General features: G+C 32.6%; 3 protein-coding genes across 3 annotated transcripts; 2 read left to right on the top strand and 1 right to left on the bottom strand.

Moving 5' to 3' along the window:
* Positions 1–31488: 31488 nt before the first annotated feature.
* Positions 31489–35428, top strand: LOC124910313 (BTB/POZ domain-containing protein At2g04740). Its single transcript, XM_047450941.1, has 5 exons — positions 31489–32196; positions 32334–33027; positions 33119–33155; positions 34148–34281; positions 34894–35428. Exons 1-5 carry the CDS (start codon positions 31731–31733, stop codon positions 35234–35236), a joined length of 1674 nt encoding a protein of 557 aa, XP_047306897.1. The 5' UTR covers positions 31489–31730; the 3' UTR covers positions 35237–35428.
* A 1204-nt stretch (positions 35429–36632) lies between these two features.
* Positions 36633–37796, bottom strand: LOC124945803 (fasciclin-like arabinogalactan protein 7). The gene is made up of 2 exons (XM_047486302.1): positions 37679–37796; positions 36633–37572 (listed from the first exon to the last, which is right to left on the bottom strand). Exon 2 carries the CDS (start codon positions 37551–37553, stop codon positions 36786–36788), a length of 768 nt encoding a protein of 255 aa, XP_047342258.1. The 5' UTR covers positions 37554–37572; positions 37679–37796; the 3' UTR covers positions 36633–36785.
* A 13610-nt stretch (positions 37797–51406) lies between these two features.
* LOC124909540 lies at positions 51407–52576 on the top strand. Its single transcript, XM_047450211.1, has one exon. The coding sequence runs from the start codon at positions 51407–51409 to the stop codon at positions 52574–52576; it is 1170 nt and encodes a 389-aa protein (XP_047306167.1).
* The last annotated feature ends 19513 nt before the right edge of the window (positions 52577–72089 follow it).

Here is a 72089-nt window from a genome sequence, read left to right as displayed (position 1 = left end):
CTAAATCCAGCAAAAAAATCCCTAAATCCAGCAGCAAAATCCTAAAATATATATAAATAAATGATTAGCAAACAATCGAGAATCTGTGAAAACAATCCAACAAACAAATAAATATATATATATATATATAAACAAGTGGTTAGCTGCTTCGACCTGGAATCGAGAAGCTGGTGAAGACAGACGCGGAATCGAGTTGTGGCCGGAGGAGGGCGGAATCAGATTTGTACTGGGCGGAGGACATGCGAAATCGGATCTGTGGGCAGATGATGGGTGGAGGACGGACCAGAATCGAAGAAAGGGAGCGGGAGAGGAATCAAGAGGAAGAAGAAAGAAAAAATAAAGGAAGTGAATGGGGTAAAATTAAAACGATTTCACTGAGGGCGTAATCGGGGGCCCTCGGAAATAGAATTTCACCGAGAGATGACACCAAAGGCTTTAGGCAATAAAAACTATCTACGAGGGAGAAGTGATGCTCTCGGTGGTCTTAACAAATATCAGCGAGGAAAGAGTGATGTTCTCGGTGAAATAAATATTTCTGAGAGCATTCAATTGCTATCGGTGAGAGTCCTCCGTAATTATACATTTTCTACTAGTAGTTGTAAAAGTTGAAAAATTTAACAACTTTATTGTTATTACATACTAGAGTTTAACAAAAAAATATAGAGAAAATTGAAAATAATTACAAGATTGTTGAACATGAAAAAAAAAATGTGAGTAGAAAAATAAAATATTTTGTTATTAAATAAAAGTGAAGATTGAGAAATTAAAATATTATTAGATGGAGTTAGGGTATGAGTAACATATACAATAAATTTATTGTAAGTTTGTAAAGATGGTAAATATGTGGAATTTGATAAATAAATATATATATATATAAATAAATATATATATATATATATATATATATATATTAATATTCCGTTTTATCGAGTATCGGGTTTGAGTTTCACACACTCCTCATCCTCTACCCCGATCAAATAATTCTTTTCACTCTCATCCCCGACACCGTCTCCGAACTCGATTTAAATATTTGAACACGATTATCAAATACGCACATATATCAAGTATACGAGTATTTATTGTCATCCCTATGCAAAATCTTGCAACCTTACATTTATATTGATCTAGACTCATTTTCAGTTGGATCTTATTTGATCATATGGGCTTCAACAGTCAATAAACAGATCGACCAGTCCTTTCGGAGACTTCGTTGTTCTTATCATTCCTCCCAATTTTGGATTTATGTCTTCTATCACCAAATGGTTTGAGTTTCGGTCAACATGGTTCAAATTGTGTAGTTTTTATGATCCTATTGAGTTTGGGTAGTTGAAGTAGGAAGAATAGATGGAAAAAGGCTTAAGTAGTACATCCATATCAAGCTTAATTTAGAAGAAAGTCAAATTTTAGATCAACCTTCCAGTTTCGAGGTCTTGTGAATTTTATCCCTTTTTTCACATTCTCATTTATTAGTTTTTCTATTTTTTAAAGTTGGATATTTGTTTTTCTTTATCTGGTTGGATTATTGTTGATTGAAGGTAGTTTTTCAATTTTTTATTTTATGGTGATGAATAACTTTTTTTTTATTATTAAAGAGAACTAACATTACACTATAAAGTTATGCCTAATTTTGCTTTCATTTTAAACCTTTGAGGAATAACTATGATCTTACTTTTTTTTCTTTTTTCTAAAAAAAACATAAAAATTAAATTGTCATTGTACAATTATAACATCCAATTATTCAACTCTTCTATATACTACTTCTAAAAACACTTTTAAATTGGAGTGAAAATTATAATTATGAATGTCGTGTTAGTTTTTTTTAAAATAACCTCTAATTTAAATAATAATAATAATAATAACAAAAACAAATATTTGATATTTTACTTGAGAATGCTATATGTACAAAATAAAAGTTGCTCAGGAGTTTGTGTTGCCAAAATTATTTTACTATCTATTTTATATTTTAGAAAAGTTATATTTTTGTTTTGTTTTTTCAGTTAACTGCCCAAGGTTTTTGCAGAGTTTGAACATAATCATTTTATTAAACTTATTAACAGATGCATATATATATTTAAAGTATATATTTCAAACCATTATCTTATCTAAAATAATATTCAATCAAATGCATATCTTGTTCAACTTTAATTTAACATTGTAGTTAATAATTAAGTACAAATCAACTTACTATAATTCTACTTTACTTTTTACGCCCTTTTAAATCAATGGAGCTATTATGTTAAACTGATTAGTTACCACTCATCAATATAAAAGTTTAAGAAACTGATTAGTTACCACTCATTAATATAAAAGTTTAAGAAACATATTTAGAATGACACATTTATAATATTATCTTTTAAGATCTAATGTTTGTACTGAAAAATATAGACAAGGAGATTAATAGTGAAGTGACAAATAATGTTATAAGTTAAATTGTACTGGTTTGATTAATTTAATATTTAGTTGTAATTAAATATACAAATAAAATGAATTTTATAATTTTTAGAAAAAAAAAATCAAAATATTTGTCGGTATGCATAATTGAGCCCGCACTTGAATGAAAAGAAGAAGACAATTATATGATTTTAAACTTGTCATTTTGTCTGGTTATCATTTGGGAAGGATGTTTGTTTCTTGTCCATGATGATATTGACTTTTAACCTACATAACACACCTACTAATTATAATGTAGTTTATTTTTTTATTTTTGCTAGAATATTGTACTGTATTCTATGGTATTTGGTAGTAATGTAAACTAATAATATGGTAGGTAAGTCACATGCTATATCATCTACATGCCCATTAAAATATTATAAAGACAAATAAAATAAATTCCTAATTATAACAAAAATATGAAGAAAAAATATCTTTAATAAATAGGATTGTTAATAACTAAAATAAAAAATCGTTTTTGTTAAATCCATCTGTCATCTTGGATTTTTATTATTATTTAGAAAGATCATTAAATTAAATTAAATTAAATTAAATTAAATTAAAGCATAAAAACCAAGGAAATATATATATATATATATATATATATATATATATATATATATATATATATATATATATATATATATATATATATATATATATATATATATATATATATATATATATATATATATATATATATATATATATATATATATATATATATCAAATAATAATATATGGAAAACAAATCTAAATTTAATATTACTAATTAAAAGAAACCACTATCAATGAGACTTTAAGGGAGTTGAGGATGTGATCATAATCATGAGAGTGAAATGTTTATTTAAAAACTTTATGATTATGTTCAAGCTAAACAATGAGATTAAGGGACATTTTGTAGTAGTGAAAGGAAAATAGAAAGAATTAAAATTATACAGTGAATACTCATAACTCAACACAAAAAAATTGTATGTTCTATTCGAATCTTAATATTCGAACCATTTATAAAAAAAAATGAAAAAAACAAAATTAAACCGATAAATAAACCAACTTCCTCTCATCTTCAAACATTTATCTTCACATATCAAATATTTCTCTTTATTATCCTCAAAAAGTTGATCAAAACAATATTTTTGACAAATTTCTTACTATAGTTAGAGAGTGTTGTTTAGGTGCATTATATATAAATGTTAATTAAGTTTATAGTTAATAGACTAAAATAATTTAGTCTTTTTGATATAATGTATTACTCTATAAATACAATGTAATATAAGGTATTAACCCTAAAAGTGAAATAATATATTTGACGGTACTCTCAAGGACGTAGACAATTCGGCCGAACCTCGTTATATCTTGTATTCTTTCTTTTGATTTCTCTATTGTTATTAGTTTATATGGTTACTCGAATCAACAATTGGTATCAGAGCACCGTTGAGATTTAACCTAAACTAATTAGAGAGGAAGATGTTGTGTTTTACGTTCGGGTTCTGATTCTCAAAATAGATCGACAACGGTGGTGGAAAATAAATGGTGAAGCTTGCTTCTATTTAAAGCTTCCATACGAAGAGAGATTTCAGCAACAGTAACAAGAAGTAAGCCTCTTTTTTGTTAGTTGGTGAAACACTGAAAAAACAGAGTTTTCGGTTTTCTCTCTATTGCTTAAAATAGATCAGCGGAATATGAAGGAAAGAGGAAAATTTCCAGATCTTATTTTTCAATCTATAGAAAAATATAGATCTAAAGATATATTTAAAAAAAATAAGAGAGAATATAGTAGCAGCAACTAACACACGTGAGATAGAAACAAATCAGAAAGCTTAGGGCTTCCTTGATTTATGTCTTGTTTGTTTGTTAAAATAAGAAAAGGGCTTATATGATTCCAGATTTCAACAAATTCTCAAGGCTTTGTTTAGCTTTGGTTTTGAACTTGTTTGATTTGTATTGGAGTGTGTTGAGATATCTTCAATTACCATATTTTAAGTTAAAAAGTTCAATGAAATGGATAATTTCGGTCTATGGAAAACGAGGGTTAAAGATCTGTTGGTGCAACAATGAATATTGAAATCCTTGAGTGTTGAAAATCCAACAGGAATGGAGGACGAAGATTGAGAAGAGTTGCAACAACGAGCATCAGGGACCATACAACTTTGTTTGGCCTATAAAATCATGTAGCATGTGATAAATCTGCAATCTCTAATTGAGCTTTAGAAAAAGTTAGAAGGTCAGTTTAAGTCCAGATCGTTGACGACCAAGATGTATATGAAGTAGAGGTTATATGGGTTGAAGATACACAAGGGTTCATATTTGTCTCAGCATGTGAATGTCTTTAATTAGATAATCACATATCTAGAGAGCTTGATGTGAATATTGATGATGAAGATAGATAAATTATTATTTTTTCTCATTATCGTCTTCCTATGAGCACATGGTGGGTACTCTAACATATGAGAAAGAAAATATATATCAAAGTAGAAGAAATTACTATATCATTGTTGGCCCAAAACTAATAGAAGTATAATGTAGAGGAAAATTCTAAATCCGACAGTTTATATGTTACGGGAAATCAAGGTCGTAGAAGAAGACAATAAAAAGAGCGTTCTGGAAGAGGAAAATCCATATCCAAGTCAAGGAGGAACAAAACAGTTCATTGTTATAATTACAGGGATTTGGGACATATAAAGAAAAATTGTCCAAAGATGATTAATGATATTGAATCTTCCAAGTCGGTGAACGTTGTCTAAAAAGACGACTTAGAGCATAATGATGGTGATGTACTTTTAATTACAAACAATCAATTCAAGGATTCATGGAATCTTGATTCGGGATATTCTAATCACACAACGCTTAACAAAGAGTCGTTCAGTTCATATAAGTCATATAATTTTTGTTTTGTTCACTTATGTGACAATAGATGATGTAGTATTATTGACACGGGTGAAGTCAAAATTAAGATGTATGATGGTAATGTTAGGAATATACTTGAAGTGAAGAAGAATCTAATATCGTTAGATACTTTTCTTGAGAATGAGTATTCTCATAAAATAGACGAGGATCGAAAAACCATTATAATTCGTAAAGGTGCATTGATAGTTATGAAAGGAAATCGAAGAAAAGAGAATATATATATACATTGTTGGGGGAGTATAATTGTAGGTGGAGTCCATTTTGTTGAGTAAATTGATGACTATTCTAGAAAGGTCTAGATTTATTTCTTGAAATAGAAATTCAAAGTCTTCGCCAAATTCAAGCTATGGAAAGTAGAGGCAGAGAAATGGACAGTTAGAAAATCAAGTATTTGAGGTCTGATAATGGTATAAAGTACACAAACATGCAATTTAAGAAATTTTGCGAGGAGCATAATGTTCAAAGGTATTTTATAGTATATTAGATACACCAAAAAATGGTGTGGCAGAAATGATGAACAAATACATTGTTGAGAAGGAAATGTGCTTGAGATTGAATGTGGGGCTTCCTAAGAGTTTTTGGACAGAAGTTGTGAATATGGAGGATTACCTCATTAATAGATTACCACGGGCATCATTGGGATGTAAAGTTGCTGAAGAAGTGTGGACATATAATCTAGTTAACTTTAATAATTTAAAGATTTTTTATTGTCTAGCTTATGTGCTTGTACCAGGTGATGAAAGATCAAAACTTGATCCAAAATCGAAGAAATGTATTTTTCTAGGTTATAAAATTTTGGTAAGGGATACTAGTTTGGGGATTCAACTGCAAAGAAAATTGTGATTAGTAGAAATGTGATATTTGATGAGCAATTTATGTTGTAGTAGAGTATAGACAATATTATAAAAAATTGCTCTATTTTAGATACAAAATATAAATGGATTCAGAAGAAATCTTGGTTGTATCTAATATGGTTGAGATGGATTTTGAATAGCCTTCAGTGATATCTGATAGGAGTGAAAGTTCAATTCAGCTTCTGAATGTATGATACAAATGGTTTACAAGACTATAGTCTAATCAAAGATAAACAAAGACACACTACTGTGAAGCCTCATAATAAATTTGGCTATGAAGACATGGTCTCGTTCACACTACTTATCAATGTTGATGATCTGATAACTTTTAGGAAACTATTATGAGTCAGGTGAAAGATAAATGGATTGTTGTGATGGTTGAGGAGATGGAGTCTTTGTAGAAGAATCAAACATGGGAGTTAACTATGTTTCCTGAGGGTAAGAAGGCAAGTGGGTGCAAATGAGTCTATAAGAAGAAAACAACATTCTTTAAAAAAGAAGGGGAATAATTCAAGGTTCGACTTGTTGCAAAAAGGTTTTTACAGTAGAAGGGGATAGCTTATGATGAAATATTTTCTTCGATAGTTAGACATAATTCAATAAGTGTAGTATTTGCATTAGTAGCCAGTTGTAATTTTCAATTAAGTAGATGAATGTTAAAACTTCTTTTTTGCATGGTGATTTGGAGGAGTAAATTTACATGAAGCAACCATAAGGGTTCACTCAACATGGACGTAAACATCTGGTGTACAGGTTAAAGAAATTGTTGTATGGATTAAAATAGTCTTCAAGATAGTGGTACAAATGGTTTTATTCCTACATGATTAAAATTGGTTATAGACCATGCAAGTATGATTGTTGAGTTTATGTCAAAAGCCTTGATGACATATCTTTTATTTTTCTATTACTGTATACACATGATATGTTGGATTGTTGCACAATATATGCATGATATTGTTACCTTGAAAGCTTTGTTGGGCTAGGAGTTTTATATGAAAGACTTAGGTGATTCGAAGAGAATTATTAAAATGGAATCTAGTAGGGATAGAAGCTCAATAAAGATGCGGTTATCTCAACGGGACTATGTTGAGAAAGTACTAGATAAATTACGGATGAGAAATTCGAAGCTAGTGTCCACTCCTTTGACAAATCATTTTAAGATTTCTTTTGAAAAATATCCAAAGACGGACAAGGATATTAAAGACATAACAAATATTCCATATGCAAGTGTAGTTGGTTGTTTGATGTTTGCAATGGTTGTACACAATTGAATTTTACTGAAGTTGTGAGTCAAGTTAGTAAGTTCATAGAAAAATAAGGTAAGCAACATTGTGAAGCAATCAAATGGATCTTCAGGTATCTGAAGGGCACTTCAAGTTGGTATTATTTTTTGTGGTCAAAGTTGAATTTGTAATTGTTGGATACGTGGATTTAAACTATGTTGGTGATATTGATGACAAAAGGTCTATAACTTGGTTTGTGTTTACTCTTTGTGGAAGACTTATATGTTAGAAATCAACACTTCAGTCTATAGTAGTTGATAGAATCGGTGTTAACAATAGAGACTAGGGTCTGACTATTGATAACAACTTATGACAAATAATTCGATTTTAACTCTGTTAGAAGTTAAAATCTGTTTCTATTCTTCACAAATCCTTCGAACTCTTGAAACAGTTTTAAGGGCGGAAGTGTTCGTCAAATTTGAAACTTTGAACCAATGAAAGATGAATGACAGAAAGTAAAGAACATACGGAGTTGTTTATGGATGTTCGGAGAAAACCCTCTTACGTCACCCTTCTTCTACAACCGGAAAGATTTCACTAAACTCTTTGAATCAAATACAGTTTACTGAACTAACTAACACTCTATTGAACAAAACAACCTCTGTTCAACTTACAATATTATGAAAAATATTCTCACAGCTCGACAATGTTTTGATTCTTTCTCTCTTGAATTTAAATGATGTAAGAAATCAGTAAGGCAAGAGTAAGCTTGTAAATTTAGTCACTGAGAGATTCATCCGTTGTCCTTGAGAATCTATTTATAGTAGAAGGACATCAATGGTCGAATCTTCTTCACGGACACGTGGCAAGCGTCAATTGGAAGGTCGCCCATAAGACAAGAGTACAGTAGACTCTAAGCAAATGGATCGTGGCCGTACCGAACTGGTAGTGCACCGAATATCCTCTCTGATATTGTCTTGTACTAGACAAACTGTTGGAAGGACATTTGCATACGTGGCGTTCGTTCATTGGATGCAATTAGCTGGCTTGTCATACTGTACAAGAGTGAGTGGAGTAGAGTAGCAGACAACTAGTTGATCGTGGGTAAACGTATGCTAACTTCAAACAGCTGCTGAAGCGAGGCATTAGACGTACTCCATTAGACTGCCTAGTCTAAGGGAGTTAGACGTCAATATCTAATAGTGTGTTCCATTAGATCACCAAGTTTAATGAAGTTAGACTTGCAACATCAAAATACGCATCCCTTCAGACTTGTCTGAAGGAGTTAGACGTCAACGTCTAACTACGTTTCCCATTAGACTACCACGTCTAATGGAGTTAGACCTCAACGTCTAACTACGTATTTCTTAGACGGCAACATCTAACTACGCATCTCTTTAGACTTGTCTGAAGGAGTTAGACTTCAACGTCTAACTGCGTTTCTCATTAGACTACCATGTCTAATGGATTTAGACCTCAACGTCTAACTACGTATCTATTAGATTATAACGTCTAACTACGTATCACTTCAGACTTGTCTGAAAGAGTTAGACGCCAACATCTAACTACGTTACCCATTAGACTACCACGTCTAATGGAGTTAGTCATCAACGTCTAACTAAGTATCTGTTAAACTGCAACGTCTAACTACGCATCCCTTCAGACTTGTCTGAAGGAGTTAGACGCCAACGTTTAACTACGTTACCCATTAGACTACCACATCTAATGAAGTTAGACCTCAACGTCTAACTACGTATTTGTTAGATTGCAATGTCTAACTACGTATCCCTTCAGACTTGTCTGAAAGAGTTAGACGCCAACGTCTAACTACGTTACCCATTAGACTACCACATCTAATGGAGTTAGACATCAACGTCTAACTACGTAACGCGTCTAATTAGCCTGCTTAGACCACGTCTAAGTTAGTAAAGTCTGATGCACCTGCACAAAAACAATTAGACAACTTAGCTTTATTCATATCTGAGTTTTAATAACATATCATGAAAATAAAGTTTGCATAGAATAGACTTATTCTCTTAATTATTTTAATCAATATAATTTGACCCAACAGTGGTATTATCAACAAAGTAAGTAGAATACATGACAATAGTAGAATCTGCTAAATAAGCATTGTGGCCTAATGAGTTGGTAAAGGCACTGGTATTGAGCTAGGTGGAGTTCAATTACTTTGTGATAGTCAAAGCGCCATTTATTTGCAAAAGAATACCATGCTAGAACGAAGAATATTGATGTGAGATTTTACATGATTAGAGAGTTAATCGCATCTAGTGAGATACTTTTACAGAAAGTTCATACTAGTAAAAATGTAGTTGATATGTTGATGAAGCCAATTACTACCAACAAGTTCATACTAATAAAAATGTAGTTGATGTGTTGATGAAACCAGTTAATATCGACAAGTTTAGACATTGTTTGGGATTGTTCAATGTCTCAAGTTTCTAAGGAATGGTGTTAGGCCATCCCACTTGAAGTGTCTTGAATTTCTCGAAGATGAAGGTATGTGATTTATCTCTTACGAGATAGAATATTTGACATGGTGGAGATTGTTGTGTATGTGACTTATATACACATGTTAATTAAGTTTAAAGTTAATGGGATGGACCTAGAGTAGTTTAGTCTTTGTGACCTAATGCACTACTCTATAAATACAATGTAATATAAGGTTTTAACCTAAAAGTAAAATAATATATTTGACGGCACTCTCGAGAATGTATGTAGTTTGGTCGAACCTCGTTATATTTTGTATTTTTTTTCTTTTGCTTTATGTATTGTTATTAGTTTACATGATTACTCGAATCAATAGAGAGTTTTCTCAATTTTAAGACTTTCTTAATTTTTTTATTGTTTAAAAATGTTTTTTACATTATTTAGTTATATTTAGGACTCAAAATAACTCTGTTAACCTATTTAATGTAATTGTCACATGTCATTTATTTATTTATTTATTATATTTTTTTAACATTATACAAACAAAATCTTGATTTCTTCTTTTACATTGATGATCTCTTCCGCTCGCGCGCGATCTTAATTAAACAAACAAAATCCTTTCAACTTAATTTCTTCTTTCAACGCCCAACTCTCAATGTCTTTCCACAAATGTTCTTTTGCGTGATCACTCACTGATTTCGTCCACTGTTCTTCTTCCGCGACCGACCACAACAAAACATTTATTTCTCGACTGTTCTTCTTCCACGACCACACAACAGGGCATTTCTTCCGCTACTGACTTTAGGTATTTTTGCATATTATTTTCAAATCTTTGAATGCATATTATTTCAAATCTTCTAAGCATGAGATCCTCTCTTCCATTTCATTCATAAATGCTTTACATTTTCCAATTGTATTCATTTTTCTGCGTACCCAAATGCAGGCATATTTCCTTTTTTACATTTACACCTTCTTAGCATTGCAAGTCTTCATGGGTTATAATATTTAAATTGAAGATAAATTAGAATACCATATTTTGTGATGCAATTGGCAAATTACCTAGAAAATATATGCCACATGAGGCCAAGTTTTAGCAATTGAGTTTTATCCCACATGAACTGGATTCCTTCTCATGCATATCCTTGTAGAACTTTGACCTGCAACTACTGTAATATTGTACAGGTAATATCATCACACACTTCTATTGCTCCTTGATTATATAATTTCCAATAATGATTCTCCTTATGAGTATCTGTTTGTGATTATTGTCTGCGGTGATTACAACCTCCACGATCAAAGCATTGCCATGGTTGTGAAAAATGTAGGGGTGAGCATAATTTGGGTTTACCCAAACTGATAGGATCGACTTTATCGATAGAGACGGGGGTCTGGTTATTGATGAAGACTTCGGATAAACGGTTTGATAGAAATCATGTTAGGGATTAATATCTCTTTCTATTCTTCGCAAATCCTTCGAACTCTTGAAACAGATTCAAGTGCGGAAGTGTTCGTCGGATTTGAAGCTTTGAACCAATGAAAGATGAATGGCAGAAAGTAAAGAACACAAGAAGTTGTTTATGGATGTTCGGAACAAACTCTCATACGTCACCCCTTCTTCCAACCACCGGAAGGATTCACTATACTTCTTTGAATCAAATACAGTTCACTAATCTAGTTAACTCTCTGTTGAACAAAACAAAATTTTTTCAACTTACAACACTGAAATTTTTCTCAAAGAAAAGACAGTATGTAATACAATGTATACACAGCTAGATGATGAGTGAGATGTTTGATTTTAGAAACTTTCTTGAATTGAAAAATAAAGCAGCTCTCTCTTTCTTGTATTTTTTTAGCCAGCAATTTGTCCGTTGTCTTAGGCAGCAATTTATTTTTGAAAAACTTCAACGGTCAAATCCTTCTTTTGGACACATGTCATCTTTCCGTTGGATGTACTATCCATGAGGTGTTGGATAGTACAGCAGAAAAAGATTCTTGAGATCGTGGTAGTACAATACAGTACAGGCATTTTGAATTATGGCATACGTGGCGGTTATTCATTTGTTGAGCTCTGCTGTCAGCTGCCTGGATGACTCTGCTGCCAACTGTCTGGAAGAGCATCTGCCTTCAGATGCATATCTGATCATCTTAGTCGTTCATCTGCTTAGAAGCAATTTACATTAGACGCCCTATCTTTCTCTTTCTATTAGACTGCACGTCTAACTCCACTAGTTAGACCCCACGTCTAACATTAGACGTTTTTCATAAAATCGGTCTAACTCCGCGTTGACTTTCAGTTGTGCCTGCAAATTAACAAAACTCTAATTATTAATTCTGCATCTGATGAGATTCGAACCCAGGTCACCTGTATGACAGACATACTTACCACTACACTACTTAAGATGTTGATATTTAAATATATATTTATATATTTGATATGACTAACAATTATTGAACTTAGTTTTATCCAAAAAGTATTTCATCAATCATTAAATCAAAATTGTTAAGTTATTTTTAAATCAATTAAAAATTTCAACCAAACAATCTCTCCCTTTTTGATTATTTAAACTAAATTATCAAAACTAGTTTAAACATGAAAAATTTCAACCCAACACAAACCCAACCCTAACCCAAAATATTAATTCGGGTTGGTTAATTTGGGTTGGGTTGAGTATGGGTTGGGTTAGGGTTACCCAAATTACCCAAATTATATAAATTTAATTTAATTCTCTATTATTAATCCAATATAAACTAATCATCTTCCAACTTTAAGTCGAACACATTTTTCACACGTTTAACACGTTTTTAATATTTTTAACACGTTTTCATACTTATAACATGTTTTTCATATGTTTAACACGTTTCATGTTTTTGGCACATTTTCACGTTTTTGGCACGTTTAACACGTTTTTGACATGTTTAACACGTTTTCACACTAAGAACATGTTTTTCACGTTTTTGTCACGTTTAACATGTTTTTGACATGTTTAATACGTTTAACATATTTTTGACAAGTTTAACATGTTTTTCACGTTTTGGCACATTTAACACGTTTTTGACATATTTAACACGTTAACATGTTTTTGATAAGTTTAACACGGTTTTCATATTTTTGGCATGTTAACACGGTATTCACGTTTTTGGCACGTTTAACATGTTTAACACGTTTTTGATATGTTTAACACGTTTAATATGTTTTTTACACATTTAACACGTTTTTCACACGTTTAACATGTTTTCACGTTTTTAGTATTATTAACACGTTTTTGACATATTTGACATGTTTTTCACATGTTAACATGTTTTCCCATTTTTGGCACGTTTAACACGTTTTTGACATGTTGAACACGTTTAACACGTTTTTGGCTCATTTAACATATTTTTAGTACATTTAACATGTTTTGGTACATTTAACACGTTTTTTATGTTTTTCACGTTTTTTGCATGTTTAATACGTTTTTAGCACGTTTAACACGTTTTTGACATTTTAACACGTTTAACACGTGTTTTCACATTAAATAAATTTTTGACATGTTTAACATGGTTTTTGCATGTTAACACGTTTTGACAAGTTTTAACACGTTTTTGGCACGTTTAACACGTTTTTGACATGTTTAGCGCGTTTTCACATTTTTGACACATTTAACACGTTTTCACATTTTTGGCGCGTTTAACACGTTTTTCACGTTTGACACATTAAATGTGTAAAAAATGTATTAAATGTGTCAAAAATGTGGAAAATATGTTAAATGTGCCAAAAACGTGTTAAACGTGTCAAAATGTGCTAAAACGTGGAAAACGTGTTAAACGTGTCAAAACGTGTTAAACGTGTCAAAACATGAAAAACATGTGAAAATATTTTTAAAATGTTAAAAACATGTTAATCCTGTCAAGAATGTGAAAAACGTGAATAACATGTTAAACGTGTCAAACGTGCTGAAAACGTGAAAACATGTCAAAATGTGTTAAACATGCCAAAATGGGAAAAACGTGAAAAACGTGTGAAAATGTGTTTAAAATGTTAAAAACGTGTTAAACATGTCAAAAATGTGAAAAACATGAAAACATATTAAACGTGTCAAAACGTGTTAAACGTGCTAAAAATGTGAAAAACATGTCAAAATATGTTAAATGTGTCATCATTGTGAAAAACGTGTCAAAATGTGTTAATCCTGTTAAACATACCAAAAACATGAAAAACGTGTTAAACGTGTCAAAAATATGTTAAACGTGTCAAAAACGTGTTAAACGTGTCAAAATATGTTAAACGTGTTAAACATGTCAAAAATGTGTTAAACGTGTGAAAAACGTATTAAACGTGTTAAAAACGTAAAAAAACGTGTTAAACGTATTAAATGTGCCAAAACGTGAAAAATGTGGAAAACGTGTTAAAATGTCAAAACGTGTTAAATGGATTAAAATGTGTTAAATGAGTCAAATACATGTTAAATGAAAAATAAAAAATAAATAATAATTTGGGTTACCTAACCCATATTAGTATGGGTTGGGTAAATTTAATTTGAGTTGAATATGGGTTGGGTTTACCCGTTTGGTCACCCCTAAAAAAATGTGTCCTTCAATTTGATCATCATTGTGTTTGGCTTGGGACCTGCATAAGCCAAGGAAATCATTATAGATTATGGTGAGTTAGGAACTTTTGTAGTACACTTAATTGATGAGATAATACTATAATTTCGGTTTATTGCGTCTAGCAGTGACATAGCAGGTTAGTCAAGTGTTTATCATGTTTTAGTGAAAAGTACAATTATATCACATATACGGTAGACCATTATGTCCTTTAAATAAGATTCAACATACACTACTAGTAATATCTAGGATATTGTAAGTGTTATTGTGTTGTTCAATTATTTTACACTTTTTTCTTTAAGGTGGTACATGAAGAAACAATGGTGTGCATTTGGACGACTATTTTGTACATCACGTTTCTAAAGGCGAATATATCGAAGTTCTGGTATGATTGTTAAACTTTTTACATACCAGAGTTTGTCTGGGTGAGGATGAAAATCGGGGAATAAATTGTTTTTTTTTTTAGAATTTCAAAATAACATATTTGTTTTTCACAAATGCTTTATGCTCTTTAATTTTAACTCCACACAAAAGTTGTCATAAATAGAGTTCCTTTTCGGTGAACTTCTGTCATAATTATCGTGTTGCTAATTATTTTCGTGTTTTCCTCATCTTCTTATTGTTGCTGCTCTTATTTTATAGTTGAATGTATATTTTTTTTCTTATGTGTTAATATTTTTATTCACTTTTATGGGACATTCTTATAGGTTTGTATTGTCCGTCACTTATTCTATTCATCTATAAGTTTAGTGGCTCTTAGGAGTACTCATTTATTAAATTGTTTAATCTTGGTTTAATTTTTTTTCCGGTTGAAGCTCTCTATCTAAGACTAAGTATATTGCGATTAATCAAATCAACTGATCCGTCGTCAATGCAAGTTATGTCTTCCTCCACATCTCGCAATGTTTATTTTGTTATTCTGGATTGAAGAGTCTAATATGTGCAATAAAAAAAGAACAGAGTTTGACAATAAATTATATGGATGCTCTAATTAGGGAAAATTTGATGAAATGACCCTCATAATAGGTCAAATTCGAAAAAATATCCACGTTTGATAAACCTTGCAAAAAGTGCCTTTTCGCCCTGTGAAATGTTGTTATTGCCCCCGATAACACATTTACCGTTGATGTGCGAACATTACCAATGCGAGAATCATGTAATTCTCGCACATCATCATACGAGCATTATAGATGCGAGAATCATATAATGCTCGCACATCATCATACGAGCATTACACGATTCTCGCACATCTGTAATGCTCGCAACTTAAGTGTATATAAATTCTAATTTTGACCCTCATTTTGAGAAACTTCGTTCGTCAGTCTCATTTCAACCCGCATCAGTTCTACTCATCATCGTTTGTCCGTCCCGTTTCAACCCGCATCAGTTCTACTCATCATCGTCAATCCGTCCCGTTTCAACCCGCATCAGGTCTACTCATCATCGTCTCGTTGTTTCATTATTCAGGTCAGTTTAGCGTTTGGGTTTGGGTTTAGGGTTGTGTAATGTTCTTATTATTTTTGTCGTTTATGTTTAATAACTCCAATGTGTGTTTATATTGATGGATAATCGTTAGCCTTTATGGTATATGTAGCTTTTAGGGTTTATCTGTTTATATTGATGAACAATCCTCACTCACGAGCATTGTAATGTTGTATATTCACGAACATTGTATATTCTGATGTTTCTTAGCTTATCCAATGTTGTATATTCACGAACATTGTATATTCTGATGTTTCTTAGTTTTTCCAATGTTGGGTTTATGTCTAATATTCTGGTTATTGCTAATCTACGATTAGTTGTATATTCACGAACATTGTATATTCCGATGTTTCTTAGCTTATCCAATGTTGTATATTCACGAACATTGTATATTCTGATGTTTCTTAGTTTTTCCAATGTTGGGTTTATGTCTAATATTCTGGTTGTTGCTAATCTACGATTATTGCTAACTTCGATATAGATCAGCAGCTGAAGACCCACGACTCTTCGTTCTCAAATGGGTACGTTTATTTTATGTGAAGCAACCACAGAACAATACAGTGATGCAAACACAGAGTGTTCATTTCAAATGCCTAATTTGTTTGCTTTTGTACAGGTAGGATCGTTCTATTGTCCTTAGTGGTTAGATTTTAATGTCGTAACCTTGTTTGTTTATTTGATAATTGAAATGAAACAATTCAGGTTGTGAAGATTATTCTGATCTTTGCACCGAATAAAGACTTAAGGAAGAATGCTTTTACTGAAATGAAAAAGGTAAAGATATATCAAGTGGTGTTCCAGGTTTTGGCAGATGTTCCAACTTCTCTAAGATTTGACATTTTCATGGTTTTGATTAGAAATAGCGAATCGTCTTCTATGGTATAATAATACCAATTTGATTCTCATCTAACTTACAGCTTCGATAATTTAATGTGAAATTCCAACTCATATATTTATGTTAATATCTTCTTCCAATAGATTGCCATACTTCTTGATTGCCTTAAAGAAGAGATGCATGAAAACCATTCATTTGTTTAGACTAAAACAACTGTATAAACACAAACTTCTTCAATCTTTCTGCAGCCATTTCCAGGTTATTTTACCCACCCCAGTTGGGTATATTTTATGTCGCTTTGTTTAGAATTTTCACAAGTGTAACTTGCCATAAAACAGGTTCTCTTATTTTACGATCAACCAAAATTACACTGTAACTTACCACACTTCAACTTACCAAAATTATAATAACCCTCTATCACTTCAACTTACGAAAATTATAATAACCCTATGTATGTGAATTTAGAAAGTGTTTTAATGGGATATATAGACAAGCCAAGAACAACCCAATAGGATTATCAAAACTCTTCTTCATATTGTAAAAATACACACCCATTTCCTAAAAGTTGAATTCAAAGTGACAGACAATATTATGACAATAAAGAATGAATGAAAAAATATATATCTAATAAGAAGAACATATAGTGGAGTTAAACATATAATTCTTGTAAGTGGATGTCATCTAAACAAATCTACATATTTAGCCAACCAAACAGGCTAAGAAAAAGAAATGAACAAAAGGCAATGCACACACAAAACCCTATATTCCCTCACCAAATTTATCTCTTTTTCAAATTACTTAAGTTGTTGCTTACTAATATCCCAGGTTGACTCTAATCGCATTAATAGTTGCTCAGGCGCAACCCCTTCCCAATCCTCAGGTGCATCAAATGTCGACGCAGCTTCCTGCAGATTCAACAAAAGCTCTCTTTTCACTTCATCTGAAATTTCAAACAAGCCCGGTCCATTTTCATCCACCAGATCTATTAACTATACAAAATGAACACAACAAAACCAATCTATAACTGATCAAAAAAGATAAACAAAAAAAATATTTGTTGAATCCAGTAAAGGAAAATACCAAATTAACAAGTTATGCTCCTGAAGAAACTGAGTAACAGCATTCAAAACATCGTTTGCAACCTCGTTGGAGAGTTCATCAATTACGGCACCCGTCTTGTCCATTAGCTTCACAAGCAGAATCAGAATATACAATGTTGGTGAATAATTTTCGTAAGTTGAAGGGAGGGTTATTGTAGTTTTCGTAAGTTGAACGGAGGGTTATTGTAATATAGAGCCACTGTTACAAGACAAAACCAACATTATAACATACAATTATTCATAAGACAAAACAATCAATTATTCATACAATATTCATAAGACAGCCAAAAATTATTCATAAGACAAAACCCTTAATATACCCTAAAATCTACAGAATAAGAACATTACAATGCTAGTGAGTGTGGATTATCCATCAATATATACACAGATAAACCCTAAAATCTACATATACCTTAAAGGTTAAGGATTATTCATCAATATATAAAATAAATTAGAGTTATTACACATAAAAGCCAGACTGAATAGGAAACAGACTGAATAAAAACATTACACATAAAACCAAACCCAAACTCTAAAATCTGCATATACCCTAAAGACTAAGGATTATCCATCAATATAAACACACATTGGAGTTATTAAACATAAATGGCAGAAATATTAAGAACATTACACAACCTAAACCCAAACTCAAACCCTAAATTAACCTGAATAATGGAACGACGGGACGATGATGAGTAGAACTGATGCGGGTTGAAAAAGGATGGACGGACGATGATAAGTAGAACTGATGCGGGTTGAAACGGGACGGACGAACAAAGTTTCTCAAAATGTGGGTCAAAATTAGAATTTATATACGCTTAAGTGCGAGCATTACAAATGTGTGAGAATCGTGTAATGCTCGTATGATGATGTGCGAGCATTACATGATTCTCGCATCTGTAATCCTCGTACGATGATGTGCGAGCATTACATGATTCTCGCATATGTAATGTTCGAATATCAGCGGTAAATGTGTTATCGGGGCAAGAACGATATTTCACAGGGCGAACAGGCCCTTTTTGCAAGGTTTATCAAACGTGGGCTTTTTTCGAATTTGACCTATTATGAGGGTCATTTCATCAAATTTCCCCTAATTAGAAGGTAGATAATTTTTTTGTTGACTCATTTCTGTTACCATAAATAAAGTTTGATTCATCCCCGTCGTATCCTTATTTTGTAATTTATTATTTGTAATTGAATCTAATATTTATTTGTAATTTATTTATTTTTAGAATGGTACTAAATGTGGATACTTTGACTTGATAATAAAGCCTACAAAACAAATGAATGTAAATAAGATGGAACAAATCAATGAATTGTCGATCAAAGTTAAAGAATTAGAGGATGTGTTACAAGTAATCTTGGGTAATTAATTAGTGAATGCAAACAACATATTGAAATTTAAGTGAAGATGAAATTTGTCAAATATTTTATCTTTTTTTTGTGAATGACGACGTAGCGTCAATAAAATAAAAGCCACAAAAGGCAAATGAGTTATATGAGTTTAAAGGAAATCAGAGTAAAAACAAACTGAATGAAGTACAAAAAAGAGAGATACAAGATGACAAATGAGAATTGAGAATTAAAGTACAATTAAATTAGTTGTTATGGTGACTTTCTCGTAGGCGATGTTCCAATTTTTATAGATTAATCAATTCTTCTCGCCTGTGAGAATACGCATCCACGTTCGGATGAGGGAGTTATCGTCGGTGATAATATTGTTTCAGACTGTATCCACATTGTTGCGGACTCATGAGAAGGCTCTAGCGTTCCTCTCCATCTAAATGTGATCAACAATATTGGCGAAAAAATACTTGAAGGTATTGGAGCTGAAGTCATTGCCCTTGGTCTTGATGATGGCGAGGTCCTTGATGTCGGCCCATTTGTTTAGGAAGCTGAGGAGGCTCATTGCTGCGGAGAATCTGCGCCAAAGCAAGGATGTAAAAGGGCATTTCCCAAGGAGGTGTTCAATGGACTCCTCATTTTCCAAGCAAATGAGACAATTAGGATCTGGGATGCTCATGTACTTCTTGATCCGATCACGGGTATTGAGTCTCTCACGGAAGGCAAGCCATAAAATGAATTGGTATATGGGGATCACTTTGCTAGAGCACACTAATTGGGACCATGGGACAATGTCCCCATGATCACGAACACAATCCCAAGTACAAGTCGAACCTACCATTGTTCTCGATACTCCAAACACGAGAATCCTCTTTTATGTGTTGCGTATATGATTAAAGTGTTATAAATTGTTGTGTTTTTGTGGTAAACTATCAAAACTTTGTTGAGATTAAATTTGTCAAAACTATTTGTAAACTTAAAATTTTTATTTTGTAATACAATTGTCTAAATTTTGTTTCTATGGCACAACTTTAACTAGCATTCCTTAGATTAAGCTAATAACAGTTATAATTTGTCCACATATACTTGAAGTTTAAGTTGTCACAATTATTTATATTTATATTTAATTTTTGTGATAACATATTAGTTTTTAAGTGCATAATCAAGTAATTATCTTAGCATGTTCACTCGGGATATTACACATCACTTACAACTCATTAACATAAAATTAGTGCAAACAACTAAAACCTAAATTTCCAACAAATCAATTCTAGTAAAGTGAGAATCCCATTATTAAGGGCTTGTTTGAGCAATTAACTAATAACCTAACAAATTTACATTTTTCTCAAATTTTCTATAATAGCATAGACATATAATCAAATGAACCAAAATAATACTACAATCCAACCATATAACCAAAGTCCATTCACGAAAAGGAAAAGATGAACCACCTTCCATTTATATTGTTTTACAAACTTAAACATCATTTCAAAACCATCAAAACCAAAAACCATTGTTTCTAATGAAGTGAACTTAAATCGAAAAATCCAAAACTATTGAACTTAAGTTGAACATTGTTTCCATTGAAATTACACATGTTTCAAAAAATCCACTAAATCAACCCACATTTCAACTATTTAAATTTATTTTCTTTGATTCACATGTTTTTATAATTGTCTTTTTCTATCAATTACTCGTTCTTATAATTGTTTAGTTGACAATACTTCTTTATCTCTCCACATCAGGTATGGATGCTTGATACCATGTTGTAACTCGTTTGCACCAACTACAATAGATTCATCTTCTCTTACTCATTACGAATCAAACCTACTCCTTTGATTTTAAAATATTTTCTAAAAAAACATGTATTAAATAAATTTATTGTCCTTAAATAAGATTCTTATTATTATGCTGCAATTTGAATGTAGTTGCACATGTCGTACCTACTAATGAAATTTGTGCTGATGTAGTTGTATCATTCACACCTACTGATGAACTTGATATATTTATAACATCCTGCATTTTTGTGTTTTGTGGTTGCACTATTCGTACATATAGAATAAATCTTTATGGATATAGTTACACTATAATTAATCTATTTGGCTACACCTTATTGATAAAATTTGTGAAGATGTAGTTACACAATCATACATGTCTATGGTTACATCATCAAGTATTTGTGGAATTGGGCCTAGGGTTTTTAGGCCCAAATTTGGTGTGCCTCAATGTTAGGTACAAAAAGGGGAAGGAAGATATGTGCAATTATTTATTGTATTCAAACATACATGAAATCACATAATGATGAAGATGTCTATCAAATCATATTATTATGGAAATGTCAATTAAATCGCCACGAGATCATATCATGGTGGAGATATCAAAGATATCACATGATCTTTACTCTAATTATGAATTCTAAAAGCCTATATATATACATTGTAAATGAGAAGAGGGGGTTAAACTTAAACCTAGAACAAATAGAGAGAATTAGAGTTTGTAATTCTTATTATAACTCTAGTGAATCGATTCTCCGAAATCAAGACGTATGAAATTGTTGGTCCGAACCTGGGCAAGATTCTTGTGTTATTATTTTGTTTTATCTTACTTTTACGATATTGTTCTACATTCTAATACGGTTGATATTATTTTGCTTTCATTCTTAAGATGATAATTTTCACCGCAAACTGCTATCAAAGCCAAATTGAGCTAAGATAGTCGCGGTTTGATTTTGTTTTGTGAGTTTTTTTAGATTCAGTCAATTATTTTGAAGATTTTAGATGGGGTCGACTTCTAGAGTTGATATCGAGAAGTTCAATGGGATGAAGGACTTTGGATTGTGTAAAATAAAGATAAGGGCACGCTTAGGCAACATGAGAGTTTCTAAAGCACTTGAGGGGAATCATAATTACCGGCCTCGATAGACGTAGAGAAAAAGATTGAGGTGTTGGAAAGGGCCTATAACACCTTGATTCTTAGTCTCAGTGATAAGGTGATGCGAGTGGTTGTTAGTGTCACGATGGAAACAGAGGTGTGGGTTCAATTGGAGTCTTTGTATATGACTAAGACACTGTCGTCTTATATCTACATCAAGTATAGATTTTTCAAGTTTAGAATGGCTGAGAGGAAGGACTTGCAAACGCATCTCGACGATTATGTCAAGATTCTCCTTGATTTGGTAAACATCAAGGAGAAATAGAAGGATGAGGATAAGGCGTTAATGCTTTTAAATTCTTTACCGAAGTCATATAAGACGTTCGTAGACATACTCGAGTATGGGAGGGAGGAGATTACCCTCGTTTATGTGATGAGTGCATTGAGATAGAAGAACCAAAAGAAGAATAATGAAGAGAGCAATGTAAGTAGAAATGAACTCTTGGTCCGAGGGAAAACCGAAAGGAGAGACAATAAAAGTAAAAAGAAGAGGTGTTTGAAGTCTCTTGGGAAGAAATTTAATAAGTGCTATAATTGTGACACAATGGGAAACTTTAAGCGAGATTTTCCATATTTGAGTAACGATGGGAAGAAGAGCGGAGAAGCGGAGGTTGTTTAAGAGGTCAAGAATATGTACAAAAGTGCGAATAGTCTCGTTGTCTCTACTAATCAGTCCGACAAGCGTTGTATTATGGATTATGAGTGTTCATTCCATATGACACCTAACGAGATTTGGTTCGAGACCTATAAGAAGACTTTGGTGGACGAGGTTTTGTTAGGTAACAACAAGTCTTGCAGGGTGATATGGATCGGAATAGTACGTTTGAAGACGCATGATGGAATCAAGAGGATATTGACGGACATATGACACGTACGGACCTTCAGAGGAATTTAATCTCTCTCGGCTCATTAGACCAACTTGGTTTTGCATGGAAGGGTGAGAAAACGTATTGAGGGTCACAAAGGGGTCGCTAGTGGTAATGAAAGCCGTGTAAGAGAAGAGTCTTTACGTATTTAAAGGCAACACTTTGGTTGGTGATATAGCAGTAGTGGTAGAGCCTCAAAATGTATTACTAGGAGTTTATGACATAAGAGATTGGGGCACGTGATTGAGAGGGGTTTGAAGGAGTTGAGTATGATAGACTATTTTGGAAAGAAGAAACTTGATGATTTGAATTTTGTGAGAACTACATATACGGTAAAGCTACGAGGGTGAAGTTTGGGCAGTCGGTTGAAGTGACTCGGGTGACGCTTGATTATGTTCATTTAGACTTATGGGGGCAACTAGGACTGTAGGTCCAGGTGGAGGTTAGTACTTTATCACCTTCATTGATGATTGTTCTTGAAAGGTTTGGGTACACATCTTGAAACACAAATATGAGACATTTGCTAAGTTTCAATGAGTGAAAGAAGATGGTAGAGACTGAAACCGAATAGAAGATTAAAAAGCTCCAAACAGATAACGGTTTAGAGTACCTATGCGAGGAGTTCAATCAGTTTATCAAGGAAGAATGAATGGTTCGTCACAAAATCATCCGAAAAACACCGCAACATAATGGTTTGGTTGAGCAAATGATTAGAACGTTACTTGAGCATGTCTGGTGTATGTTGTTTGAGGTCGGTCTACCGAAACGGTTTTGGGGTAAGGCGGTTAACATTGCAGCTTATTTTATCAATCGTTGTCTATAAATAACATTGGAATGCAAGACACATTAATGTATTAGGGTGTGTGTCTTACATGCACTAACGAGATGGAAAGCTAGATCCGAGAGAGAAGAAGTGTATGTTCGTTGGATACCCTGAGGGAGTAAAGGGTTGGACAGTATTTTACAAGGACGGGGAGATGACTAAGTGCATCATTAGTCGTGATGTGGTCTTTAGAGAAACCAAGTACTATTATGGAGCAACATAGTCAGTCGAAGTTGGCAAACTCGATAGAGAGAGGACCGAATTTAAGGTAGAGTTCCTAAGAGGGATTATTAAAGAATCGGTTGACATGAAGGAGGATAGTGAAGAGGATGAAACATACGGTTAGGTAAAGGAGGAATGTACAGATCGCTGACACGGGGGAGGCTAGTTGCCCTTTCAATAATAGAGGTCGAATATATTGTTGTGATAGAGGGCGTCAAGGAGGTACTTTGGTTGAATGGTCTCGTGGGTAAATTTGGGGTGAAACACGATAAAGCGAAGTTGTTTTGCAATAACTAAAGCTCTATACACTTGTCCAAGAACTCAATGTTTCACGAGCGTACAAAGTATATCGACATTAGAATTCACTATATTCGAGATGTCAAAGCAATAGGAGCGGTAGTTATGAAGAAGGTTCACATAGATGAAAATCTTGTAGATATGTCCACGAAGGTGGTGACGTGAATCAAGTTTCGGAAATGTGGCGAATTGATTCATATCATAATTGTTGGAATGTAATCAGAGAAGTAGGAGGATCGGTTTTAAGGTGTTCTTCGTGATGAGACTCATTCGTTAGACAATAGAGATTCACATAAGGGTGAAGATGTAAATGAAATCATATTATTATGGAAATGTCAACTAATTCGCCACGAGATCATATCATGGTGGAGATGTTAAAGATATCACATGATCTTTACCCTAATTATGAATTATAAATATATATATATATATATATATATATATATTGTAAAATAGAAGAGAGGGTGAGACTAAAACCTAGAAAATAAAGAGAGTTTGAGTTTGTAATCCCTGGGTAAGATTCTTGTGTCGTTATTTTGTTTTTTCTTATTTTTACGTTATTATTATGCATTTCACTACGGTTGCTATTATTTCGTTTTCATTATTAGGTTGATAGTTTTTACCACAATATATGTGTGGAAGTTAATGCCCATTCATGACCAATAAATTAAATACTTATATACACTAATAACAAAAAAATATTAACATGCATTTTGATAACTTACATTATCTCTATTTTGAAAACTTTTTTGTTGTGACCTTTTTGTCCACAAATAGAACAATGCATCATAATTCCTCTCTTAGACATCTTTTTGTGTGACTCTGGTTCTTCAAGGTCTTGTCTTCTATTCTCTTTTGATCTTCTAGCTGACTTTTCCACTTTTGGAGGTAGAATATTTAATTGGATCTCATTGTTCCAAGATTCGTCCCCCTCAAAGGATTTATGTTAGATAAATATGCTTTTAGATATGCATCTTTTTTTTTACCAATGAGAAGCGTAATCTTCCAATGAGTTATTATTATAATAAATTATTGCCTTAACAATATGTGCACAAGGAATATCGCTGATATTCCACCTTCTACAAGAAATTTTTTACCAAAAGATCCATTGTATGTTTATAATCTTTTTAGGTTACTTTATAACCAGAATCGACACAAATATTCACATGACAATCGTGATATTGTGATTTACTCAACTCGAGTAATTTTTCCGCATCAGGTGAGATGTTGTGAGGCTACTTACGAACGGATATGACAATATCATTTTGAATCGTCTTCACCTTCTCCAACATTTAGAAATTACCTTAGTACAACAGATTCCAAATATACCATGTTATTTTCCTTGTCATAATCCAAAGGTTCATCTATTTGAAGACACATATTGTAAACACTAAAAATCTATATCCCAATTTATAATATTAAAATAATTATTTTGAATTAATTTTAAATAAATAAGATCAAAATAATTAATCTCATTGTCAAAAACCCATTTAAAACAATTAATTATGATTAATTAATGTGTTAATTAATCAAATTAATTAAGAATTAAGGCTAAATAAAATTATTTGGGATAAATGTTGTACACATATTATCCCAAAATAATTTTATAAGTATTAAAGGATAAAAATAATTAATTTTGATGAATTGTTGTTTCTATTTCATCTAAAAATAATTATTTATTTAAATCCTAAAAATATTTAAAATATATATATATATTGGTAAAATATTTGAGATATTTATTTTAATATTTTGTGTATTTAAAAAGATCAAATTTAATGCCAAAAGAATGAAAGAAAAATAAATTTCAAATAAATCCTTAAGTTTTAAAATAAAATATATATATATATATATATATCATTAATCAGTGCAACCAGAATTCAAAGAATTCGCTGTAGTAGGATTCGTGGCCATCGGATCAGCGCTGGATTTTCATATAACGCCTATGAACAAGCCACATAGCCGGTTGAAACCAGAGCAACGCGCGCCCGAGACTACACGGGATCAACTAACGGGACGTCAACCCCGTTAGCTGAAATCACCCAAATGTCAATGGCGTTAAGACAGAACGCCTGGATAGACACAAAATGACATTGTTTCTACTTCGGTCTTCTTCTTCCTCGCGACCGTTGCGATGATAAGAACAAAAATTTGTGTTGATCTTGTTGTTTGGAACTCCATCAGTGGTTGGCAGTTTTTACTCGTTCAAAAGCCCCTACGAGAATAGGCCTTGTCACAACCTATTTCGGCGACTACTAGCCAAGAATAGTCAAAAGCCATTAATGGCTTTTGGCTGATTAAGGCCACTAAGCTTCGTGAACCGACTTATGAATAGTATAAATATAACCCTCAAGTGATTCTAAAGCTAACCAACCAACACAAGCCTCAAAACAAGAAAAATCAAAATCCTCCATTAAAGCTTCAAAGCTTCGGATTTTTCGAATTTTTCGTTTAAGGCATTCAAGCTCGGATTTGTGCATCCATAAAGTTTTTCAAAAGATCAAAGAGTGTTCTTCAATCCTTGGTAAGGTTCAAATCAACCTCTAATTCATATTTACAATTTTAATTTTAATATTTTAAATTGCATAAGCTTGTATGTTTGTTGTTTATGATGTTTTATGGTTGGAAATTCATCCTTAGATGATTTATAGACTGTTTGGATATGATAGAATCAATGAATCGGTCTAATAAACCAAAACCCAAATTTGAATTTTAAAAATTGAATAAACGGGTTTCTTGTTCTTAGGTTAATTCAATCGAATCACAACCCAAGAAGCTTCCAGACATGATTGTGATGATGTTGGACAATTATTTGGATCATGTTTATCCATCCCGCTCATATATGATCAAAATCAAAATTTTCAAAATAAAATGAAAATTTTAATTTCTTGTATTCGTCAAAAATTCTTGTTTTGGTACATTTATACTTATATTAATTATATGTATATAACTTATACCCTTGTTAATACATTAAAATTTTATATTATTGTAATAGAATAAACCTAAATTTCTTATAAAATATGTAAATAAATAACCTTATCTCTTAATTCAAAATAATTTAATTTTGAGAATTTATAATTTAAAGTTAGTTTGATTCACTTTATTTTCACTAATAATATACTAATAAAATGTATACTCTTAATTATTTAAAGAGTATAATATTTATATATATATATATATATATATATAATGATGCTTAATTTTTAAAGTGTTCGAATTACCAGGTCGAGAGCTGTGGTTAATTTGGATATTTATGTGAGAGTAAATGAATACTTGGGTCGGATTGTGGGTTGACCCGCCCATAAACTTACGGTTAAAAATAAATTTAAAAATGTTATTTGTAGGTTTCGAACTTGCAACCTAACAAAACAAATAAAACTCTTTAACCAACTAGGCTAACAACACTTTGTATTTAAGATTCAACACCAAATTTGATGAACGCGAGACATTTTAACAATAAAAGTTCAAATTTTTAACTAACTAATCAATATATATATAATGATGCTTAATTTTTAAAGTGGTCGGATTGCCGGGTCGAGAGTTGTGGTTAATTTGGATATTTCTGTGAGAGTAAATGAATACTTGGGTCGGATTGTGGGTTAACCCGCCCATAAACTTAAAACGGTTAAAAATAAATTTAAAAATATTATTTGTAGGTTTCGAACTTGCAAACCTAACAAAACAAGTACAACCCTTTAACCAACTAGGCTAACAACACTTTATAAGGTGTCATGTACCTCCCACATTAATCATTAATCCAGGGTGTCCAGATTGCCGGGTAGAGAGTTGTGATTGGATATTTATGTGAGAGTAAATGGAAACTTGGGTCAAATTGTGAGTTGACCCGCCCATAAACTTAAAACGGTTAAAAATAAATTTAAAAATGTTATTTGTAGATTTCGAACTTGCAACCTAACAAAACAAGTACAACTCTTTAACCAACTAGGCTAACAACACTTTATAAGGTGTCATGTATCTCCCACATTAATCATTAATCCGGGGTGTCCGGATTGCTGGGTCGAGAGTTATTGTTGGATATTTATGTGAGAGTAAATGGATACTTGGGTCGAATTGTGGGTTGATCCGCCCATAAACTTAAAACGGTTAAAAATAAATTTAAAAATGTTATTTGTAGGTTTCGAACTTGCAACCTAACAAAATAAGTACAACCCTTTAACCAACTAGGCTAACAACACTTTATAAGGTGTCATGTACCTCCCACATTAATCATTAATCTGGGGTGTCCAGATTGCCGGGTCGAGAGTTGTGGTTAATTTGGATATTTATGTGAGAGTAATTGGAAACTTGGGTCGAATTGTGGGTTGACCCGCCCATAAACTCAAAACGGTTAAAAATAAATTTAAAAATGTATTTGTAGGTTTCGAACTTGCAACCTAAGAAAACAAGTAAAACCTTTTAACCAACTAGGCTAACAACACTTTATAAGGTGTCATGTACCTCCCACATTAATCATTAATCAGAGGTGTTTGGATTGCGGGTCGAGAGCTGTGGTTGGATATTTATGTGAGAGTAAATGGAAATTTGGGTCGAATTGTGGGTTGACCCGCCCATAAACTTAAAACGGTTAAAAATAAATTTAAAAATGTTATTTGTAGGTTTCGAACTTGCAACCTAACAAAACAAGCACAACCCTTTAACCAACTAAGTTAATAACACTTTATAAGGTGTCATGTACCTCCCACTTTAATCATTAATTTGGGGTGTCCGGATTGCCGGGTCGAGAGCTGTTGTTGGATATTTATGTGAGAGTAAATGGATACTTGGGTCGAATTGTGGGTTGATCCGCCCATAAACTTAAAACGGTTAAAAATAAATTTAAAAATGTTATTTGTAGGTTTCGAACTTGCAACCTAACAAAACAAGTACAACTCTTTAACCAACTAGGCTAACAACACTTTATATTTAAAATTCAACACCAAGTTTTATGAACGCGAGACATTTTAACAATAAATATTATCTATACATATAATGATGCTTAATTTTGAAAGTGTCTAGATTGTGGGGTCGAGAGCTGTGGTTAATTTGGATATATATGTGAGAGTAAATGGATATTTGGGTCAGATTGTGGGTTGTCCCGCCAATAAACTTAAAACGGTTAAAAATAAAATTAAAAATACTATATGTGTGTTTCGAACTCGCAACTAGGGCTGCAAATGAGCCGAGTCGAGCTCGAATTTGCTTGAGCTCGAACTCGACTCGATTTAGTATTTATTAGCTCGACTCGAACTCGAGCTCGAACGAGTTTATAAATTTGAGCTCGAACTTGACTCGACTATTTACCTATAAGCTCGGCTCGACTCGAAAAGCTCGAACTCAAGCTCGAATTCAAGATCTAGTTCGAGCTCAAACTCAAGCTCGAGCTCGAATTCAAGCTCGAACTCAAACTAAAATTTATTTTCAAAATGAAATATCAAACTTTCATACATGTTCAACATTTAAAACATAATATTTAAAATTGAAAATATGAAAAAATTATAACTATTTAAAATTCCAAAATCATAATAATCCAAAAAGCATTCAACCACAATTATTAGTCAAAATTCTAAAATATAAAATTCTAAAATTAAAGTACAATACTATATAAATTGTTTAAACATTCAATATATTAATATTTTTTAAGTCACGTTCTTCAAACATAGCACAAGTACACCTACCTGAATTTAAGATTAAAAATAATTAATATAAAAAATACATGTTAAAACAAATAACTAATATTTAACTTACTTTAAGGTTTAAGGGAGATACGGACAAAAACAAATTCAACCTATTTTTTATTAAATATTATTATATATAATTAAATTATTTGGGTACAAATATAATAAAAATTTATTGACTTATTTATAGAAAGAATGTATTAATTTATTTATATATTACAATATATTATTAATATTATAAATTCATTTTTTCTCTCAACATATTATATATAATATATACTAACCTTTTTTATCTCTTCATAATATATACAAAAAAATATATACTAACATTTTTTTAATCTTTTATCTTTTATTATATATAATATATTAATATATTAATATTTCAATATTATATATAATATAATATAATATTGTTTACCATAATATTGTTTTTCTATATAGATCTATGATCAATATATATTAAAAATATTTTTCTATATAGATCTATAAACAATATATATTAAAAATATTTTTCTATATATTTAATATATTTAATAGTGTTTTTCCATATAGATATATGAACAATTAATATATATAATAGTGTTTTTCCATATAGATCTATGAACTATCTATATAAGCACAAATTTCTCATAATACAAAAAAATTAAAGTTATTTAAAAGTATGAGCAATAACTATAGTAGAAATGAAAATATATTTTAATTTACCTGTAGGTTTCTTGTGAATGAATGATAGAAATAGTGTAGATGAGAGATAACATAAAAAAAATGTATTAACCTATTATGAATGAGTGAAAGTAATGATGAAGACGAAAGAAGAAGAAATAGTGAAGAAGGAAGAAGAAGAAGAAATGGTGAAGATAGAGGAAGAACAAGAAGAAAGAAGAAATGGTGAAGATGAGGAAGAAGAAGAAACGATGAAGACAGAAGAAAGAAGAAGAAAAAGAGATGAAGAGTAACTTATGATTGATACATTATAAATTAGGGTTTTGTTTTATGACAATATAATATAATAATGTGGATTATGGGCCTTCCTTATGGACTTTGAAAATTGAGAAAAAAATTGTTTTAAATTTTAAGTTTTTTTATATTAAATAAATAAATATATTATATATTATCAGGCTCGAAAAAGCTCGACAAACCGTCGAGCAAACATTATATGAGCTCGAGTTCGGCTCGAATATTAAATGAGCCGGCTCGAGCTCGATCAAAGTCAAGCTCCAGTCGAACTTTGATCGAGCGGCTCGCGAGCAGCTCACGAGCGGCTTGACTCATTTGCAGCCCTACTCGCAACCTAACAAAAACAAGTACAACTATTTAACCAATTAAGCTAATAACACTTTATATTTTAATTTTAATACATAATTTGATAAACACAGGAAGTTGTAACAATATATACGGGATCTTCCTAGTTAACTTAATAGGTTTTATTCAATTTATTATTAGTTAAACAATCTTATACGTTTAATTTTAAAAGTAATTATTGCTCTTCTTACATTTATCGTGAGAGAGAAGAACAGCCGCTAATCGCCGCCCTATCCTCCGATGCCGCTAATCGCCAGCGACAGTCGTCGTCAACATTGTTCATATGTTTGTAGTCCTTTGAAGGACTGTAAACCCTAGCACATAATCATAACATGCCATCACTATCCAACCCAGGTATAATATCCAAATACACGAAAATTCAACGGGACCCTGAATTATCTTAGCGCCACATGTCGATGCCGCGGTCATGGACGATTGATCCTTACCTAGAAGAAATCGACCTAGAACCTGAGGATTTCGGTTCGTCCAATCCCTTAAAGAAGGTCCCATTTGGCGATGTCTTTGAGGCTGCGCGTGCCGGTGATGTAGACCGTCTGAGTTATCTTCTCGAATCTGGCGTAAATGTCAACGCGAGGGACCAGTGGGATTCGGTTGCACTCTATTATGCTTGTCTCGCCGGTCACCTTGATGCGGCGAGGATGTTGCTGGAGAGTGGCGCAATTTGTTCGGAGCATACGTTTGATGGTGATCGTTGTCATTATGCATCGCTGAATTTGAAGGTTAGGAAGCTTTTAAAGGCATTTGAGGCTCGACCTCCACCATTAGCCCCTCTTCAATCGGCTCTAAGAGAAACTTTCTTGAACTGCTCGGCTAACAGGAAACATATTGAGCAATTTAAACAATCTGCCTTACCAGGTTATTATTTATACTCACATTGAATCATTTCTCAAAACCAAATGCAAAATCACCTGATGTAGTTAGCTTTATCTCTGCTGTTCATATCGATATCGATAGGAAGGATATCTAACTTAGTATTATTTGGTCTTTCAAAGGTGCTTCATTGAATGAAAGCCCAATTTCCAGTCATTTCCCTCCAGATTTTGTGTTTTATGTACAAGGAAGTCCAATTGAAGCTCATAGAGTCATCTTGAGTGCTAGATCACCCTACTTCAAGAACAAATTTGAGAACGAATGGAAGGATCGCATGGAAGTAAGATTCTCAAGGGAGAAGTTGTCTTATCAAGCTCTTTACAGTCTCATCCACTTTTTTTATTCTGACAGACTGGAGATTGCAGTAGAAGACATGGAAGATCTTGTGAGAATTTGCAAAGTTTGCAAATGTGAGTCATTAAGGATGATCATCGAGAAAGAATTAATTCATCAAAAATTTGCTGATTATAAAGCCCTTCAACAAATAGACAACTCCCAAAAACGATTTATACTGCAAGGCCTGTCTCTCCCTGAGGAAGATCGTCTTCCTGGTGCTTTGAATAAAATCCTACAAGTTTCTCTTGCCAACTCCTCCTCTGAAGAGTATGACCTCGCAGATGTTTGTGTAAAAGTTGATTACAAAATCTTTCGATGTCATCAGGTAGTGTTGGCGTCGAGGTCTGATTATTTCAAAGCAAGATTGTCTCATATGAAAGATTTTCTTGAAGGAAGAGATAGTATTGGTAATAATTCTCTCCCATGTATTGAAGAAAATGATTTGAGCGTGGATGCTTTTGAGAAGATGGTTGAGTACATGTAAGTCTATTGTAGATAGGTTTATTAGAATCTTTATTTTCCAACACAGTTTCTGTTTTGGACTAACAAATTGAGGTGATCACTTTATCAGGTATACTGATGGTCTGAAAGAGATTGACCCGAATCAGGTACATTTATAGTATTTAACTTTTCTATCTCCTTAAATTAAAGCATGCATAATAAGAGCTTGTTTTTGGTAGAATTCTTTTTGAAAAAAAAACATTTGGTAAGTGTTCTTTTGTGTGTATTGTCTAATATGTCTTTGAATAGTGGGTGAAAAGGCAAGACTCCCCCTAAATTGTAAGTACAAAAACATTAAGAAGGATATTTTAGTAATTTAGTATTAAACATGGAGCAGATTTAACTCGGCACAACCTAACTCGATACATCCAATACCTTTGATCTGTACTTAGAAAGAGTAGCTAGATCTTTGCATTAACCAATGCAGACCTGGGACTTCTTCCCTTTCATTCAAAGTGGTCGAATATTGGGCCTTAGTTTAATTAATGGAAACCAAAATCACTTGCCAAAAGAAAAACAAGATTCAAAGTATGCTAGAAAAAGCAATCAAATAAGACTCATTTAACTTGGTGATAGATTTCGAGGCTCATGGCTACAAGATCATGGGTTCAAGTTAGTACTGGCGATCTTGAGTAAGTGTCCATAGCCCCATTCTTTGCACTAGAAGTTAGTACTATTTCGTGTATATTTTGATAGCTTATATTATTTGAACTGTAGAATGCTATAATCGATTCGTCATATTTGCTCTTCAATTATCTCCAATTATATGATCATCAATCTCTCCTAGACTTAACATCCCACCACAAATGTCAAAAGTCCTGCTTAGTTTTTTTCTTGCAGGCCTTGTTTGATCTAGTTTTATTTGAATAACTGAGTGATTACTTCCAAATAATTTTGAAAGATGAGTAGATTGTTAGTTAGATCGTGAGTTATTGTCAATACATTCAATATTTTGCAGTAACAAGTTTGAATTTAGCTTTCTTTTTCCTTCATGGACTAAACAATCCATACTTAATTTGATGCAACATATATAGGATTCGAATTGCCATCTTTGAATAAACTGCTAGTATTTAACAATGAACATGTTATTTTTGAGCAGGCAGAAGAAATTTTTGATGCTGCTTCAAGATATTTGCTTTTCCCCCTAAAACGTGCTGCTGCTGATGTGTTACTTCCCCACCTTGAAATGGTTTCTCCTGCTGAAATGTGCAGTTGGTTGATTCTATCAGACATGTAAGAAATCTAAATGCCTGATTTGATCTTGGGTTATTTGAAAAAAGTTTACTTTATCATATCATTGCTTTTCCCCCCTAAAACGTGTTGTTGCTGATGTGTTACTTCCCCACCTTGAAATGGTTTCTCCTGCTGAAATGTGCAATTGGTTGATTCTATCAGACATGTAAGAAATCTAAATGCCTGATTTGATCTTGGGTTATTTGAAAAAAGTTTACTTTATCATATCATTGCTTTTCCCCCCTAAAACGTGCTGTTGCTGATGTGTTACTTCCCCACCTTGAAATGGTTTCTCCTGCTGAAATGTGCAATTGGTTGATTCTATCAGACATGTAAGAAATCTGAATGCCTGATTTGATCGTGGGTTATTTGAAAAAAATTATTTTATCGTTTCATTTACATTCAAATCCCTTAATTCATCAACTAAAATACCCTTACTTAAATTTTTACAAAATTTAAATACAATAAGATATCCTTAGTGTGTTTTTTGTGATGATATTTGTTTCAAACAATCCTAACTCTCACGTTCAATTCCAATACCTTAATTGAAGTTGGGGTCATGGAACAGAAGAAACTTGTAATTAAAATGACTTGTTCGGTTTTGGTTTGCAGGTATGGTGTTGTAAAAATCCGAGAATATTGTCTAGATGCAATAGCTTGTAACTTTGAAACGTTTGCTGAAGCTCCCGAGTTTAGGGCATTGCTTCTTACTATTCCCCCTCCATCTGGAGATTCATCTCTTCGAACAACTGCTCCTAGTGCCCCGGGAACCGGTACTAACAATGACCTAGGAAACCTCCTTGATGATCTTAGAGAGAAATGGCTTGAAATCGAAGCTGCTGAACTTGATAAACGGGATGAGAGCGCTTTGTTGTTCGATAAGCGATTGGAGATGCTTGTGGTTGTTGCCGAAAAAGAGAAACTTGTCGACGATGTTGGTAAACTTACAATATAGATCGAGATTATTGAAATTTTCATCTATGTTTTATTGAGCCTATTTGAAATTAGTATTTATGTCACTTAGAGTCATGATCTCAAATGAAAATCATGAATTTTAGAATTGAGAGTTAATTTTTTTCTTTTGTATATGATTTTTTTCTCAAATCATCGTTACATTATTTATGTGATCTTATATTGTTTACTGTCATTTTATTTTTTTACAATCATAACCTAGGTTCTGTAATCATTACGGTTTTTTGGCAAATTCTGATCCAACCGATTGAACCATTTGTCGGATTTTAATTTTTTCTAATTTTTGTTTATAATGCTGTCACAAAATGGTGTTCAAATATTTTTTAAATTTATTTGAATATTTTATCATAATTTTTTTTTAGTCAAGATTTAAACAAACATTTTATTTTAACAATGAGAAAAGGAAAATAATGATGGTGGTTTCAAGCGCGCTTAAGACCCAAATCAAGTGCTCAAAATTACCCGCCCTGCACGCTTTGGAACCAAATCAAGCCTCTGGGCAATGACCCACACAAGAATGAATAAAGATGAATGGTTTGGGGACTTTAAATTCGCATTTTCCCTTAATCAATCTCCCAATTGAATCAGATCAACGGATGATGATGAATGGGGTGATTTTGTTGAGCTCCTTATTCGATCTGAGGTCTTTGACGCTTTTTTTAAATATCTCAAACTTTCGACTTCGATTTCTCTAATATCCATTTACTCAGCATTCAGAATTCGTGACAAATCTGACACAATCGTTAATTAACATAGTATCGGCCAAAAATGCAATAACTTGGATACTTATTTGTTGGAGTACATCTTCGTTGGGAGCTAACCTTCCACAAGAAGTTTTCGGGTCAATTTTTCGGACAAAAAAGTTTTGTCGGACTAAAATTTAGCCAATTCAAAAGATACCCGTATTGAAGTCAGAATTCGGAACAATCATTCACACGGCACATTTTACCGTTCTGAACTGTCAAACATAAAGATAAATGGTAACAAATGGATAATAACTAGTCTATTTTGTAAATAATTTTTATTATTATGATTTAGATTATTTTCTATATTTTTTTCTTCAATATACAAATTATTTTTATATTTAATATAAGCATTGAAACATTTTTTAAGTGTAAAAAATGTGTGTAAAGTTATTAATTTTTTCATTTCGTTATAAGAATAAATTATTACAACTTTTAGCCAAATAAATGTTTTTTTACTGTAAATTTTGAGAGATAACAAACAAAAATCCATATCACGATGGTATATAAAAAACATCCCTTATTTTTATTGAGAAAAAACTTGGTTGAAATATCATATTTATAAATAAATAAAATAAATAGATGTCTAATGAAACATATAAACTTCAACTCGAATAATAATAAATGATCACATAATTACAAGAAAGATTATTATTTAAGACATTCTCGTATACCTTTTAAATCAAGCAACATCAATAATAATAATAATTATTATTATTATTATAATTATACAATCCAAAATGTGTCTTTTTTAACATTGAAACAATAGCTAATTAAAATCAATCCTCCTCAAAAATAGAGACCCACCACCCCACTAGCAATCGCCAACCAAACACTCAACCCGCCGTAAATACTCTCCGATGATGACCCGGGAGATGACGTCGGCGACGACCCATTATCTTTCCCACCGGGAACATCAGCTGCCGGAGCTATATCAGGCACCGGAGCCGGAGCAGCCGCCGGAGGAATATCAGTCCCAAAAATCGCAACAGGAAGAAGCACCTTATCAACTTGATAAACCGCAATTGGATCCGTTGAATAAACGCTACTACTAACCTTAGTAATCGACCATCCCGAGTTCAATCGTACGGTCCCTGACGTATCAGAAAAATTCAAAGTGTAATCTCCGCCGGCGAACGTTGGAACGGGACCCATCTGACTTAAGTTCTTGAAATCCGATAAGCTGTAGTAATGTGGCAAGGCGTGGAAAAGGAATAGAGATTTCAGCTGTTGTTGGGTTAGGTTTGATAAAGATGGGTTCTTGAGAGAAGAGAAAGCATCATCTTTTGGGACAAAGATGGTGATTCCTTCTTCGGTATTGTTGGCTTGGTTTTGGAAAGTGTCGATTACTTTATTGGTTATGAGATAGTTTAGGAATGTGTGAAATGGGCCTGCAACTGTGAGTAAATCTGTTAGGTTGACGAATCCTGGGGCCGGAGCCGGCGCCGGAGTTGGAGTTGAGATCGGTGGTGAAGCTGTTTGACCGGAAACAGAGAGAGAACAGAGGAATGACATTAATAGGAGGCTGGAGAGTATCGAATTCATGAAAGATGCCATTTTTGTATTCTCTAGATTCCTGCAATTAGAAGAAACATATATATACATTGAACATTGAGCATGAAAGAGATCTAAAAGAAAAGCAAGATCTGGAAAAGAATGGAGAGAGAGAGAGGAAGAGTGACCTGGGAAGAAGAGGAATCCAGAGAGCATGTGGGTTTTTGTGAATAATGAAAACGGGTTTTAAACAAGGAAGGAAAGAGAGAGAAAATGTGACCAGCTTGATTCGGGGTGGCAGCTGGTGAAAGACTATAAGGAGAGTTGGTGCGAAAGTTCAGGGGAAGGAGAGGTTTTTTTTAAGGTTATTCCTTTGAAGGAAATTAATCATTGACTTTTGATACACAAATGTACTAAAAAAGGGTTCATGTGGTAAGGTGGGCTTTCAATTTTAAATTAACATCTCAACTTATTCATTAAATAAGATTCTTATTTTGCAATTTTAAATTAACATCTCAATTTGTATGTTTTAACTCATGATATTAGTTTATTTGCTATATAAAAAATCAAAACAATCATGTTTGTCACAAAAAAATTGATTATATTTTGAATGCTTCGATCGAAACCACGAGATCGATTGAATTGAGTTGATGGTAATTGAGTTGATGGTTTACTATCTAGATTGTTTTATAATGGATTATTTGGTTTGAAAGGAACTATGAAATATTAAATGTCGACCGATGTATTTACTTCAAAACACTATTATATATTAGGATTATAGGGGTGATCTTTTCTGAATAAACGTTGAAGGCAGTCGATGAACTCATTGATTCTCTTGAACATCTCCGAACTCGTTAACGATATATTTTATGTTTTTTTTTCGTTTTGAACATGTTTGACTTTATTTTCACTGTTGTTCCTCACATAGTTAATTTTGTTGTGTTTCAAATGTGTTTTGATGATATTGTAAATACTAATTTTTGTAGTGTTTTCATCGTTATACTTAAACGACTTTTATTTATATGAAAAATTATCTTTTTAACTAATTAAATCAATTGACAACATTGTTGTAGGTCGTAATGTCAAAGGAATCATTGCCGCATAAATGTTTATACCATTTTTGATAATCAAATATGACCCTATTCCAAAATTTCTTTCATGCATTATACGGGAAGGATCAGCTGTCCAAATGGTTTATCGATCCCTCTAAAAGACAACATATCATATCCTTGCATTACATGGAATGTGATAACTGAGAAGATATATAATTTTGATCTAAGAGAGGTTTTCTTTATCTAATTTTCACTTAAAAAAACTTAATTCAATTCAATCAAATCTTTTGTATCAAATAAAAATATAATTATTTTCACTTTTTTATTTCATCAATTTCAAAAGTAATTATAAGTGTAACATTAAAAAAAAAATACTAGTTTCCAAATAAATTCAATTGCTCTTTTGTTCTCTTTCTCAAAATGGATTAGTTCTCAATTCTTATACAATGTTTTGTCTTACCGTTGCATCTTCTTTGCCAATGGAGCTTCTGCATACTATTTTGTTCTTTTTTTGGGTTGGGGTCCTCTAGTTTATTTATGTAGATTGTGACACTTTTCATTAAATAAAATAACTCATCTTTCTTAGCAAACAAACAATAAGTATAATAATTTAGATTATATTATTATTTTTTTTAATGATATTTAGACTATTGTTTGATTTTTTACTTTATTTAAGAGAATAACTATTATTTTTTAGACTAATGTCATTTTTGTTCCGTATAACAATTATATTTTACATTATTGTTTGATTTTAGATTTATTTGATATCAAAAGGTATGTTTTTTTATCAAGATTTAAATATTTTTGTATTCTTATTCAAAATATTTTTTAAAATTATTAAAAAAAATTATAAACATAAATATGTATTTAATTTTCAGATGATAATAAACAAAATAAATACTTACACAATTCAAATAGTTCAATTATTTGATTGTAAGAATAATTTGTCATTTTTTGTTTTTATCAGAATTTATTTTTATCGGGAAGTTACCACCATTCCTCGTATAGTTATGACATCTAAACTAATTAAAACTACGATAGATAATACTATTTGTTATTTTAACTATTTTTATCAATTTTAATCTATTATTGTTAATCAAGTAACAATTAATCAGAGTCCTGTTGAAGAGAATAAATATCTCATATGTTTAAAAAATTTATTATTCTATACTTAGAGTTAGAGGCAAAAAAAAATCACTTTAGTTGAATTAGAGACCACTTGTAAATTCCATAATCAAATGGTTCAATTGTTCTTAATTATGTCGGTGGTTCATAGATGAATTTTTTTTTTTTTGAGTTCTAAAGAGATTAAACTATTTTTTCATTAAATATTAATTCTCAAATGTTTTTATTATAATTATTGACTTTTGATAAATAGTTATCTCTTTATTATGAACCTTGTCATATTTAAATGAAGAGTGGTTGAATTTGTGTTACCTAACTTGTTTATTAATGAGATTTACCTACAAATATACCCCTAAATTATTTCATATTTTTAATATAAGTATCATTTTTAATATTTTAAAACATTATAAAGAGTAAAAATATTTTAGTATTTTTTGTATTGTTTTGAAAAGGTTTTTTATTTTTTTAAATGTGTTTTAATTAATAATTTAGAATGATACAATTTTCAACTTATTCAAATAATTCACATCAAATAAGTCTTAATTAAATCAACCATTTTTTTTATGCACAATGACTTTGTTAATTATTTTTAAAGATGACGCAATAAAATTGTCATAATTCATTTTTGTAAAAGATTATGGAACTTCCATTTCAATCTAAGGAACCCCTTCTCTCTTTCAAAGTTCAAATCAATCATTATGGTATAGATCTCACAAAAATACCAAATCAAAATGTTTTTTTTAATGGGGCCTCCAATTTTCAGGATGAACAATTCAAACTATCACTGAATCATACTTCAAAAATAATTATAAGTGTTATGTTCCTACAAAATCAGTGATTTGCAAAATTTATATTACAACTCATACTGTTCTTCTGAGAAATCCTGTTTATTTCAAGAAAAAGGTTAAACAAATCGAGAAAATCATCAATTGAGTAAACCCAATTGGGATGCAAAAGTTAGGAGTTTCACCAAGTATGGATAGTCCGAAACCGATGCCCTTTTGGCTTTCAAGAAACATCCTATTTTGTATGTTGTTGTTGGAGAAGAATATATCAAGAAATATTCAATTTTCCATGAATAAAGTAGGGTTGAACCATCATTCATTACTAGGAATCCGACGATCCTCCTGTTCAGTATGGAAAAAATTGTGTTTTGTAAGTAGTCCTTATTGAAGAGCAACTAGGGAAGCTAGGGGTGTGAATAAGGATGACAAGTTTAATAAGTTACAATTTGATCAGAAAAATATTAAAAAAATATATTTGGAGATATAATTTTGTCATGAACACTAACCTAGATACTTAGTATTTTTGTTCACAATTTTATATACTATAGTATTAGTTATAGAAGTGTGGATTTGATTTTGGAAAGTAATGGGTATATTTAGTTTATTAAATTATTTATTCTTGAACGATTTTGATTAAATGAGTTGAAAACAAAATAATGCTTAAATTTGAGTCGTTTTATCGAATAAGTCTTAAGCTTTTTATTATGCTATACATTTGATGTATAAAAAAGTTAGCCATTTGAGACTTTTAATGCACTAAACTCGTTTGTCTTCTTAATGACATCATTTTCGTTTTCTTTAATTGTTACCTTTTAAATAAAATGATCATTTACATATGCTTTGGGCTGATTTTTTTAAAAATTGAATATTGTTTTTCTATCTAAATATTTCAAATTGTCAAAAGTGGTTAAGTGACTAAAACAATGTGTGAGGTTAGAAAATAATTCAAATATTCAAAAAAGAGATATATTTAATATTTATTTTGCATAAAACTTCAGAACGACATAACATTATGAACGATTTACCAATTTAAATGAATTTATTTTTTAAATTGAATATTGTTTTTGAGATATACATGCATTCTAATGTGACAAGTTTTCGATGCCTGAAATAACGTGTGATGGGTGGAAAAGTTTAAAAATAAATAAGAAATAGAATGCTATTTTTGTACAATTATAGTAAATTCATTTATTTAAAGTAAGATTTTGAACTATTTGTTGTTTGAGAGAAAAGTCCCAAATAATTAAAATTGTGATGGTTAGAGTCTGTATCTCATTTAGTGAGAACCATACAAGTTTGAAGCTTAAATAACAATTGTACCTTATTTATAAATTTTATATTCAAAATAATTAGAATGAATTTATTTTTTAATTTAATAATTGTGGAAATAGTACTTAGAAATAGATCTAAAAACATGCATTTTATAAATAAAAAAATTAACATAACTCACTGAAATATTTGAGGTCCATATATTGGTTTTTTTCTAAAAAGGATTATTTTATTCTTGAAAAATTGTGTACAAAATGAAACTCTGAATTCATGTCAAATATAGATTGGAATTACTACACACGTTGGGTTGGCAATACATCATTGAACAAGATGTGTTTATTCAACAAATCTTCCTAAGATAAATATATTTATCAATAATTTATTTCATTAGTTGTTTTGAATATAATGTTCAAATGAGTTAGAAATATAATTTTCTCTATATTTTAGCCACTAGATGATAGTTTCTCCTCAGAACCCATAAAGGGGAGAGTCCAGTAAACTTATGGTATAGAGTACAGACCATCCATGGAAAGCCCAGCCCAATAATCAAATTTTAAAAAATAATAATATTTATTATTTATTCTCTCCTGGACCAATCTAATTTACTGTTTATTTAAATAGTCTTTATAAAATGATATAAAAGAACATAAATCATCGTTATGAATGAAGAAGAAAATTTAAATAAAAAAGATTGTTAACTTAATCTATATATATATATAATGATGTTTAATTTTTAAAGTGTCCGGATTGCCGGGTCGAGAGTTGTGGTTAATTTGGATACTTGGTCAGATTGTGGGTTGACCCGTTTTTAAATTTAAAACGGTTAAAAATAAAATTAAAAATGCTAGAGGTATGTTTTGAACTTGAAACCTAACAAAACAAGTACAACTCTTTTACCAACTAGGCTACAAAGATTTTATATTTTAAATTCAACACTAAATTTGATAAACACGGGACGTTTTAATATTAATATAAGTTCAACTTTTTAACTAACTAATCTATATTTATATAATGATGCTTAATTTTTAAAGTGTCCGGATTGCCGGGTCGAGAGTTGTGGTTAATTTGGATACTTGGGTCGGATTGTGGGTTGACCCGACTTTAAATTTAAAACGGTTAAAAATAAAATTAAAAATGCTAGAGTTATGTTTCGAATTTACAACCTAACAAAACAAGTACAACTCTTTAACCAACTAGGCTACTAAGACTTTATATTTTAAATTCAACACCAAATTTGATAAACGCGCGACGTTTTAATATTAATATAAGTTCAACTTTTTAACTAACTAATATATAATGATGTTGAGTAAATGGATACTTTGGTCGGATTGTGGGTTGACCCACCCATAAACTTAAAACGATTAAAATAAAATTTAAAATGTTATCCGTAATTTTTTTCACGGTTTTTTATATTATTACTCGTGCAAATGCACGGGCTAAATGCTAGTTACGATAAAAGTTCTTGTCTAAGAGCGATTTTATTGTAGAGTATTTTCAGAAATAATATTCACAGAAAAATAAATAAAGAATTTACATTAACTTGTATTAGACAGATTTTTTTTAAGAATGAATAAGTTGATCAGATCTTAAGTTCTTAAAGAAAATACTTTTATATTTATTTTATTTAAGTAATGTAAAATATTATTTTACTTTTTTATTTATTAGATCTTCTTTTGTTTTGTTTTATTTTATTTTGAATGATGATTTTACTTAATGTTATTTAACCACTATTTGTAAAAATTTTAAGAAAAATAATTTGTGTTATTTAACCACTATTTGTAAAAATTTTAAGAAAAATAATTTTTGTTTCTTTAATCTAGGTTTAAATTACTGGATGAAGATTAAGAGTGATAAGAAAACTAATTTTTAGTATTAGAAAAAAAATTTGTGTGAAATATTGATAAGAGTAAAATAAATGATGTAATTATTTTGATGGAGGTAATGATGAGGATGAAAAATGTCACATTATTACTTAGCAAAGAAATATATAAGTATTTTTTAATATTAGTATAGTCAAGTATCATGGTCCGAGTTTGAGTTTTACATACTTTCTATTTTTGATCGTGTGTCAAATAATTGATAATCTCATCATATATATGTCTTCTCTTTTAAATTTACCTACATTTACATAGTCATCTCCTTAAAGGAAAAAAATTGAAAGACATTAGAGCTAATATCTAAGTTGGTATAAAAGAGAAAATTTTAACTCATTTATGGAACATAAACCTTAAAACTAGGGATGACAATGGGGCGATTCGGTTCGATGAATGACAATACCATCCCCGCCCCGAATTTACCCACCCCGCTCCGAATTTACCCACCCCGCCCCGATTCCCAACTTGGTTTTTAAATATAAACCATCCCCGCCCCGATCGGGTACGGGGTTTCCCCGCGGTGCACCGAAACCGAATAACAATTTAAATTTAAATTTAAAATATAAATAATAAAATAAAATAAAATAATTCATATATTTAGAGTTATAAATTATCAAAATATTAAATACCAAACAAAAACAACATTCAATAATAATAATTTTAAATTATTAAATACCAAAACAAATAAACTTCCAATAATAATAATGTATCAAAATATAACAAAAGCTCTAATTGGACTAAATCTCCATTCTTCATCTTCATTCTTCAATGGTTAGGATCACATTCTGTATTAATAAAAATATATATTAATAAATAAAATAAAGTATAAAATTTAAATAAACTCACATTTCTCAAACTATAAATTACTAATTTTTTTAAAAGAAAATAACATGTAATACCATTTTTTATTTGAAGAATAAAAGTGTAAATAAACTAATGAAGTATCATACTTCTCAAACTATACTAAATAAAATAATTTTACCTTCTTTTAAAAATATTAGATTACTAACATACTCTTTTCTCAAACTATTAAATAAACTAATGAAGTATCATATTATACATGAATATAATAGCAAAAGAAAATTATCGGACACAAATATTATACAAATTAAATAATAGCGATCTAAACTAATTGTTTATAATGAAAATAAAATAACTAAACTCACCTGAAATCGAAAATATCGTCGTCAAATCGAGAGAAGATGTAACAAAGATTGTGAAAGACAAAGACGAATATAGAAAACACCCTACAAAAAAGACGTGATGCCATTTTGTTTATATTAATTAGTAAAAAACAGTAAAATAATATTAGCAAAGAGTTCCTAACCTTCAAATTGAAAACACCTTTAAGATTTAAGAGAGAATCATGGATCATATATATAGAATAAAGAAGATGTAACTAAAATTAAAATAAATTCTAGAGAGAGAAATAATAATGAAGATTGAGGAAGAGGAGAGGAAGATGAAGAGATAAAAAATAAAAGATATTTAGAGATATCGTATATTAAAGATAGCGTCTAAAGGGATGGAAGATAAAAAGGTTTTCAATGAAAAAGAGAAAATTAATGATGACATTAATTAATGATTTCATTAATTAATATATTTTTATTAAATAAATATAATTATATTGTATCGGTTCGGTTCGGGGATCGGTTTGGTGCATGTAAATACCATCCCCGCCCCGAACCCCGGTCAACATATTTCGGGTTTTCCCCGATCCGCCCCGATCCCCAGTCAAAGCGGGGAAAAACCATACCAATCGGTTCGGTTCGGCTCGGTTTCAGCGGGGCGGTTTCAAATTGTCACCCCTACTTAAAACCCACAAGATTAGCTCGAGTGAATTGGTAGGTGGTTCCTAAAAGATTTAATGTTCGATTCAATTCACAAATACAACGTCGTCTTATGATAAAGGGACATTGGTGACAGAATGGATAATACTAACTTAAATAAATAAAAACTTGAGTTACATATAAAATAACTAATTTTGAAAATAATATTAGAGGAGGATTTGAAAAAAATAAAATAAAATTTTGAGGTAAGATGATTTCTTCTAAATTTAATTCTAAAAATTAAATAATGTTTTAACAAAAAGAAATAAATGAAATGATAATATATATATATATGACTAAAATAGCTTAAAAATAAAATATTAATTAATGATGTTGCAGTTGAAAAAAAAAATGCAACTCTTGCATGAGAAATTAGTTTGATTTGGGGTTATTTATAATTATTTTGAATTTTTACAAATAAGTTAAATAACAATAAATGATTAAAATTATATTATTAAATTTTATGAAAATAAAATAAGAATATTGAACCGGGTCGAAATGGAAGGGTTCTTACATGGAGAAATTTGATGGAATAACCCTCATAAGAGGGGAATTTCCACTTTTAACAGGTGATTAATAAGTTTTTCATTTTTGACCTTTTGCCAAGGCAAAAGGTCAGTTTTACCCTTTATTAAAAAAAAAAAAAAATTTGATTTTCATTCTCCCCCGTCTTCCTTTCCCCAGTTCTCCTTTCACTCCCTCTCTCTCGTTTCCAACTTCCCGAAGACGACTGATCAACCCCGAAGACGACGACGACGCCGAAGAGCCCCCGAAACATCGACGACGTCCTCTCCCTCGAACCCTCCCTCGAACCCCGACGAGCTCCGACGACAAACAAGAGCCCCCGACGAGAATCTCAACTCAAATACGTCGAATGTGAGTTTATCTTCCCCGTTTCTATCCTAGTTCTCCGTTTTATATCCATGCATGCTATAATGGAGGAATGGTTTAGGGTATTGTTTAGGTTTAGGTATGTGTTTAGGTTTAGGTAGTGTTTATTGTTTAGGTTTATTGTTTAGGTTTAGTTTTGGGTTTAAAATGCTTCTGTCGAAGGCTGTTGTAGGGTTTTAGGTTTATTGTCGATGGCGACGATGCATTTTCGCAGGCGACAGTGCATCTGTCGCAGACGATAGTGCATCTGTCGCAGACGATAGATGCATCTGTCGTCTGCGACAGATGCACTGTCGTCTGCGACAGATGCATCTGTCGCCTGCGACAGATGCACTGTCGCCTGCGACAGATGCACTGTCGCCTGCGACAGATGCACTGTCGTCTGCGAAAAATGTCACATTTCCTTTAAATTAGTGGTATTTACTTTCATTATTCTGACTTATTGATTTTTTGTAGATGGCACCAACCAAATGCAAAAACAAAACTGTAATTGAGAACTTTCCTGGACGTGTTTCATGGAAATCTACTTGCACCTGCTTGTTAAAGACCAAGGACAAGTTTAATCACTTTGGTCTTATGGAAAGGGCTATGAAGAGTCAATTTCAGTATCTATTGAAAGCCCCGACTGTCATTTTCTCAGGAACAATAATCCACCAGATGTTGATCAGGAAAAGCAGCTCCAATTCGAAGGGAATAAGTTTCTTAGTCAATGGTCAGCAGCTTTACTGGGGCATGAAGGAATATGCCTTGGTAACAGGCCTAAATTTTGGAAGATTTCCTGTCATTGAAAACTGGAACGCTGAAGAAATTCCACCTCTAGTCCATAAATACTTTGGTGGCAAAACAGTTGTTAAAGTGACAGAAGTTCAAAGTGTTTTCCTCAACTGCTCTGAGAAGGAAGATGCATGGAAGCTTGGGCTCATCAACCTTATCTACCAGTGTCTCTTTGGATCTGATAATAGGAAGAGGGTATGTTTTAAGATCTTCAGCATGGTGGAGGATATGGAAATGTTCCTTCAATTTCCATGGGGAAAGGTGTCATTCAATTCAACTTTGAAGGGTATTGACAAGGACATGAAACATCTTCGGCAGCTATATGTGGAGAAGAAGGAAACTTGCAAGGGGAACTGTGATGTTGCTTATACTATTAGTGGCTTCGCCATAGCCTTCCAAGTTTGGACATATTTGGTTATGAAGACATTTGTCCCCAAATTTGCGGATATGATCGAGGAAAAACATACATGCCCAAGGATATTACTTTTTACAGCCTCCAGAAGCAACACCAACACTAGCCAAGAGGTATCCAATGCCCTTTTCAAATGCAATGTTTTTAACAAGATTCATGAGTCTGAGGAAGAGAAGAGGAACTACTGTGGGGATGACTTTGAAGAAATGGGAGATTACATTTATGATGATTTATTTGAGGTGGATGGTAGGAAGAGAAAGAATGAAGATGGTACTCCCAAACAAATGCCCAAGAGGAGAACAATTAAAAGGACAGCAATTAAAATGATCGAGTCTAGTGATGAATCTAGCGAAGACAGCTCTCGGTCTACTACTCGTGAATCAACCCATGTCCCTTCAGCAACGAGTCCTCAAAAGAAAGAAGACAGTTCTCCTACTAGGCAAGACAAGTTTGACAATCCGGTGACTAAAGCCCAGAATGATGACAAGTTTGATGAGCTTACAAAGGATGTGAAGGAGTTGACAAGGGATGTGAAGGAGCTGAAAACTGAAATGAAGGTAATGAAAGAGGATCAACGGGTTATGTTCAAACACATAATCCAATTATTGGATGAAATAAAACAACAAAAGAATGATGTTTCTGCTGCTGATATGAATGATGTTGGGTTGGAGGATGCTGTTGCTGCTACTGATATGAATGATGTGGAGAAGGATTTGGAAATCAACAAAGATGTTGCTGATGAGAATGATGATGTTGATGATCTGCCGAATGAAAAAGAAGATGCTGCTGATATGAATGATGTTGGGTTGGAGGATGCTGTTGTTGATGGTTTGGAGATGATAACCAATGATGATGTTGGGTTGGAGGATGCTGTTGTTGATGGTTTGGAGATGATAAACAATGCTGCTGTTGTTGATGATGACAAAGATTCTTCTGCTGTTGATGGTTTGGAGATCAACAAAGAAGCTGTTGTTGATGATGATCAAAACAAGGATGCTTCTGCTGTTGATGGTTTAGAGATGAACAAAGAAGCTGTTGAAACTGTTGAAACTGCTGTTGTTGAAATTGATGATGAAGAGGTTGTTGATGAAGAGGCTGTTGATGGTTTGGAGATCAACAATGAAGCCGAGCAGAATGAAAACAAAGTTGAAGAGGCTGAAAACAAAGTTGAAGAGGCTGTTGATGAAGAGGTTGTTGATGATTTGGAGATCAACAAAGAAGCCGAGCAGAATGTAAACAAAGATGAAGAGGCTGAAAACAAAGTTGAAGAGGCTGTTGATGAAGAGGTTGTTGATGGTTTGGAGATCAACAAAGAAGCCGAGCAGAATGTAAACAAAGATGAAGAGACTGCAGCTGTTGTTGATAAGAATGCTGAGTTGGGAAAGAAAGAATTGGCCACGAAGAAGAAGAGGAAGGTAGTTTTGGCCAAAAATAGGTTGGGCAAGAAAAGGAAGATGAATGAAGAGGCTGACATGGGAAAGAAGAATGATGAAGAGGATGACATGGGAAAGAAGACTGATGAAGAGGCTGAGTTGGGAAAGAAGAAGGATGATGATGTATTGGTATTGACTCCAACAAGATTTCAGGGACAGAGTTTTCGGAGAAAGAAGAGGTCCACACAATTGGGGAACTATACAGATCCTAATGGAAAATCCTTTAAACTCATTGATCCAGTAACTGTAAATCCTCTTTTAGATTATGATAGTGAACTGTTGGATGATTTGAAACAATGGATGAAGCTGGAGGATGATGACAAGATAAATCTGGTTCTTTTCCATGCTGGTCGAGAATTGTTTAACAGAATGTCGAGGCCTCAGAATTGGCTACATGATCAGGTAAGTTTTTGTTGTTGAAACTGTTTTTTTGGGTATTGTATTAACAGGAGGTTAAAGAGAAATAGCAGGAAGTGCATCTGTCGCAGGCGACAGTGCATCTGTCGCAGGCGACAGTGCATCTGTCGCAGGCGAAATGCATCTGGCGCATGCGACAGATGCATCGTCGTCTGCGACAGATGCACTGTCGCCTGCGACAGATGCATTTCCTGCTATTTCTCTTCATGTTCTGTGCTTAATTCATTCGATGCTCTGTGCTTACTTCATTTTCTCGAATCTGTCGCAGGAGATAGATGCAGCATGTTACATTCTTAAAAAAAGAGTTGCCAATTTTCCCAAGACTTATCAACCGATGGATTTCTCAATATGTGACTGTAATGTCTCTACGAGGTTGTCGTTACGTTATTCAAAGTTCTCCAAAAATCCACAAACATACACATTCGACGATGACTTGATGGAATATTTCAGGGGTGATGAAGAAAAATTGATGACTTCTTGGATGATTGTAGATAAGATATATTTCCTTATGAATCTTAATATGAAGCATTGGGTCCTTTGTGAGGTGCAACTACAAGATTGGTGCATCAATGTTTATGACTGCGAACAAGGATTTATCAAAAAGAATCACTATGACAAGTTCATGAAACCACTATGTGAAATGATTCCATATCTCTTTCTATTTGGAACGACCGAGTTTGACAGGATCAAGTATCCTAAGTTCAGTTTGGAAGGAATGTCATATGTTGTAATACCACACCCAAGAGTCCCCAAGTGCACGAAGAGTGGAGACTGTGGTCTTTTTACAATCATGTATTTGGAGTACCTTACTGCAAAATTGGATATATCAGCTGTGACATCAGAGAACATTGTTTTTTGGAGACAAAAATGGGCAGTTAGGTTGTTCCACCATATAATAGACCCATAGAAAATGAACATAATTTAGCTATGTATATTTTTGAATGTAAACCTTATGTATTTATTTTTGAATGTAATTTAGTTTGCTATTTTGAATTCAAATATAATATAGTATATATATATATATATAATTAAGCACAAAACAAAAATGAAATGCATCTGGCGCAGCGCCAGATGCATTTCCCGCCTGCGACAGTGCATCTCCATCAAAGAGTAGAAAAACACCAACATTCATGTGATCTGCAATTGAAAAAAATTCAACGAAGTCAGTGACAGTGACCAGTCAGTGATAATTGCAAGGAGGAAAATTCAGGGAGGAAAATGCAAGGAGGAAAATGCATCTGTCGCAGGCGACAGTGCATCTGTCGCAGACGACAGTGCATCTGTCGCAGGCGGGAAATGCATCTGGCGCATGTTCGTCACCTTCGTCGGATGTATATTTCACTGTAAAACAAATCAGCCAAGCTCTAAAACCATTATTCCATGACCTAACCTACATCCTAGACTCTAAACAACAAAACCCTAAAACGACGAACGTCTAACCTGAATGTTGAAGACGATCGTCGATGATGAAGGAAGGATCCGTTGATGATGAAGGAAGCTTGATGATGAAGGAAGTTTGATGATGAAGAACCTTGATGAAGGAAGCTTGATGATGAAGAACCTTGATGAAGGAAGGACGGGGAAAGGACGGTTGGTGGAGAGGAGGGAAATGGGTGAAGATAGTGACATTTCAGTAACTGAAATGCGCACTACTGAATTAAATTTTATTTTATTTATTTATTTATTTATTTTTTTAATAAAGGGTAAAACTGACCTTTTGCCTTGGCAAAAGGTAAAAAATGAAAAACTTATTAAACACATGTTAAAAGTGGAAATTCGAGGGTTATTCCATCAAATTTCCCCTTACATGTAGGGTTTCCTTTTTCCATTCATTCACTCATTTTCGTTTTCTTCTTGCATTTTGTTCAATCTCAGCTGCGAAACAGGTAGAAGAAGAAGAAGAATCATAAGTGAAGCAGAGACGCCGCCGGCTGTTGATTCCACCGTCTGCTAATCTAAGCGCTTACGAGGTACATTTTGATTCTTGAGAGCCAAATTTGGTTTTAAACATCCTATAAACGAAACAAAGCCCTAAACTTCATACCCTTTCCTTCAATGTGGATGATATTAAAAAATCTACCAATTCGAAGCCTAAATGGCAATGGAATCGAAAGAGGCCATTTGCAGATCAGGGTTAAGCTTTTTGCAGCGTCATTCTCAACGAAGCATATACAGTCATTTAGAGAGACTTATCTCATGTCCTATTTTAATTTGTCTTCAAAAGAAGCTCTATCTATATCTCGTAAGGTAAAATTTCGATCAGCAGACCAACCGGATTCCGTCGTTGCACTTCTTAAAAGCCATGAATTCAATGATACACAAATTCTCAAGCTTATTAAGTCATGCCCACAGATTCTCGGTTGTAGTCCCTCAAATATCATTTTGCCCAAATTGAATTTCTTTTATTCATTAGGCTTATCAATTGCTAAACTCCCATCTTTCATGTCATCTAGTCCTAATGTATTGACAATGAGCCTTGAGAATCGGATTATTCCTTTTCACAAGTTCATGAAAACTGTGATTGGTTTGGACGATTTTGAAACTGCTGGAGCTATTGTAAAAGCCTCATGGGCCAATAACAAAGACAGTGTTCAGACTTTTTCTTCCAATGTTGCACTTCTGAGAAAACTTGATGTTCCTAAATCGCCATTGGTTCGTTTAATTAGGAATCATACAGCTGTCCTTTTGAGAAACCACGACAGTTTTAAGGAGAAAGTGGATGAGGTTATTAAGATTGGATTCGATCCATTGAAGGCAACGTTTTGCATTGCCTTACAGTTGATATCTCAATTCAGCAAGAAGGTTTTGGAAGTTAAAGTTAAAACTTACTCAAAATATGGGTGGTCTGAAAACGATTTGAAAATGGCTTTCAAGAGCAATCCTTTATGCATGGCTTTGTCCGAGGAAAACATATGCAGGAAGATGGAATTTCTCGTGAATGAATTTGGGGTGAAGGCGATTGATATCGCTAAGTGCCCTACGGTTCTCCTCTTGAGTATGGAGAAAAGGGTCAAGCCGAGGTGTTTGATCATGAAAGTTCTTATGGGGAAGGGTTTGTTGGAGAGAGAAGTTGCGATTTCGTCTATATTGTGCCCTAGAAACGAAGTGTTTATCGAAAGGTTTGTTTCTAAATATGAGAAAGATGTTCCCGAATTGCTAGATATTCTTCATGGCAAAATGGGTATTTCTGAAATATCTGGATTCTTGGATGAGAATAAAACGTGAGTTGCCAGAGAATTCATTATTGTTTTAGGTTATCATTAATCAGAACAATGTTAGTATTGAAAGTCTGTCAAATTATTCTTAAAAAGAAATCATCCAAAAGAAACATTTGTTTGTTGTTTTGTTCATCTTCCAGTAATTACAGTCTAAACCCTTTTCATGTTTGTTGTTATGCTTAGAACCTTTCGGTGACTTTAATGATGCATACTTTGTCGTGCCATCATAACATTATCAAAAGCTCCATTCATTGGTGAGAAATCTTGAGAATAGCCTTAGTGAGTATGGTTATAAGCAACTTTGATATGATCTTGTAAACGACATTGCAAAGGCTAATTGGTCTCAAGTTTTTTATTTTTACTAGCATTTTTAGGAATAAGACCAAGGACAGTTGAATTCTTTCCTTAATGAAATTGTTTTGTCTGAAATTGTTGTTTTAACTTTACCATCCTAATTGTGGAATCAACTATGAATGATCAAAACCTTTTGCAGTGGTACAAAAATAGAAACTTGAGGAAACGATTGCAAAACAAGGTGAAGTGGAGGTTGTCCTATAGGTTCCGTCTTGACATATGCACCATATGAATTGAATGTAACCCCTTTGTTGTTATATGAATTGGCTTACTTTCACCATAGACAAATATGTAGAGAATAACTACTTGTGATCGCTTTTGACTGAATTCATGAGAATTTGGGAGATTGAGAAAATAATTAATACTAACCACCAAAGATTTGCTGGATTGATAAATGAGAGGTTATATTAGACAATGCTTGTAAAGAAGGGAGAAACAGTATCATAAATCTAGAAGGGACACAATAAACCAGAACAATGTTAAATCATCCAAAATAAGCAAAATGTTTTGTTCATCTGCAAGTAATTATAGTCTCCCTTTTCATGTTTTGCTTGTGTTTGCTTCAATTACTGTCGAGGCCAAACTGAATGTGTTTGATTCAATACTTTCAAGGCCAATCCAATCTGAATGTGTATGATTCAATTAATGTCGATGCCAAATCCAAACTGAATGGTCATGGATGGTCTCCTAATATGTCAGAATTGGTCTCACAAGTTTGAATATGTTTAAGGCGAGTTAAAACTTATTTTGATTGTTATTTACTTGTTGCTTGTATTCCTTAGCTTGTTGCTTGCATTCCTTAGTTTGTTATGATGTTAAAAATCAAGTTTAGGGTTTGTCTATCTTGATTCTTGAACTCATGTTGATTTTTCCCTATTTTGAGTTTTTAATTAAACAACGTTAATTCGTTTACCAAATAAATAAAAAATCCAAACTGATTGTTAGAATGTAGTTTATCTTATGGTTTCAAGTGGATCAGGAGAAAAATACCGGTTTGTTAAGCTGAATGGTTAACAGATTTGGAAAGACTTCATCTTTTGCTTCATCACTCGAAGTAGAAATTGGGTAAGTTTCATAATTCATATCCTTTGTAAATAATAGGGATTTGATTGTAAATAATAGTAGACTTAACGTTTTTTAATTAAACAACGTTAATTCGTTTACCAAATAAATAAAAAATTCAAACTGATTGTTAGAATGTAGTTTATCTTATGGTTTCAAGTGGATCAGGAGAAAAGTACCGGTTTGTTAAGCTGAATGATTAACAGATTTGGAAAGACTTCATCTTTTGCTTCATCACTCGAAGTAGAAATTGGGTAAGTTTCATAATTCATATCTTTTGTAAATAATAGGGATTTGATTGTAAATAATAGTAGACTTAACGTTTTTTAATTAAACAACGTTAATTCGTTTATCAAATAAATAAAAAATCCAAACTGATTGAATGTAGTTTATCTTATGGTTTCAAGTGGATCAGGAGAAAAATACCGGTTTGTTAAGTTGAATGATTAACAGATTTGGAAAAATACCGGTTTGTTAAGTTGAATGATTAACAGATTTGGAAAGACTTCATCTTTTGCTTCATCACTCGAAGTAGAAATTGGGTAAGTTTCATAATTCATATCCTTTGTAAATAATAGGGATTTGATTGTAAATAATAGTAGACTTAACGTTTTTTAATTAAACAACGTTAATTCGTTTACCAAATAAATAAAAAATCCAAACTGATTGTTAGAATGTAGTTTATCTTATGGTTTCAAGTGGATCAGGAGAAAAATACCGGTTTGTTAAGCTGAATGATTAACAGATTTGGAAAAACTTCATCTTTTGCTTCATCACTCGAAGTAGAAATTGGGTAAGTTTCATAATTCATATCCTTTGTAAATAATAGGGATTTGGGATAATTTTTAGCTCTTCAAATACAACCATGTCTGATTTTGCTTCCTTCTTATACTATTCTACTCTGAAATATATTTTAATATATATTTTTTTATTTAATTTTTTTATTTTTTTCCTTTGTTCAATTTTGTAATTTTATTAAATATATTTTTAATATTTTTAGTTTATTTTTATTTAATTTAATAATATTTAAATTATATAAACTTGTTGATATACAATCATATTTTTTATTTAAAAAAGTTAATGTATATTAAAAATAATAAAATTCGTTTAAGCACAACAATAAAACAAGACATGAAAATAAATAAAAATTAAAATTAAAATATAAAAAAACGTTATTTATTAGGTTATTAAGTTCGTAAGTTTTCGAGAAAAACAATTAACTCCCAACGGACTCTATCGATTTTCTGAATGAATATCAAAAAACATCATAATAATAACATTATTAATGATACGCATCGAACGACTTCGATTAGTGAAAGCTTGATGATTTTTTTCTAATCAGATAATCTACTAAAAAATAATTGAGATGCTAACCCAATTATCTATGCCTGTAATATTAGTCGCATCAATTCAATTTTCTTAACAATTACCTAAAGACTTGGACATCACCCAATGAATCCTAGTGATACGCTACAAAAGACTCTAGATACTAGCCATCCCTCGACAATATAAAAATAAGTGAGTTGTCGATTCAACTTTATTGTGACACAACTTCTCCCTTTTTGATTATTTACTTTAAATATTCAAAACTTGTAATTGTTGGCCGCTTAAGTTAATTAACATATTTAAATAGTTAATTAATACTACTACTTAATTAACTATTTTTACTTATCAATTTCTCCTTTTTTGATTATTTAGAATAAATATTCAAAATTAGGCGGTTTTATAATTTAAATCAGTTTAGGATTTATTGTAATCTAACAATCCTAAAATATTTCTAAGGAAAGTAAACATAGACTCGAGAAGTGGCTTCGTGAGGATGTTAGTCACTTCATTCTTGTTCCCTTCATATGTTGTGTCTGTCAACAGCCGGTTGTCCGGATGCAATGCTGTTTCTTCCAAGCTTCTCTCTTGATTTACCTGCATTCATATACAATAGAGAATCTGGTCCCCATTTTTCTTTGGGTTCGTGGCTTATTAGTCCTTTAGGAATCCATACTTTGATTATTTTAATGGACTTCCCATTGTGTGTGTATAGTGTATCTACATGTTGATGATTCTTTAAAGGATGATTATTGGTAAACATCTCTTGACTTTCTGTCAAGTTTTTCTTTGTCATTCAAACTGGATGTCCTTCTCTCAGGTTTCAGCCATCTTGAAGTTGGCTTTAAATAAATCATTTCATCATTTAAAGTTAAATCATTGCAGCTTGTAATTTCTTCCTTGAGCTTCTCATTCTCAGATGAGATCTAACTTATTTTATTTTTCAAGACATCATTTTCATTGTTTTGAAAGAAAGATCCTGTACTGTCAGATTTGAAATCACATACCTCAATGTTACCTGCCATGAAACGGTTGACCGCTCCTTCATCACTTTCACATGATGAGCTGTCGCTAGATGACCTCTTAAAAAGTTGAATCAGCTCCTCCCATATTTCTTTGGCAGTGAAGTATGACCTGATTTTTGCGACCCGAGACTGATTTACTGCTCGTTCTTGACCTCTCAATAAAAGCATTCTGTTGAATAGAAAACTTCTGTCAACTTACAGAATCTCACTACTCACATAGAATCAATGAAATGATTATACACTTTGATACTTTTGAACAGATTGTAAGAATAGTAGACTTGATAACTTTTTGTAACTTCATGATTTCAACTCTTGCAACTGTTCAAACTTGTGATTCCATAACTATTTTCTTAACTATATCTTTTGATCTTCACCTTCTCCTTTTATAGTGGAAATATGACAACGGTCATATTTCTCTTTCAACGAATACCTCCAAGGTAATCCTTGAATCTGATTGGTTGGTCAAAAGGAGCCGCAATGCATTAAATGCGGTTGATGCTTCCAAGGAAGAAATATAGCCAACCATTTTTGTCTTCACTTGAGTTTATTAGCTGGTCGGTTGGACAGATCTCGGCTACTTGGAGGCTGATTTTAGACTTATACCAGAATAGGTATATCTACACACTTGATAGTCTTCTGCTGCCTACAGTCTATCAATAGACTTGTATCAAATAGGAAATAACACAGTCTTCATATTTGAAAGACTCCTTCTGCCTATTTCCAAAGAGAACCTATTGCATCAAAATAGAAACTTGCAGTAGTTCTATATCTTTGATTTTATCTTGATTAATCTTCCCGTTAGAATTGTACGGTCATTTAAGATTGAGCTAATATTTTGAGCCGACCGGACAACATATCGGTTTGCTACTTTGACCGGTTGACTAATTCTACCGCCGAGGATAGGAAATCGATCTTCAAAAGAATGTTCACCGATCCTAAAGTTGAGCCGAACTGGTCTTCTACTGTGACTTATAGAATGTATTAATTTTGAGAGTCCCAGTTTGTGTCGCTTTTATGGTATCGGTTCGACCGACCAATCTTGAAGATGTAATCGCTCCCAGCTTTTCCTGCACCAAAGGTTGAATTTAATTAAGTTCTTTAGATAGTTAATTACTTATTAATTTACTATCTAATTTATCTAACAATTAATATTAGTTGGCCATATCGAGATTTGAGCTAGTCTTCTTATATAACGTGACTCTCTAAGAGTATTCTTAGGGTTAAAATCTCAATTTTGATTGGTTGCACGACGTCCATACCGTAAACCAAGTAGTAGAGAGTTTCATCCATCGAGGTTCGAGCGGTTGTACGTGTTAGGATTGGGGACGCCCTTGGAGGACCGGGGTGTTTCCAGTTTTAGGAAGGGTGACCGCTTACAACAACACAACACACTTTGGTGATAGTCCGGTTAGAGACTATGACCGTTCTCAGCACTACGCAAACTGTCACAGACTCTTGAACCGGGTTCAAGAGCGGAAATGTCTGTTTCAGTCTAAAGCAACGTATGCGACTTAGTTTTGATGAGATTAACAAGGAATCAGTTAGATGGAATATATGGACCAGTTTGGTTAAGGATTATGTTTAGGTTGGTAATAGTTCGGTTTTTAGAGTGAGTAAGCCGGAAATAAAAGAAATGACATGAGACAAGATTTTTTATGAATGTTCGGAGCAAACCCTCCTACGTCACCCCTTCTTCTCAAGTTATGAGAAGGATCTCCACTAACTTTCAATATTACAACAATTACACTGCCGGTCGAGCCTAACTCGCTACTCGCCGGTTACACCAACTCACTCTTGATGTAATACAATAACACAACACAACAATAGTTTTCGGTAAATGACACAACGGTTTTGGATCGCGCGTGAGATTTCTTTATCTCTCTAAGATTTTCGTAACTTGTTGTTAATGAGGTCGCTTCGTCTTCCTTTTATAGTGAAGAGTCTTCCAACGGTTACTTTCTTCTCTCACCGTGGGATTGGTTAATTCAGAGTCACGCCGGTGCAGAGAGGTTGCTTGCACGTTTCACCTTCCTAACACTTGGCAAGCATGCAAATACTCCTCAGGTAAAGATGACGTAGCCGGTTTGCAAATTCGAACACGTGTCAGGCATGCACCCTCCGACTGTCGAAGTCGGATCAGTAAATCATCATTGTTTTTATCGCATGTTTCTGATCGGATCTTATCTTCTTTTATTTCTCCGAGACACGTCTATTTCGTCATATTATGTCATCTCTGTAGATTTTAGTTTCCGGTTGACTCTTACATAGTATAGTCCGACTGGGATGTGGACTTTTCTTTGCTAGCCGGTCCCTTGAGAATATTGAAACCGGTTCCTCTTGATCTTGACTTGATCACTTGGAACTGGATTTCTTTGAAGTGTTCTTCAGCCGGTTTGTGAGGCTCCAGTTGATTTATGCAGTTCGATCTGTTCCTGCACATAGAAGTTAATAGTTGTTTAGTTTTCTGGCCGGTTCCAAAAATTAACTTTACTTATTTTTTCTATCAATTTCTCCCTTTTTGATTATTTAGAATAAATATTCAAAACTTGTAATGTATGGCCGGTTTGAAAATTAACTTTCTTAATTTTTCTATTAGTACGGTATCCCCATATGGCGTATGGTAGATTCTCATGCTAGTCCTTATACATGATGATCAACTTCTTGATGATCTTAATTAGGTTTTTGTTTGCCACTTCGACCGCACCATTGGGTTGGGGTCTATAGGGCGATGACTTATGATGCTTGATCTTGAACTTGTCAAGCAATTGCAATACTTTTCCTTAGAATTGTCGATTGTTGTCTGAAATTAGGGCATGAGGAATTCCATATCTAGCAATGATGCTAGTTCGGATGAACTTTTCCACTTGAGATGATTTCAAGACCATGTAGGAGGATGCTTCAAACTATTTGGTGAAGTAGTTAATGGCGACGAGTATGAACTCATGTTCATTTGACGCATGTTGATAGATTTTCCCGACGACGTCAATGACCCATGTAGAAAAGGCCAAGGGAATATCATGTTGTAGAGGAACGAAGCTGGTGTATACTTCAGTTTAGCATAAATTTGGCATTGATGACAACTCCTTACATAACTCATACATTCTTGTTCGAGGTTTTAAAAATAGTATCCTAAATAAAGTATTTTTTTGGCTAAAGTCATTCCATTCATCTGTGGACTGTATGTCCCTACATGTAATTCTTCCATGATCCTCTTGGATTCCAGACTATCTATGTAGAGCATGTTTTGACCTTCGAATGATCGACAGTAAAGCCTATTGACGATCAAGCATAGTTAGTGGAATATTAGCGTAACGTCCGTCGTTCCTTGGCTCGGAAGTGGGAAGGATATTCTCTGTACCCAATATATTTCTAGAGAGTATCATTCCAGGGTTTAACAACGTTCTCACAAGAAGTTATTACTTCCTTTTTAAAAGCAGGTCGTTGCTTTTATTGGATATTTAACAGTTTGACTTTAATTCTGTCAAGAATTTGAGTCATGTCTGCCAAAGTAGCCAAGGCATCCACGAAGCGATTTTGGCTTCTTGGAGCGTGAACAAATGATACCTGATCAAAAAATTTTATGAGTTTGGTCAGGTGGGCGTGGTAAGGTTTCAAGTTTTCCTCTTTCACTTACCACGTGCCATTGTCTTGGGATATAACAAAGTTAGAGTCACCAATGACTTCTAACTCAATTGCCCCTTTTTATATGCTAATTTGAGACCCGGGAGGTATGCCTCGTATTCGGCCTCGTTATTGGTGACAAGATATTTGAGTTTTATAGATATTAGGTTGTACGTCCCTTTCGGGTCAACTAATAAAAACCCAATTTCGTAACCCTACTTTCCGGAAGCTCCGTCAAACATCAATTTCCATGTGTCTGATGTTATACTGATAATTCCATCGTCGGGAAATTTAAGTTCATCTTCTGACTCAACAATGATTGGTATGTCATCAAGGAAGTTCACAATAATGTATAACGTATTGGTTATGTCATATTCGGATAACATCATCATCCATTTAGCTAGCCTTGGTGACAGTAAGGTTTGTTGGAATAAGAAGTGGATCGGGTCTAGTCTTGATACCAACTTGATGGGAGTGGACTTGCATGTAGTGCCTCAACCTTTTGGTGACCCATTCTAAGGCCCAAATATTTTCTCAACTGGAGTGTAATTAAGTTCACACCCAGTGATCCTCTTACTGATGTAGTATGCAACCGTTTCAAGTTTTTCCTCGTTTTCTTGAGCCATCTAATACAATAAGGTATATAATGAGATAAATGCCGACTTTGGGCGACATGAGTATACGAAGGGATTTTAAATAATCATTGATTCTTTCAAATGCTTATTGATAGTTTTCATCCCATGCAAACTTTTGGTATTTCTTCAGTAGCTTAAATAGCGGATCGCATGGCATTGTAAGTAGGGATGGCAATGAGGCGTTTAGGGTGAGGAATGCATTTACCATCCCCACCTCATTTTTATTTTGGGAATTGTTTTAATACCATCTCCTCCCTGTTCGGTTTCAAAGAATCACTGTAGGGAACCGTTAATAAAATATGAAAAAATAAAATAAAAAATTTAACAATAAAATTATATAAACGAATTTTTAATATAATATATTGTAATATATTGAAATTTTATACTATTATAAAGAAATAAACTTACTACAATAATAAAATATAATGAATAAATAAAAATATTGATGATTTAATATATTTAATTATATTTATAGTGGTCGAGGCATAATCAGGGTGAGATCGGGGCGGGAAACACAAATACCATTCCCGCCCCATCCCCGTTTGGTTTCAGGGAAAAACCGTCCCAAACGGGGAAATTCAGATCGGTTTTCGCGGGGCGGTTTACAATTTATATCCTTAATTGTAAGCTTATTGATGAATCGGCTAATGTATTTAATTTTACCAAAAATTCTGCGAACCTCGTTTTAGTTTTGAGGGACCGCCATTGCCGTGATTGCTTCTATCTTAGAGTGATCGAGTTTAATGCACCTCTGTGTGATTAAGAAGTCAATCATTCTTCCAACTGTGACTCAAAAGGTACATTCTTCAGGTTGAGTCGTAACTAATATTTTCTAATTTGTTGCAGGAATTTCTCGAGGTTTAGGACATGTCATTCCTAATCCTTTTATTTGACAATCATGTCCTCGACATATACTTCCACTTTCTTGTGGATCACGTCATGAAGGATCATGGTGTTCTCCCTTATATAGGTAGCTCCCGCATTCTTAAGAACGAAAGGCATGACCCTATAACAGAAGGTTCTTACCTCTATTATAAATGTGGTCATTTCCTTGTCTTGCGAGGCCATTAGGATTTGGTTGTTTCCTGAAAATCCGCTCATGAATAATAACAGTTCATGACCGGCATCATGGTCGACCAATATGTCGATGTGTGGTAGCGGGAAATGATCTTTAAGGATATAATTATTCAGATCCCGATAAACTAAATACACATGTATCTTCCCGTCTTTTTTCAGGACGGGAACCACGTTAGCTATCCAAGTAGGATATTCCACTACCTTGATAAATTCTACTTCAAGTTGCTTTCAAACATTGAAGAACTAGTTGAAAATAGATTATTTATAGCGTTGAGGTTAATTAATATTGAATTTTTTTAGTGCCTTTGACATACTTCCCATTAAAAAACTTCCAATCTCTTCTAGATTCGACGGGATGGTAAGTTATGGAGTTGTCTATAAATCCTAGTTTTATAAACTTAAAATTTTTAAATCTTAAAATTAATTCCCCTCACATTTTCAAAATAATGTTTTTTAAAGAGCGTCCCATATTTTTGTCAAACTCGTCGATTTTAATGTTTTTAAAATCGATCACAATTTTCTGGCGACTCTTCTAAGGATATTCGACGTTACTTGAATTTTTTTATACTTTAATTCATACTCCATGATAACATTACTTGACTATTTGTATGAGACTTGGAGCTCCAACATGGAGGTGTGTAAGTATACATTGTTAGATGAAGCTTACACACACACACACATATATATATTATGTGCTAGGATAGTCATTATGGATGACACCCTCAACCCATGCCTTGATGGCTTTTTGTGTGATTTGCGATTTGAGAAAAACTCTTGGAAAAAACCCGGATTAACCCTATCTTCTTTTCAAATATCCCCTACTATTGAAAATTAGAGATTTTAAAATAGAGATGAGGGGTACGTCCAATTGTGAGTTTCTCTTACATCAAGAGATCCCCTTTGGGATAGTATCCTTGTTGGTGGAACAAATCTCTCTTAAGCCACTTCTAACTTTATAACAAAAAATCAAAAATCCAATTTTGTCTATATGTTGCCTCGTCTCGTCCTGTCGAGCAACAAAGTCACGTCACAAAGCTTTCAAACTTATGTGTTTATATTTACGTGTGCTTGCATGTAGATCTTTCTAGGCGCTCTTGATGTCTATTCTAAAAGGGAAATATACATGAATTTCAAAATTTTAGGTTAAAGATTATAAGACTGTAATTTAAAAAAGGTATTAGAAGATTAAAATTTAAAAAATCTCTAAAACAAGACATATTCCACTTGGAAAATTCTAGAGAATTACAGTCAATATCCTAGAAATCGAGAAAATTTAACATCGAGGAAAAACGAATTACAAAAGAGTCTAATATAACTATTTCTTGTCTGTGTGTCTTTACGACTCAGATCAAGAGAGACGCGTGAAACGCAAAGACAATTAGGAGAAACGCGTGAGACACAAAGATGATCTAGAGAGATGCGTGAGATGCCAAGATGATTAATAAAGATGAAAAGGCTTGAAGATTTGAAGACTTAGACTAGATTTCTTTATGCTTAAAATGGAAATATTCTTTATGAAGATACATGAGCGATATTGTAATGAAAGATTGAGGGGTGCATGTTTACGATTATGAGTTTGTGTTTATCCACATACACATGAAAATTAATTTAATTCCTTTGATACTCACATCTTTTCTTCACATAACTAGTTATAGGGATGATCGTCTAATGCACATTAGGGTTTATGTGCATACAAGCAACACATTGCTTATTTTATTTAATAAAGGGTTCAAACTCACTTTATTCTCTTGAACGCATCATATTCATCATCTAAGGCTTGTATTATCATCATATTCATCATATAAATTAATTTAATTCCTCTGATACTCACATATTTTCTTCACATAACTAGTTATAAGGATGATCGTCTAATTCACAACAGGGTTTATGTACATACAAGAAACACATTGCTTATTTTATTTGATAAATGGTTCAAACTCACTTCGTTCTCTTGAACGCATCATATTCATCATCGTTCGCAATGACTGACCACTAAGAAGGTTCAATAAGTCAGTTCGCTAAGGCTAGACGATCTCGTGATAAGTTGATACAATTGGGGCAACAGTTTGAAGACCTCACAACAGAAATCGAAACTTATGCGACAATCAAACCCCCTAGACCGAAAAGCTTACGACAAGAAAGAGGAATATAATGCATGGAGTTCATGGATGGTTGGAAAGCTACAGAAAGGTCTATTCAAAATATGAACCAAATGAGCACTTCATACCCAAGGATGTGATTCTCATCATGATAGCCCATTTCGTCAAAACAGAATCAACAATCATCACATGCAAGGAGTGTCACTACTGCTCCACCTCATAGAAAATTTGACGACTTAGGGTTTCCATTGTCGAAGGTCTTAAGGAACCCGGGAAAGAAGTAATGGGAAAGTTTGTAAAAGAATGGTGTAAATACCATCAGGCTACCAGGCATTCCACAAATATGTGCATTGCTTTGAAGCACAAAATCCATGATCTTATTTATGGTAAGGTTTTCTCGGTGCCATAACTTGAAGTCAAACTACTATTATTGCATGATTAGACGAAGAGGCGTTAGGACCACGCTAAAATCGATTAATAACGATTTGAGACAAATGATTCTTTTTTTTCAGTTTTTTTTAATTCTTGAGAACAATGATTTTTCTAACATTTTGAACAATTCTTTTCATAAGGAAGTAATAATTTATGATTTTATAACCTCAGACAAAATGAAATGCGGAATCTCGATCTATCCGTGATACAATTTCGGAACTATGTTCAAACATGATTTTTTTTATTAGAATACGTAGGCAACTTGTCATGATTTCGGTCCTAATAAATCAAAACAAACCAAACCCTTATGTCAATAGTGGGTGCATTTTTGAAAAGAAAAAAAATAAATCATCACATTCACAACTTAAGGCAATTGTCACTCTAGAAGACACTTAAGAAATTTCCTCAACCTTAAGTCAATTGCCACTCTAGTAGACACTTAAGAAAATTCCACACCTTAAGTCAATTTCTATTCCAGAAGACACTTCAAAAAAATTCCATAGTTTAAGTCAATTGCCATTCTTGTAGACACTTAAGAAACATCCCTAACTTGAGTCAATTGTCATTCCGGAAGACACTTAAGAAATTTTCCTATCCTTAAGTCAATTGTCACTCCAACATACAATTAATAAATTTTCACAGTTTAAGTCAATTGTCACTTTAGCAGACACTCAAGAAATTTCCCCAACTTATGTCAATGGCCATTCCAGTAGAAACTTAAGAAACTATCTATAATAAAATACAGAATCACGATCTATCCATGATACAATTTCGGAACTATGTTTAGATCTAATTTCTCTATGAGAATACGTAGGCATCTTGTCACGAGCTCGGTCCCAATCAAAGTAAAATCCCCAACAAGCCAACTCTTGAGCCGAGACAAAATACATCTCCATAGAGTTCAAACCAATAGGAACTTGGGATTGCAAATCTATCCAAAATAATCAAACCCTTGTATCGATATTATGGGAATTTTCGGAAGTTAAATGAGTTAAACCCTTAAAAAATTCTCATTCCAAGAAAACTGATGAGGGAGTGCAAGAAATATGTAGGAATACGAGAAAAGATGTTTCTCCCCAACGGATGTCTCTTGAAGAGATGATATAACTAGTGGGATACAAGTAAGGCTCTTTGCAAACAGATTTACCTCGAGCTCAGATATAAGCTTAAACTGCTGATGTTTAAGAGGGAGCTCAAAAACGATGAATGCCCAAACTCGGAACCATGTCATCAACGGAGGCGAGGTTTCAACTCAAGTAGAGGTCAAGTGCAAAGATATAAGACCTCAAGTAAAAGAATGAAGTCGATTAAGACCGTGTTGGTTGAGATATGAAATACAATACTATTGTTCATTTTGATTTTGTCTAATTGTTAGACAATAACAAAGTGTTTGAATTTATCAAATACACCTATGTAAGCACTAAAAATGTACACTCCAATTTATAATATTAAAATATATATTTTGATTTATTTTTAAAATAAATAAAATAAAAATAATTAATCACATGGACAAAACCTGTTTAAAATAATTAATTAGAATTAATTATTGTGCTAATTAATTGAAATTAAGAATTAAGGCCAAAATAAAAAATAAAATTATTTGGGATAAATGTTGTACCCATAATATTTCAAAATAATTTTAGAAAAATTAAAGGACAAAAATAAATAGTTTTGATTAATTTTTGTATCCATTTCATCTAAAAACATTATTTATATTAATCCTAAAAATATACAAAGGGGTGGAGATGATGGGGTTGGTCCATGGATTTTCCATCATTTTGCCACATTTCTTTCAAAGGGTTGAAGGGAGATAGTACATAAAGTTTTTCGCAAGGGCCAATTTGATCATCTACCTTAGGGATCCCAGACGAGGGAACCCTAGGAGCACCGTCGACTCCAACTACCGTCCAGGTTTGATCCATACTAGATCTGACCAACTGCCCATCCTACCTCTTCTACCTTCTTGATAGGCCATATTTGTCTTAGTAGAGTTTTTCAGTGGCATGTTTCGTTCCTCATCTCCATTACTTAGAAAAAGTGAGCCACCGGTTCAGGTACAAGATTCTATCATTACCGCCTAGACAATTAGACATCCAACTTGTAAACGATAAATTATATGTCCTCAAGTTTATTCATAATGACTCACTTCAATTTTGAATCTATCTCCTGGTAGTTACCAGATTAAACTACGTCGGATCTTTCCTGAAATATAACCTAGAATTAGATCTTCATTATCTTATAGAATCGGAACATACCATTGGGAAAATATTCAGTAATTAAATGTTCATGAATCCATTTTTCTCTTTCATTCCAGATAAAACTCCCTTGAAGTATTAACTAATGGAGGAGGAAAAAGATTAGACAATCCACTCCTTTTTTTGTATTTTTCACAAATAAAAAGTTTCAGATCTAATTCGGATATTAGAAGGATTACCATATATAACACAAAATTTGTATGACATAAAATTTCTCAGCAAATTCTTAGTAAGTGAGCCTCTCGGTCTGTCATTATACCTTGAGAACTAGAAAGAATTACAATTCCCATTTTGCCTAAAATTTTAAGAATTTATTGATAGTTAGAATAGATTCGTAAACCGGGCCGACTAATTTGTTTTAAATTTAAAATATTTTTATACCTCCTTCCCTATTCCTTCTATGTCATAGGGTTGTAACCAAACAATATTTGTTGGTTTTTCATTGTTACCTGACATTTACAATGAAACCTTCTCGAAAAAGTATTTTAACAATGTTTTTAAAATAAAATAAAATAATTTGGTAAAATATTTGTCATATTATTATAATATTTTGTGTATTTGAAAAGATCAAAATTAAAGCCAAAAGGGTGAAATAAAAATCAATTTTAAATATACCCTTAAGGTATTAATAAAAAAAATTAATTCATAATCGGGTATAGCTGAAACCCAAAGAAGAAGTTACAGCCGCAACCGCGCACGTTCGATCAGCGTTGTATTTTCAACCAACGCCCAGGAGCGCTCCACCCAAACTTATGTAGCGGAGGAAGAGCGCGCACGCGAGGTAGCCGATCGCCAAACAACCGTTAACTGGAACGCTAACGAACCGCTCAAGCACTAATGGAATGCTAAAAATAGACAAAACACCGTCATTTTTGGTTTTGATCTTCGTCTTCATAGTGACGCTGTGAGGATAAGTATGAACAACCTGTGATGATTTTGAGTTTTTGGAACTCATCCATTGGTTGATCATTTTGACTAATTCAAAAGCCATAATGATAATCCCACGATTATGATCATTCTCCCCTACGAAAATAGGGATGAATCACCCTACTCCGGTGACCTCCAACCAAGAACAGTCAAAAGTCATTAATGACTTTATGCTGATTCAGGCCACTAGACTTCCCCAACCGTCCTAGGATGAGTATAAATACCTCCTCAACTCATTCGAAGGCAATCTACCAACAAAAAAATTTGAAATCTGCCATTAAAGCTTCAAAGCTTTGGATTTTTCTGATTTTTTATTTAAGGCCTTTAAGCTCGGATCTGTGCATCTAGAAAGCTTTCCTAAGGATCAAGGAGTGTTCTCCAATCATTGGTAAGGTTCAAATCAACCTCCAATTCATATTTACAGTTAGAATTTAAAATATTTTATATTTCAAATTGCATAAGCTTGTATGCTTGCTGTTTATAGTGTTTTATGGTTGAGAATTCATCCATAGATGATTTATAAACTATCTATATATGATAGAACCGATCAATTGATCTAAATAAAAAAAACCCAAATTTGAATTAAAAAAAACAAGTTTGCAGTTCTTGGGTTAATTCGATTAAATCACAGCTTAGAAACTTCCCAATATGATTGTAATGATGTTGGGAAACTATTTGATCATGTTTGGTCCACCCTGATCATGTTTGATCAAAATCAATTTTTTCAAAATAAAATGAACATTTTAATTTCTTGAATTTGTCAAAACAAACAATTAGTGTTCTTATTTTGGTCCAAACCGAGATCAATGACCGATAAAAAGATATAAAAAATGAGACCTAGGACCGATGATATTGAGCTAGGATCGATGAATCCGACTTAGGACCCATAAAGTTTAAAAGGTTTGGTGGAACCAATAGAGCTGGGGGTCTAACTATTGATGACAACTTTTTGAAAAATGATTTGATAGAAATCCTGTTAGGGATTTATATCACTTTCTATTCTTTACAAACCCTTCCAAACTCTTGAAACGATTCAAGTGCTTAAAGGTTTGCTCAGGTTTGAAGCTAAGAGCCAATGAAAGAGAAGAAGACATAATGTAAAAGACACAACAAGTTGTTTATGGATGTTCAGAGAAAACTCTCCTACGTCACCCCTTCTTCCAACCACCGGAAGGATTCACTATACTTTTCTTTGAATCAAATACAGTTTTAGTGCTAGCTGACTATTGAACAGAACAGACTATGTCCAACTTACAGAATGTTTAAGAATATCACTCAGCTAGACAATGTTTTGATTCTATCTCTCTCTTGATGTACAAACTCAGAAGGCAAATAAGAAATTCGTAAGATCGATTGAAAGTGCAACCGCTCGTCTGTTGTCCTTGAAGATCTTTAAATAAAAGAAGGGTACCAACGATCGAATCTTCTGCATTGAAACGTAGCAATCACCCATTGGAAAGCCTACATAGTACACGAGTACATCAGACTTTGTGCACAAAGATCGTGGCCTACATAGTGCGCTGAATATTCTTCTAGAATTGTCTTGTAAGGAACAATTATTGGAAAGAATATTTGCTTACGTGGCATTCATTCATTGGATGCAACTGGCTGTCGTACTGATCTGTACGGATGAGTGGAGCAGGAGTAGCGTACAACTAGTTGATCGTGGGTAGACGGTTACTGACTTCAAGCAACTACTGAAGCGAGGCATTAAACGTGCTTCGTTAGACTGCCAAGTCTAAGGAAGTTAGATGCCTACGTCTAATAGAGGGATCCATTAGACCACCAAGTCAATGAAATTAGACGACACGTCTAACTACATGTCACTTTAGACTAGTTTGAAGGAGTTAGACGCCCTGCGTCTAACTTTCAACTGTTAGACTGCACGTCTAACTATGTATCTGTTAGACTGCACGTCTAACTACGTATCTGTTAGACTGCACGTCTAACTACGTATCTTTTAGACTGCACATCTAACTACGTATCTGTTAGACAACACGTCTAACTACGGGTCACTTCAGACTAGTCTGAAGGAGTTAGACGCCCTATATCTAACTTTCAACCGTTAAACTGCACGTCTAACTATGTAACTGTTAGACTACACGTCTAACTACATATCTGTTAGACTACACGTCTAACTACGTCAATTTAGCTATTTAAGACTTTTCTCAAATTTACTAAAGTTGTCTTCTTATTGATGTATATTTTTGTTTTTTAATTGATTTGCTACAATTTTAAATAAAATAATCATTTACATACTCTTTGATATATTGTTTTTCTATCTATGCATTTCAAATTGTCAAAGAATGGTTGAATGACTAAAAAGATGTGAGGTTAGAAAATATTTTAAAAAAATAAAAAGAGAATTTAATATTTATTTTACATAAAACATCGGAACCATTACCAATTAACTTGTGATGTGTGGAAAAGTTAAAAAAGAAATAAAAAAGAAAGATAATGGATATTTTTGTACATAAATTAATTTATTTAAGAAAGTTAAAAAAGATATAAAAAAGAAAGATAATGGATATTTTTGTACATAAATTAATTTATTTAAGGTAAGATTTCGAACCGTTTCTTTTTGAGACCGTCCCAAATAATTAAAATTATGATAGTTTGAGTCTTATAAGATACCATTTAAAGTCCGTGTCTCATCTAATCTAATGAGAACAATTCAAGTTTGGTGCTTAAATAACAATGGTGTCTTATTTATAGTATTTTTTTTGCCAAAATAACAAATTAGGACTCCTTATCGGAGAACAATTACAATTTGGGACCTCTTCTTTTGAACTTCACAATTTGAGACTCATTATTGGAGTCAATTGTAATTTGAGACATATTCTTTTGAATTTTAGAATTTGGGTCTCTTTATTGAGGCCAATTACCATTTGGAACCTCTTCTTTCGAACATTACAATTTAGGCCTCAACATTGTTAGGTTTGTACAATATGGGGTTTTGCCCTAAGGACATAGACGTCCGTCAAAAAATGTATTACGTGACATTTATAATCAAAAAATTAACAGTGACATTTACTTCTAAATAATACTAACATGGTTACATAATACTTTTTCGACAAATGTCAATGTCCGTTAGGGCAAAACCCTATTTTTGTACAACCTGACAATGCAAAGCCTCAAATTGTGAGGCTCGCAAGAAGAGGTCCCAAATTGCAATTGACCCCAATGAGGAGCCTTAAATTGTGAGGTTCGAAAAAAGAGGTCCCAAATTACAATTAACTTCCAATCAGAAGCCTCAAATTGTGAGGTTCAAAAGAAAAGGTCCCAAATTGCAATTGACCCCGATAAGAAACCCTAATTTAATATTTCGGCCAATATGTTTTTGGACCAATTGTTATTTGAGACTGAAAATTATGTCATATATATATATATAAATAATTAGAATGATTTTTTTTTCTAATTTAATAATTATGGAAACAGTACAAAGAAATAAACCTCAATAAATGAATTTTATAAATGAAAAATCAACATAACTCACTGAAATATTTGAGGTCCATAAATTGGTTTTCTTGTTAAAAGGATTATTTTATTCTTGAAAAGTTGTGTACAAAATAAAACTTTGAATTCATGTCAAATATAGAATTACTACAAACGTTGGGTTGGCCAAGATGTGTTTGTTCAACAAATTTTCCTCTTTATATTTGTCAAGAATTTATTTGATAAGTTGTTTTGAGTCTATAATATTCAAATGAGTTAAAAATAATTATCTCTTCTTTAAGCCGACAGAGCCCATTAAGAGCGAGTCCAGTAAACTTATAGATACAGTACAGATCAACCATGGACAGCCTAATAACCAAAATTTAAAAAATAATAGATTTACGGTTTTTGTTTAAATAGTTCTAAAATGATATAAAAGAACATAAATCATCGTTAAGAAGACATTTTAAATAAAAAAGATTCTTAACTTAATTACGATAAAATTTCTTGCCTAAGAGCGATTTTATTTTAGAGTATTTTCAGAAATAATATTCAGAGAAAAAATAAATAAAGATTTTACATCAAACTTATATTAGACAAATTTTTTAGGAAGGAATAAGTGGATCAGATCTTAAGTTCTTATAGAATATAATTTTATTTTTATTTGAACTAATGTAAAATATTATTTTTCTTTTTTTTTAATAGATCTTGTTTGTTTTGTTTTGTTTTGTTTTGTTTTATTTTATTCTAATTTGAATAATGATTTACGTAATGAAGAGAATATTTATTTAACTATTATTTGTACAAATTTTAATAGAGAGAACTTTTCATTCTTTAATCTAGGTTTAAATTAGTGATGATAACAGTACTTCACTAAATTTGATTTTATTTTACTATTTTGAATGAAAATGTAGTTTTGGAACTACATAATTATGAATATTGTATTTTTCTCAGTCACTAAAGATCCTTTGCTAAAGCAACGAAAGTATATGAGAGTAGAAAATGTATCAAAGAGTAGAAAATGTATCAACAAATATTAATGATATATATTTCTTAAAATTCAAACAAGGAACAAATTTGGAAAATATTCTAGAGTTGTGACACATATGTTGGGTCAAACTATATAAAAATGGAAAAATAGTCCGAATGTATGAACCTACGCAGCAAACCGAAATGAACAACCCAAATTTGGTTCAAATTAAGGAACATTCCAGCTCATATGTATAATACATAATTATTTAGCCATTTCGCTAGTCTCTTAGGAAAACCATTTTA

The sequence above is a fragment of the Impatiens glandulifera genome, chromosome 7, assembly GCF_907164915.1.
Source record: "Impatiens glandulifera chromosome 7, dImpGla2.1, whole genome shotgun sequence".
Classification (NCBI taxonomy): domain Eukaryota; kingdom Viridiplantae; phylum Streptophyta; class Magnoliopsida; order Ericales; family Balsaminaceae; genus Impatiens; species Impatiens glandulifera.
This window is presented reverse-complemented; position numbering and strand designations above follow the sequence as displayed.

Bases quoted from the DNA above. Each gene is read 5' to 3' on its own strand.
- LOC124910313 (XM_047450941.1), top strand. From the start codon at position 31,731: ATGTCGATGCCGCGGTCATGGACGATTGATCCTTACCTAGAAGAAATC. The intron at 33,028-33,118 runs GTAAGTCTATTG...TCACTTTATCAG, and splicing joins GAGAAGATGGTTGAGTACAT to GTATACTGATGGTCTGAAAG. The intron at 33,156-34,147 runs GTACATTTATAG...ATTTTTGAGCAG, and splicing joins AAGAGATTGACCCGAATCAG to GCAGAAGAAATTTTTGATGC.
- LOC124945803 (XM_047486302.1), bottom strand. From the start codon at position 37,553: ATGGCATCTTTCATGAATTCGATACTCTCCAGCCTCCTATTAATGTCA.
- LOC124909540 (XM_047450211.1), top strand. From the start codon at position 51,407: ATGTGGATGATATTAAAAAATCTACCAATTCGAAGCCTAAATGGCAAT.